This window comes from Phycodurus eques, chromosome 1 (assembly GCF_024500275.1).
Source record: "Phycodurus eques isolate BA_2022a chromosome 1, UOR_Pequ_1.1, whole genome shotgun sequence".
Taxonomy (NCBI): domain Eukaryota; kingdom Metazoa; phylum Chordata; class Actinopteri; order Syngnathiformes; family Syngnathidae; genus Phycodurus; species Phycodurus eques.
Window position 1 is genome coordinate 7,931,697 of NC_084525.1, and position 60,948 is coordinate 7,992,644.

The 60,948-nt window shown below is 40.5% G+C and overlaps 2 protein-coding genes across 4 annotated transcripts; one reads left to right on the top strand and one right to left on the bottom strand.

Moving 5' to 3' along the window:
* Nucleotides 1-16,160: 16,160 nt before the first annotated feature.
* LOC133401896 (putative helicase mov-10-B.1) lies at nt 16,161-39,985 on the top strand. 3 transcript variants are annotated; one of them, XM_061675418.1, is made up of 23 exons: nt 16,161-16,366; nt 16,471-16,567; nt 16,914-17,077; nt 18,375-18,468; nt 18,569-18,710; nt 19,060-19,309; nt 21,319-21,429; nt 22,828-23,005; nt 23,514-23,656; nt 23,738-23,914; nt 30,386-30,498; nt 30,573-30,772; nt 31,407-31,504; nt 32,723-32,820; nt 32,909-33,007; nt 33,968-34,070; nt 34,152-34,269; nt 36,851-37,042; nt 37,853-37,924; nt 38,080-38,205; nt 39,267-39,355; nt 39,458-39,570; nt 39,638-39,985. In XM_061675418.1, exons 1-23 carry the CDS (start codon nt 16,236-16,238, stop codon nt 39,676-39,678), a joined length of 2,949 nt encoding a protein of 982 aa, XP_061531402.1. In that variant the 5' UTR covers nt 16,161-16,235; the 3' UTR covers nt 39,679-39,985. The 3 variants fall into 3 exon arrangements, 2 of the variants coding, with proteins under 2 accessions (XP_061531402.1, XP_061531417.1); XR_009768485.1 differs by lacking the exon at nt 39,267-39,355; XM_061675433.1 differs by lacking the exon at nt 16,471-16,567 and having other exon boundaries at nt 16,277-16,366.
* A 703-nt stretch (nt 39,986-40,688) lies between these two features.
* Nucleotides 40,689-55,858, bottom strand: LOC133401908 (rho-related GTP-binding protein RhoA-D-like). Its single transcript, XM_061675443.1, has 5 exons — nt 55,742-55,858; nt 43,857-44,012; nt 42,121-42,241; nt 41,014-41,144; nt 40,689-40,945 (listed from the first exon to the last, which is right to left on the bottom strand). The coding sequence occupies exons 2-5, from the start codon at nt 44,010-44,012 to the stop codon at nt 40,772-40,774; spliced, it is 582 nt and encodes a 193-aa protein (XP_061531427.1). The 5' UTR covers nt 55,742-55,858; the 3' UTR covers nt 40,689-40,771.
* Between the last annotated feature and the right edge of the window lie 5,090 nt (nt 55,859-60,948).

Below are 60,948 nucleotides of genomic sequence, written 5' to 3' on the forward strand. Positions count from 1 at the left end.
TGGAAGGAGTTCGGTGAGGTCATGGAGAAAGACTTCCGGATGGGTTCGAGGAAATTCTCGTCCACCATCCGGCGTCTCAGGAGGGGGAAGCAGTGCACCATTAACACTGTGTATAGTGGGGATGGGGGCTGCTGACCTCGACTCAGGATGTTATGAGCCGGTGGGGAGAATACTTCGAAGACCTCCTCAATTGCCCCGACACGCCCTGCCACGAGGAAGCAGAGTCTGGGTTCTCTGAGGTGGGCTCTCCTATCTCTGGGGTTGAGGTCACTGAGGTGGGAGATCGACAAGCGGATCAGTGCAGCGTCTGCAGTGATGCGGACTTTGTATCAATCTGTTGTGGTAAAGAAGGAGCTAAGCCGAAAGGCGAAGCTCTCGATTTACCGGTCGATCTACGTTCCTACCCTCACCTATGGTCACGAGCTGTGGGTCGTGACCGAAAGAACAAGATCCCGGATACAAGCGGCCAAAATGAGTTTCCTACACAGGTTGTCTGGGCTCTCCCTTAAAGATAGGGTGAAAAGGTCGGTAATTCGGGAGGATCTCAGAGTCGAGCCGCTGCTCCTCCACATCGAGAGGAGCCAGATGAGGTGGCTGGGGCATCTGATTCGGATGCCTCCCGGGCACGTCCCACTGGGAGGAGACCCCGGGGACGACCCAGGACACGCTGGAGAGACTACGTCCTTCGGCTGGCCTGGGAACGCCTAGGTATCTCCCCAGAAGTGCTGGATGAAGTGACTGGGGAGAGGGAAGTCTGGGCATCCCTGCTAAAGCTACTGCCCCTGCGACCCGACCTCGGATAAGCGGTAGAAAATGGATGGATGGATGGATGGATGTTTGCACTGCTTTATTGGTGTTGTCTGGGTAGATGCATGGCTATCTATGTAATCAATCACACTATCTTGAGGATGTCAGGACCACATCGCTGGAGCTGATCTGTGCGTTCTACAGTGCATTCGCACAGGCAGATATTCTTATCAGATTTAACTACATTTGGAAGTGGCCTAATTTCAATCTGATTTCATGTGGTTTTGTCCATATTAGTCTCGTCTGTCAAATAATTGGAATGGTGTCACTTTAACCATGTAGTTTAAATCCAGCCTGACTGGGGAATCTCTGAGAACTTGCTCAACTAGGAGGGGGACAGAAGACAACAAGTCAAATTAATGGAACAGATATAAAGAGAAAAGTGTATAAGGTTCTCTAAAGACCCTGTGGGCATGTTTATCAGTAGATAGAGAACCTTGTTCCCAACAATTCATCATCATTAGCAGGCCCCATCTGCCAGGTCCCTCCCCAAACGCCTACCCACAGCTCCCGCCAGGTGCCTGCTTCGTATACCACACTGTCTTGGAGGGGATCCAGCCAGCAAGCCCATTAACAGTCCCACAATGACCTTCACCTTGGGGTGATCCTCAGACATGTGATATGCTTCATGCGCATATTCACACGCAGATAAATGCAGGGCCAGGAGCTCCGCCTATCACCTGTCTAGTACCAACTTATGTACGTTCAGAATCCTCTCTACACTGGCAGCAGATAGGAGTACAGTAGCTAATAATGAATGCCAAGAAAATACAGAAGGTCCTTGGTTCACGACTGTCCTGACATATCGAGGTTACAAAATGAAATACTTAACTTTTTCATTTGATTCTTTTATATAGTTTTTTGCAGCACTCACAGCAAATACTGTAGTCTGGATCTTCTCGACGAGAGCAATTTTCATCTGTGTTCTCAACTGGGTAGCCGAAATGCTCTCATTCTACTTACCTAAATGAGCTTGGAGAGTCCGCAATTTCAGTGTTATTAGTCGAATTAACCATGTTTCCCCTGCTACGTACGTAAACGTAGTCACATGACATGCGGTTGAATGAGGCTTGGTGCTTCAATCTAGGCTTAATATTTTTTTCAATTAACATCAAATAACTACGTTAATTATATTAAATGTGGTATAAACAAACTCTTGGAGTTAAAAGGGGCCTGCACTTGGTAAAACAACACATACCTTCAATTCATGTGGTACAACCCCCCCACCAACTTTGTATTGACTGCAACCTTTGCAGTGTTGTGACTGAGGGACACCGCCCCGTCCCGCACACAAGCGAAAGTGAAAGGTGCGAGACGCAAGTACGAAACTGAGCAAGGAGAGCCCCATGCTGCTAACTCAATAGTAATTAAATTTGTCTTCCTAAACCATATTGACGGTGTGGGGCATTATTATGAGACCCCACTATGCAAGTTTAGGTCACAAAATGCTACAAACATTTGTTTCTTAAATGGAATCAAGCACTTCTTTAAATCTTCATTTTTAAATAAATACTGTACAATGATTTATTTTTTGCAAGAATTTAGTTGGAAATAGTTAAGATTTATGATTTTTGCATGTTTTGCTTTGAAAGAGTTGCAGACGTGTTTTTGGGTGTCAACTGTATTTAAGAGGAAATTTTTTAAAAAAAAGAGAATGCTCTATAACTGTTCAACTTTGTCATGGTTTAAAAAAATCATGATCTTGCTATTGTCACAGTCTTGGCTTGTCTTGGTCTTGGTCTTGACTCGGTCTTGGCTCCCAAAAGTCTTGGTCTGGTCTTGGTCTGGCATAGTCTTGTTTTGAGCACAACACTAATTAAGGTATCACAAATTTGATAGCTTATCATTGCAAGCTTAACTTTAATATTGTCATCACGATAGATTACAAAAACGCTTTTTAGTGGCATTCATTCATTCATTCATCTTCCGTTACGCTTCTCCTCACTAGGGTCGCGGGCGTGCTGGAGCCAATCCCAGCTATCTTCGGGCGAGAGGCGGGGTACACCCGAAATGGACGCCAGCCAATCGCAGGGCACATATAAACAAACAACTATTCATACTCACTTTCACACCTAAGGGCAAATTAGAATCTTCAATCAACCTACAATGCATGTTTTTGGGACGTGGGAGGAAACCGGAGTACCCGGAGAAAACCCACACAGGCACGGGGACAATATGCAAACTCCACACAGGCGGGGCAGGGATTTGAACCCCGGTCCTCAGAACTGTGAGCTGGATGTGCTTACTATTCGCCCACCGTGCCGCCTCTTTTTAGAGGCATTTGTATTAATTAATTAATTAAAACATATGGTGTTCTCTGTGTGTGGGCAGATTGCAATATTGTCTACTCATATTTAGCAGTTGTTACTTTTGAAGCCAATATGCATCAGTTACAACCTCCAAACCTGTGGTCAATCAACAGTGGTGTTGTATATTAACATATTAGATGTAAGATATAAGATTCAACCTAAGATGATTGATTCAATATTATTCACTTATTATTCACTTTATGGTATGCTACAGGTGAGTTTTACTTGGAATGTTTTGCCCATCCCAACATAATACAATCGCCGTTTAAATTTTGCAAATACCTAGTAATGTTTTTATCAAACAATTGAAGGTTGAACAAAATGAAAAGTATATCAACTTCGCCACCTGGTAGCAACTTCACAACAATTCACTCAAAAATTTTACTTTCATCTACTTGCATGCTAAAATGCAAAAGATGTCTTGTGGAATACATCGTGGTTGTCCATTAATACTCTTTTTTTTCAGAATCAGAATCAGAATCAGAATCATCTTTATTTGCCAAGTATGTCCAAAAACACACAAGGATTTTTTCCTTGGTATGTACAAATTGGACAAAGATGCTGAGCCAGAGGGAGATTACTATTTGGTCTGAACCATGATGGGCTGTGATGCGATGAAGATTGTATACATACGTCACTGTGTGAGTGTGTTTATCTCTCTCCTTGTGTGGGAATTTACAGACACACCTCACAAGGTACAAACAACAGTGACCTGGAAAAATAGTCGAAATTCCACCAACATACCAAAGAATCAGGGTGTTTGAGCTGACAATACACACTAACACAAAAGGAGAGACAGAGGTGTGGGAAACAGGAGGTCAGGGTCAAATTGTGTAGGTCTTACAGATAGATACCACTGAGTGAAACCAGCTGACAAAGGCCGATGCTGACATGGACAATTGTACTATGGCTACCTGAGTGATGTGAATAGATTGATAGGCCAGTATGTATTGACCAAAACTTTAAACTGGTCTATAAAGGCCAAAATGGGTGTTCTTTTAGGCTTGTCCAATCTCTGTAAAACAAGGCTAAGAAGCTCATAATATAACAGATGCTCCCTGAGGCTGTAAATAAAGCCGAGCAGAGGTTTCATAAACCAAGACAGCAACAAGGGGCAAAAATGTAGAGCAAATTGGAGCTCCACACAAATAAACTACAGCCAAATGCCTTTCAGTTTGAGGTTAAATTAAAGATTTTGCCTCTAGGTTTCATGTTGTCAGCTCAGTTCACATCTAAAATTGTGACATCATCACAGAAGGACACCAAGCCAAGAGGAAAACTGTGTTGATGACCGTAGAACCAAAAATGAAACCTACCTAACCCTTGTCCTGGCTTCTCAGTGTTTTTCTGTATGGTTTAACAATAAGTCAAAAAATAAATAATGAGATTTAAAAAACATATATATAAACATATTAATGTCCAATATAAATATAGCTATTGTCACATCTGTAGCTATTGTAGTTCTTGAGATACAGCATGTAAATACCTATGAAGAGCTACGTTTGATGGCAAAAGTCAGTTATCATTTGGAAAATACAGATTTTCTGATTCACAAATATGTTTAAACTAGATAAAAACTTGGGTATTGTGAGCATTTTGGTCTGCATTGTTTACAGTTTTGGAGTAGCCAAAAGAGAGTTGTTGAGTCCCAGAATTTCACATACTCAGCGTAAATAGAGATCCTACGTATTGATGGCACATTTGAAACAGTTGCAATCCCTAATTCTACACTCTTGTGGTCTTCCTTTTGGAGGGACTGAACTGTTTCATACATAAAATATGAAATGTCCATAATAGCCATATTTATGATTTGATACATTTACATGTGAAGTTTATATCCGGTTTCAATGTCTTTGTAAAGCAGAAAATCAGTTTTCCAAATCATAACTGATAAACCCATTTTTTTGTCATCACACCTTCAGAGATATGTACGTGCTGTTTCACAAGAACTATAATAGCTACAGTATGTTTGTATTATACATGTATTTGGTATCAAAATATCCAACTTTTTATTCAACCTCAGTAGATTCAGAAAATCAAGATACATATTTTGGGATACAAAGAAAAAAAAAATTGGAGGGCGGAGCTTGGATTTTGGGGCCACCATCATGGGATTTTGCCTGGCCAGCTGTGTTTTAGAAATGTGTGGGATTTGAGGAGTTAATGTACCAAATTTCATGCTTATGTCACCTTTTGAACGATGTCCCTCTTTCACCAGCACCAAGGCAGCTGATCGCAAGCAAGGAGACAGTACAGTAGCCTCTGTCTCTCAGTAAACAGAGGTAAACAGAGCAAGTGCTCAGCATGAAATGGAGGAATACCGTGCACAAAACATTTACACAGAGCTGACATGGGAACAATATCATTTCACTTTTACAATAAAGTGCTGGTGGAACAAAAATAACAGACAGAAAGTAATCTGCCCCTTTGGCCACCGAGGGGGAACTTGTTTATGCTTCGGCTTCCTTCGCTCTGCGAGGCGATAATTCAATCAAGTGTTATGTAGCTCTTATGCCAGCTTTAACATTGCAATGCAATCCATCAAAATCTGAAACCTGAGTTCATATATCGCAAATATAATTTGATCCTCCACTACTGAGAGGCATATAACTTTAATGTGTCGTAAATCTTATTTAACAATGCCAGTCTAGTTTTGTTCTACATTTTATTGAATGGCACCTAATAAAATATTCAAAATAAAAGATTTATGCTTCCCATGAAACACCTTTGGTATAAACTTGAACAGAGACTAAGCCAGGCCCTCACTCAGGCCCAACAATAGCAACCTCTGACCTCACAAATGTTCTTCTGGATGAATAGACAAAAACCCACACACACTATAGCACTATAAAAACTTATGGGAGGAGTAGAAGCTTCAATCACTACAGAGGGGCATCAAAGGAGTTTTAACCTCCTATAGGACGAAATGTCCAATTAATTGTGATTAAAACAATGGTGCCTTGAGATACAAGTTGAGTTTGTTCCTTGACTATGCTCATAACTCAAAACAATCGTATCTCAATTCATCTTTTCCCATTGAAATGAATGAAAATGCCATTATTCCGTTCCAGCCTCCCCCTCAAAAAAAAAAAAATCTTTTTTTTAAAGAAAAGAAAAATAACACCACAGATTACAAGATGAAAAAGAATATAAAGAAATTAAGCAGAATTTCCCCCACAATTTTTGCTTCAATTCAACAGACATTGTGTGGATCCTTTTGCTGTGCGCTCCTTGGTCACCTGGGGGCATTATAATACAGAAATATGATTATTCTATACACAGAGACAGTCTCAGTGCCTCTATAAGGCAGTCATATTAGTTGTTCTTAGCAAATGATAAAACATATATACCTGTGATTATTGTTATATTACCCATCTACATGTGTTTCTCCACCCTTTGTGTTCAAAGAGCTGTTGCTAAAGGGGCTATAACACCATGACACTGATGCTATTTGTTACCCCATCTGAGGCATTTGCTATTGTGTGTTAGCATTATGTGTAATTTTCTTTGTTTGATGTTTAGTTTGACAGTAAACTTCAACTGAGAGTGTCAATAAACAGCTTGAAGCCTCGTTTTTTTTAAAAAGTTGCTTACAATCTGCCAAACCAATGTTTATTGTGAAAGGAGTTGAGTTCAACCCATCATACAGCGTTTGTATCTCGTTTTTGCTCACAAGTCAAAGCAAAAAAAAAATTGTCCAGATGACTTGCATCTCAGGGCACCACTGTATCTTTAATTACGTTTCTATATCCGCCTCCCTCCAGGAACCAGAAGAATCTCCGAACAGATTTTGATCCAGTTCAGACCACTCTCGTGAGAAGACTGTGTGGGCCGGAAGCAGCTTCCACTAAGTACTAAGTGTACATTAGACACACGTGGAGCAGAGATGCTCGCATGCGAAGTGTACATGTGTGCGAGAATCTTTTTCCACACATGAATGCTGTAAAACGATAAATCAGTCATGATATAAGAATGTTGCTTTTTTTATATGGAATGCATGGAGCAAAAGCAGGCGGACCCATGTTTCACACATGCTTCCCTCCACTTTAGATGAAACCTAAAACCTCAACAAATCCAATAACACTAGGATGCTTTAGTAAGACCTCAAAAATGTTTTGCAACATCTCTCTGTTATGATGCTCGCATTGGCATCATTGGCTCTCTCACCAAGTCCAGTATTTGACCTGTGATTATTTGTTGGAGTGTAAACAATCTCTCGTGTGTTTAGCAACAGTGAAAGTGCACACCAACAGCTGTTTACCGCTCAGCACTCGAGCAGTCACAGTTTTAAACCACTTGGACTTCTTGGGATTATTTAACTTGTTTAAAGTGAGAACACTATTGAATTCAAAACATGTTGATGTTTGTAATAGGTCAGGTCAGAGGTCAGATTAGACTGATGTGTTTCAAACACACACACGCACGTACGCACACACACTAACAGTTAACACGTCATAACAGTCACAAGTGAAATTTTACATTTCCTGTTTGATAATTAGCATAGCAAATCATCAGTCACTCTCTGATAAAAGCTGTGTAATTAATGTATCAATTACAATTATTAAACAGTTATAAAAATCGAATGTAACCATCCACATCCGATATATTTTTCCAACTTACAAATGGATGCAAACATCATGAGGTGACTGCAGCGATATGTGAGGTTCTCTGCCGAGGGACAAACAGACTAATAGATGTTTGAAATACTATGACTTGCACATTTGTCCTCACTCAGAAACAGCATAGAGCGTCACCAAATGTGGTCTGACGCTCTTGCATTGATCGTTTAGGTTTGCAACACTGTTTGTGTGCGTTGGCCAAATATAAATGCCTATCAATACCCCATTTGGATTGCATAACAAAGTATTTTAAACTACTGCAAAATGAACTCCTCCATGACCTGGTAAAAAGTGATACAGCCGCATCATATTCATCCATTTTCCACACTGCTTATCCTTATTAGGGTCAAGGTGAGCTTGAGCCTACCCCAGCTGACTGTGGGTTCAGTACGCCCTGGACTGGTCGTCAGCTAATTGCAGGGCACATCTCGACAACTATTCAAAATAAAGGACGGTTTAGATTCTTCAATCAACCTTACAGGCATGTTTTTGGAACATGGGAGGAAGTGTGTGTGTGTGTGTGTGTGTGTGTGTGCGTGTGTGTGTGTGTGTGTGTGCGTATGTATGTACAACCCCAATTCCAATGAAGTTGGGACGTTGTGTTAAACATAAATAAAAACAGAATAAAATGATTTGCAAATCATGATTAACCTGTATTTAATTGAATACACTACAAAGACAAGATATTTAATGTTCAAACTGATAAACTTCATTGTTTTTAGCAAATAATCATTAACTTAGAATTTTATGGCTGCAACACGTTCCAAAAAAGCTGGGACAGGTTCATGTTTATCACTGTGTTACATCACCTTTTCTTTTAACAACATTCAATAAACGTTTGGGAACTGAGGACACTAACTGTTTAAGCTTTGTAGGTGGAATTCTTTCCCATTCTTGCTTGATGTACCGCTTCAGCTGTTCAACAGTCCAGGGTCTCCGGTGTTGTATTTTACGCTTCATAATGCACCACACATTTTCAATGGGAGACAGGTCTGGACTGCAGGCAGGCCAGTCTAGTACCCGCACTCTTTTACGATGAAGCCACGCTGTTGTAACACGTGCAGAATGTGGTTTGGGTTAGTTTTGCTGAAATAAGCAGGGGCGTCCATGAAAAAGACGTTGCTTGGATGGCAGCATATGTTTCTCCAAAACCTGTATGTACCTTTCAGCATTAATGGTGCCTTCACAGATGTGTAAGTTACCCATGCAATTGGCCCTAACACAGACCCATACCATCATAGATGCTGGCTTTTGAACTTTGCGTACATAACAGTCCGGATGGTTCTTTTCCTCTTTGGCCCGGAGAACACGTTGTCCACAATTTCCAAAAACAATTTGAAATGTGGACTCGTCGGACCACAGAACACTTTTCCACTTTGCATCAGTCCATCTAAGATGAGCTCGGGCCCAGAGAAGCCGGCGGCGTTTCTGGGTGTTGTTGATAAATGGCTTTTGCTTTGTATAGTAGAGTTTCAATTTGTACTTACGGATGTAGCGCCGAACTGTACTTACTGACATTGGTTTTCTGAAGTGTTCCTGAGCCCATGTGGTGATGATGAGCCACATTGATGTCGGTTTTTGATGCAGTGCCGGATCGAAGGTCACGGGCATTCACCGCTTACATGCAGTGATTTCTCCAGATTCTCTGAACCTTTTGATGATACTAGGGACCGTAGATGATCCATCCATCCATTTTCTGAGCCGCTTCTCCTCACTAGGGTCGCGGGCGAGCTGGAGCCTATCCCAGCTATCATCGGGCAGGAGGCGGGGTACACCCTGAACTGGTTGCCTGCCAATTGCAGGACACATACAAACAAACAACCATTCACACACACATTCACACCTACGGGCAATTTAGAGTCTCCAATTCATGCATGTTTTTGGGAAGTGGGAGGAAACCGGAGTGCCCGGAGAAAACCCACGCAGGCACGGGGAGAACATCCAAACTCCACACAGGCGGGGCCGGGGATTGAACCCGGGTCCTCAGAACTGTGAGGCTGACGCTCTAACCAGTCGGCCACCGTGCCGCCCCGTAGATGATGAAATCCCTAAATTCCTTGCAATTGTACATTGAGGAACATTGTCCTTAAACTGTTCGACTATTTTCTCACGCACTTGCTCACAAAGAGGTGCAACTAGCCCCATCTTTGCTTGTGAATGACTGAGCAATATATATACCCAATACCCTTTTATACTCAATCGTGGCACCCATCTGTTCCCAATTAGCCTGTTCACCCGAGGGATGTTCCAAACAGGTGTTTGATAACCATTCCACAATTTTCTCAGTCTTTTTTGCCACCTGTCCCAGCTTTTTTGGAATGTGTTGCAGCCATAAAATTCCAAGTTAATGATTATTTGCTAAAAGCAATAAAGTTTGTCAGTTTGAACATTAAATATCTTGTCTTTGTAGCGTATTCAATTAAATATAGGTTGAACTTTAGTTAGGCAACAGTCCAACATTTTATGGCACAATGCATGCTGCGAGCCAACAGCTTCACAGTTCTGCTTCATGCAAAACACAGTAACTATCTGTGTGACGTCAACCAAAATTCCATGATGCAGCGGAAACTGTAGTTAATTACTGTAAAATCCCTCTAAAGTATTTTACTGTAAGGTATGTAGTAAATAACTGTAGAATTCAGAGGAATGTCTAACAGCGTATGTTGCATGAAAACTACTCTGTCAAGCAGTGTTTATCGCAGAATTTACTTGAGTCAATGTAACAGAGTAATTATACTGTAGTTTGTTACTACCCACCTCTGGTAATGACCAACACTATCTCCTAACTATATGTGAATGCTAATCAGAATAAAAGCAAGAAAGTGTCAAATTTTGAAACATAAATCATTACGTCCTTGCCATCATTCATGCTGTGAATGTTAAGTGGAGAAAGGGAGAATGTTTGTTTGTGTGTGCGTATGTGTGTGTTGTTCTTTATCTGACTCAATGAGTGAGTAGAGGTTGGTTGTAAGGCTATCTTTCCCTCTTAGACACCCAATCTGTCTCTGTCATTGTGCTGACACACACACATACACATACGGACTGCTCCACTGGCATCAAGCAATCATGTTGAGAAATAAGTCAAACCCTAACATGGACGTGTTGGACATGTTAGGGTTGGTCCTACGTAAGTATGGATAAGGACTAAGCATGAGTTTGTGGAAAACTGCTGATTCATCACAAATTTCAAACAAACAGAGCAGAAGATGAGTGCTGTTGTATTCAAATGGACTTATAGGATTTGTCTGTGTATACATGTGTGCATGAGATTGTACGTGAGGATGCCAAAACAGAGGCAGGCTGTTCCTGTGCAGATTCTTAAGTTTGCATCCCTCACATCCCTTCTCCTTCTCTTTACACTTGTTTACTTCAGTCCTTGAAGATCTTTTAATACGACAACATGCAGTAATTAATCGTAAAACTGTGAACTCGGTCACGGTAATAGGCTTGGACGAACGTGGATGTGTCTTTGCATGTGTCTGCATGCGAGCGGGGTGGTTTCCGGGTGACCTCGGTGGCCCAGGCTGCCTGTCTAGTAGAGCAGGGGCTATTAGACCATCAGAAAGTGGGAGCATCCCCTCTCACCATACTGATAAGATCAAGGCATTCCGCAGGCCAGAGCGGTCATTACCCTGCTCTCCAGCCCATAATGTCCCTCCATTAAAACACCAAGCTGCCATGGAAAAGCAGCTGTGGCCATTTAAGACTTTAAGCTCTGCATGCTGTCTTTTGGGCTCTGTGGTACACATCTACAGTGAATTGGTGTGGGGGGGTTTGGAGGAAGAAAAAAAACAGCATACACAGAAATATTCAAGTGAGTTCAACTGCTGGGGGTGTGACTGCTACTGATGTGAGGTTGTGAGCGTCAGGTCAGTGACACCATCACTGTCTCACTGACAAAACGACAGGACAGTAGGTTACAGTATGATGCTCTGCATGGTCGAGCCATTGACAAACAAGGTCAACCGGGCATTGCACAGACACAGAAACAGACACACGCAATTAACACAAAACAGGACAAACAAACACCACAAATTGTTTTGAGGCTGAGTCATCAGTTCACACGTCCTGTCCCTCGAGTCAAACTAAAAAAAAAAAAATCACAAATGACATACACAGAACACATTTTCTGCAATAGTTGAAGCCACACAAAAAAACGGATTGTGGCTACCTCTTGTGGTCAAACTTGGTACAGTATCAATCTATAATTCTTGACTTTTTTTTTATGAAACATTCACTTACCTGGTTTGTTATATGAAGCAATATTGTGTAAAATGTGCACATTCGTCTTTAAGTCAACATGGTATTGTTTTCCACATGCTGTTCAGATTTGTATATATACCGTATGTACATATAATGCAACAAACACATTTTTTATGAATTTACATTTCATCATTATTTTATTGTGAATTTATTATTTGTATAAATAACAAATATGTGGTTAATTAAAATAAATGATTTAGGGTCTTAATTCACTTTTCTTTCCAGTTGTACTTTGAGAAAGTAATTAAAATAGTTACACTCCTATTACATTTTCAGTGGGGTAACTTGTAATTGTAACCAAGTACATTTCCAAATTAATATTCCCAACACTGACTTTACTTTACATGCCACATTCATACATAATAACAATCGTCAGTTCATGATATTTGCCGATGGAATAAGACACCACAATTACAACCAACCCTGACCTACATTTAATGAGGATAATGTTACCTTATTTACACAAAGTGGTCAGCCACACCTGAATTTTTATTTTTATTGCATACACAATAACTTTATTTTAATTACTGAGCTGAATCATTTAATTATTCCCCCCTCCTTTTTTTAGGTGTTGTTCTTAGATACTGGCTCAATGTTATGACTGCGAATACAATAGAGTGAGCCTGAAAACAAACTTGACATTCGACAAAGTGCCCTGTTCTCATAACAGATGTGACTGTCTGTTTAGGGTGGATAAAAAAAAAACATTTGCCAACCTTCGCCAAAACAAGCATTTTTACATGGACACAAGGGGTGCTGACTGCAAAATATAATTCCAGACAATTTTATAAATGCCTAATTAGCAACTTTTCACGAATCAAATCTCATTACATGGCAACTGAATGTAAAATGTCTGCTATGTTTCCCCACTGAGTCCAACCCCATTCCATTTAAGTGCCTTGGTTTCATGGGAATGTGAAACTTATCTCAGACTCAAGGCCAATGCCTCTCATTGAGTGTGTTTCACTCCACTGCAGGAGACAGTCACCAATCTGCGGTGTGTCCATTATAAAGACCAACTCTTTGGCTAGTTTAGAATTTTATCAGCATGAGAAAGTATGTACTGCATAGGTTGCTCAGGTAATGCACCTGCTTAAAGGTACATCCATATGCATCTTGGCCACAAGGGTTCTCCCAGAACAGTGTCAAGAGCGTGCATGGAGGAAATACCAGGAGATAAGCCAGGACACCAGGAGACGTGACATAGCCGTGAAAAGGCAAAAACAGAAAAACAAAATTGGTAGCATGACAGGTATCACCTCCTTGGTGCAAGGAGGAATGTTAACATCCAGGAGGCTGTTTGTGTGCCGGCTCATGCCCAAACTTTTTAGAAAAGACTCCATGAACATGACTCCATTAGGGCCTGACATCCACAAAATGGGCCTGTGCTAAAGGCACATTTCCTAAATCTGCTCCAAAGAAGGTTCATCCATTTTCTACTGCTCATCCTGTTCAGGGTCACGTGTGAGGAGAAGTAGCCTTTCCATCCTGACTTTGGGCGAGAGGTGGTGAACACCCTCGAACTGATTATTAGTGTTTGGTAGGGGAGCAGTGGATCAAAGATTTGGGCTTCAATTGATTGTCATGTTCTCAAATATTTAACCAGTAATGATTTCCAGCTAAAGTCTTTCATGTATCGTGATCTGGGATATGTGATTTAATCAAGAGCGGGCGGTGAGTTTGGGACCTGGGACTTTAGTGGCCTAATCCACCTCTTAATAACACCACCACTTTGGAAAAATAATGTACAAAAATGCTACATGTGCATAACAATGTGTGGCATTAAAGAAGAGACAAAGGTATTCCCCATATTTGAGGATGAATGCATTATTACTAGAGCAAGAAACACAGTTACCTTTATCTTCCGATACATCACCTCCAAACAACTCCAAACCTCTATACTCATTGGAGTGTATACACTACAGTATTCAATAGAATTCTAGCGCGTGAAAAGATGTCTGAGAAATGGAGGAAAGGTGTGCTGGTGCCCATTTTTAAGAACAAGGGTGATGTGCAGAGCTGTGGGAACTATAGAGGAATAAAGTTGATGATCCACACAATGGGAAAGAGTAGTGGAGGCTAGACTCAGGACAGAAGTGAGTATTTGCGAGCAACAGTATGGTTTCTGTTTTATAAACTTTGCCCTAAAGGGATAAGCCCAAAGGAAAAGAAGAAGATATGTCTGTTTGACTTGGTTGAAGCCAGTACTTGGAATTTTGAAGGCCTTGGGCAGATTACATTTACATGGTAATACAAAGAAGCTGAAATCTTATTGGCCAAAAAAAAAAAGAAGAATTCGACATATACAGCACGGTACACGACTGGAAGCTGAGGAAAGCACATGCACGCATGCTATGAAATGAAGACAAAAGACTTTTGGAAATAAATTAATATATATTATTATACATAATATTATCTACATACACATTTAGTTTATTATATTGTATATAATATGCAGGGTAGGTTAATTGAAGACTCTAAATTGCCCGTAGGTATGAATGTGAGTGTGAATGGTTCTTTGTTTATATGCGCCCTGCAATTGGCGTATCCCACCTCTCGCCCGAAGATAGCTGGGATAGGCTCCAGCACACCCGCGACCCTCGTGAGGATAAGAGGAATGGAAGATGAATGAATGGATGAATATTGTAAATTATGAAAAATATAATTAAGTTGTAATTGTTGGTCAGTGCTTTTGATAGTGTTCAGGCCAGCAGAGAAGGCTCTGACGGCCCTCACGGTACAACACTGGATTGAATTGTTCCATTTATTTACTAATCTTGCATGATATATAATCTACAATCTATTTTAGATGATAAAGGTTGCCCCTATACCTTTGTTTTCTTTCACAGATCCATATATCCAATCCTGTCCTTTGTAACTCTTACAATCCCCCCATTGCATTTTAGGGGACTTAAAGCTTTATCTTAAGCGCTCCGTTTTTGTCTCTGCCCCAGTTTAACATATTTAGTTGAAGATAGTTTTAGATCTCACTGTTGATTTGATTAACCAGATGACTGTTCTTTCTGTCATTCTCTGAGCAACCCTGACCACTGCTAGGATACCATGTTATAACACATATAGTCATGTGACCTAGGTCATGCTGTGGTGTTATGTAAGTGCTGAGTAATGTAAGCCTCACCTGAAGCCAGCTGGGGTTGGCTCCAGCACACTTGCAATTTATAGTGAGGATCTGCACTATATTCATCCAACCAAACTTCATGGACCATATGGAGAAAGGTTGTGCTGGAAGGGAAACGAGCCCTCTGCAAACTGTTCCCACTCATCCCGCTCCATTTACTAATGCATTCATTGATTCATTATTATAGGGGCGTGTGCCGTGATCGTTCACTAGCATTTCATGGATGTAAACAAACAACAAAAACAAAACACTTGAGATCCTGTTTGGCCTTTGTGCTTTTAGTTGTATTTAATATCAGCACATTGCTAGCCATGACGTCTGCCAGCCAGAGGCTGAGCTGCACTGTCTTTGTTTACAGAGTAACCATTTCTTGTCGCTTTCCTACTGTTTTCCTCTGTACTGTACTGAGAAAAAAAACTGAATACGAATAGCCTACATGTAATTTACCCGTCCGCAACCCATTCAAAATGGGTCCGCGACCCACCAGTTGAGAATCCCTGATGTAGCCCATAGTTCAGTTTCAAACTCAAACAGTACTACGAAATGCTGTACGGTGAAATGATCAACTATCTGTTAGTTAATCTTTGTTCGAATTGTATACTCCGATAAAGTTGACAACAGCAGCAGTCACATGACCATCTCATCTTTCACTTTTATTTCCAGCGTTTCCTCCATTTTACTTTCACTTTGCAACTCGGGAACATTCATTGACGTCATAGCAGTTGATTAGTGGCATGCTTACCTCGGCAAATCGGTTAAATAATATCTTAAACGGGAGCTGGCAAGCGCCCCGATTTAGTTTTCTCGTTCTTTATTATTTTATTATTCTTTTGGATCCCGTGGTTTAAGTTTCGTTTCTTCTTAGCGGTAATGTCTGTGGATGCGCGTGATTTGGTAACCGTGACTGCGCTGCCAAGCACTGCGACTTGGTATCACAGTATAACAGGCGTAAGCACCGCCCTCACGGGCTGTACATAAATTGTTACCTGCGTGTCCAACTCTCTGCGAGTCGGCGAGTTGGGAGGAAGTCTTCATTGGTACTTCCGCATTTGAACGAGGGAGGAATTCAGTGGCCGTGGGAGAGGGTCGTCAGAAAGCATGCAAAATACCAAGAAGTCAGGGCTCAAAGCTGGGCTGCAATTCTTTGTGTTTCTGAGGGAAACCGACCGTGCAACCATTGTGGTTAGATCCGAACTGAAAGAAATTTACAACACCGAGTTCAAAGCAAGGTGAGGGCAACGATGTTGTGTCGATCACTCGTCACTACGCTAACGGGACCGTGATAATGTTCAACATTTATATTTTTATTTATTTAAAAAAAAATACTTTTCAGGAATCAAGACACCAAAGTGCCAAACTTTAGCACGGTCCTCTACGCCCTGAAACAGTCGAAGAAAATACACGTGGGCAGATACAAAATTCGCGTCATGGTATGGCTATGCACTCTTATTTTTCGCCTGAACTTCCATCGTTTTCGTGTCACGATTCAAATGATCCATAGTCCACACAATAGTTTGTATAAACGCATATCGTCACAATCTCGATTGTAAAATTTAGTTTATGGGAAAGGTCTCTGATGAGGTTGAGGTAAATGCATTAAGATCAGAAGGTTCCAATTTTTGTACACAAAGTTGGAAACAGCGTAGTTCACCATGTCTCGGTAATTCGGTGATTCACAGAGGAATTGAACAGGATAGGCAGATATAGAAAAATGCGTGATAGACGGCTTTGCAGTTTTTGCTCGTGATCCGAACCCAACAGTGATGCTGTGCACAGGTCAGAGAGATTTCAGTGGACCAGTGGCACGTGCCCAGGAGATCCCAGCCACAGGTGGTCTTAAATGTTGAGGAACATCCAGCTCCAGATCAGCCGCCACGTTCTGCAATGGAAGAAAATATGAAAGCGGCCAGAGACCTTACAAAATTGCTGAAGAATAAGAGGTAAAAGGAACCTTGTGTGTGCTCTAAAATATACATGGCACAAGATTGCTGTGTACACAGTTTGTCTGCTCTTCTATTTCCCCTTGCGCCAGTTTCATGTTCCATAAATCTCAGATCTGTGTGGTAAAGCGGGTCGAATTTAGCTGTAGGAATGTATAAACTGTGTCACCACAATATAACGAAGAAGGAGAAAAGCATGATTTTACCATATAAAGAAACCAGCGGTTAACCTGACTTTCTTGACTAATGCATTGCCATGGTATTTAAAGTCTAGATTTGTTGGCCAGCCAGATGTCGAGATATTTGTACGTTTCGACAAACTCAATGAGTACCATCAAGAGTGGAAATAAGGGTAAAGGGGCATCTAAACTCACAGGTGGTACCTCTATCTCCTCTAAGGATACTAATTGGGCCTGTCAATTTTTTGATAACCTGAAATCAACACTCAAATACCGGAAATCTAAGTTTACGTGTCCTGCTTGTCAAACAGTGATGCTTGGGTGCAGTTCTTTGTGTACAGCAGGGACACACCTGGTAATTGACAGATATAGCCATGAGTCACGACTATGACATCATTAAGGGAGTGGTGCTTAATTTTTTTTATTTCACACCCAAACTGTGAAATTCCTTTTTATTAAGCCCCAAAAATATAGTTTCATATGGGTAATGTGAGGACATTACCCTCATGAAACTGTATTTGTATTATTATTTTTTTTGTATATTTAATTTTTTTGTAGGAATGTTATGGAGATGATTTTGAATATTGAAGATTGCTTTTAAGAAATTAATCACTAGAGTTATTGCAAATGGTGACTTTTCAGTATTTCTGTGGAAACAGAATCAGAATCAGCTTTATTGGCCAAGTGTGTTACAAGACACACAAGGAATTTGTCTCGAGTAACTGAAGCCACTCCAGTACGACAACAAACCGCTACTATGACAAAATCTACATTTTGGACATAAAAAAAACAAGTCTATATTTTAAAGCAAATATTGTGTATATATAATTGTTTTATTCATATCTTCATCTCGATGAGTAACATATAAAACATGACCAAAAAGCAGCCTGTGGAAGTAGAGCAGGAAATGCCATCAGTACAGTGAGCTCCAGTGAGTGTCATTCTTCTTCTCTATCAATTTAAGAGCTCTATTTTTGGGAAGATATCTTGACTAAAAATGACAACTCAAGTTTTGAAAGAGGAAGTTTTACTTACTTCCACTCTGTGCCCAATGATTCTGTAAAGCATGACCAATACTTTGCTTTTTTTTTTTTTTTTTTTTTTATAAACACCCAAAGGTCTACCTTAATTTCCAATAAATATAAGATTGTCATCAGCTCAGACCCCGATTTCCAAAATGGATTACTTCTCTTTGATGTGGAAACGGAGCAGGTATTCATTTTGTTTTTCCTTCAATGAAATTGTATGCAGGTATGTGGCAAAAGAAAATAATATTTGAATGTGTTTTCATTCATTTCCCCTTTTTAAACAGCATGTTGTTAATGTAAATGTGGAAAACACTGGAACTGAAACTTTGCTTTTTACCTACTACACTGCACTGCACAAGCTTAGCTGCTTCACACTAAAGGATGAGCACAAGGTGACCCGAAAAAACCCACTGTCACTCAAACCAGGTAGTAAAGAGGGCTTTTAATGTTCAATATATTTACCAGACTTAACATAGGGACACCTGCTCAAGCTCATGAATTCCAAAAATCCACCTATGCGTTGCAACGTAATATTCAGTGGACAAGAAGTGTCTTTTAATATTATAGTATGTTCATTATAATAGTTTGTCATGATATGAAATTGCACTCCACTGCACCACACTGGCCCACGTTTCCATTTTTTTGGTTTGTTTAATATTTCTCTCATAGATCTTATTGGACAGTGCAGGTGTCCCTAATGTTATTGGCTGATGATTGCATTTCTCCACTTTGACAGTTATTTTCACCGTAACCAAGTATGTGTGTGATGTTTCAGGCGATCGCTATGTAATCCAGGTTCACTACCAGTTTGAGAGCGCTGGTTGGTATCCAGTGACGTTGACCTTTGAATTTCAGCAGAATTCCGCCCCTTCTCCATTCTATATCGTGCGCGATATTCGGGTTCATTATTTAAACACGCTGGGAATGGAGCTGAAACCTATTGCTCCATTCAAACGCTCCCGTCCTGCTCCTGTGCGTCAGTGTGCGTTGGACTTAAAAGTTGTGGAGGGAGTGCCACCTGATGCGTAAGTTCACACGCTACACTACAATTGCAAAGTTGGGGGGGGGACTTTATTGTGCATATTGCAATTTACAAAAGTTAACTGAAAATCGTCAAAATATAGCCACATAGCAGGGAACTTAAATTGTGGTTAAAAAGCACCGCTTTTAACATACATTTTGGCGCACTGAGCTCCGTTTGCGCACACTAAGGACTCAACATACAGGTATGTGACAGAAAATTTGAATATCGAGGGAAAGTCCATTTATTTCAATAGTTTCTTTCAAAAAGTGAAAGTTGCATGTTATATTAGTTCTCCACACACAATGAAATATTTCAAGCCTTTATTTGTTTCAATTTAGATGATTATGGTAGAAAGACAAAAAATAAACATCCAGTATTTTAGAAAATTTGAATATTTCATGTGACAAACAAAAAAGGATCATAAACACAGCAATATTGGCCTTCTGAAAAGTTTATTAAAGTAATATGCCCTCACTACTTTGTTGGGCTTCCTTTTCCATGAACTACAGCATTAAGGCGGCTTGGCATGGAGGTGATGAGCCTTTGGCGCAGTTCAGGTGTTATTGTAGCCCAAGTTGCTTTGTTGTTGGCCTTCAGATCGTCTGCATTTCGGGGTTTCTGTTCCCTCGTCTTCCTCTTGACTACCCCATAAATTTTCAACAGTGTTCAAGTCAGGCGAGTCTGCTGGAAAATCAAGTACTGTGATTCTATTAAACCAGTTATTGGTAATTTCGGCTTTGTGAGCAGGTGCCAAATCCTGCTGGAAAATAAATTATTGTCTCCAAAAAGCTCGTCGCCAGCAGGAAGCATGAAGTGCTCTTAAAATTTCCTGATGGACAGCTCCTTGACTGTGGACTTGATAAAAGACAATGGACCCAGACCAGCAAATGACATGGCTCCCCAAACCATTCGTGACTGTGGAAACATCACACTGGACTTGAAGCAGCTTGACTTTTGTGCTTCTCCAGTTTTCCTCCAGACTCTGGGGCCTTGAATTCCAAATAAAATGCAAAATTTCCTTTCATCTAAAAATAGGACTTGGGACCACTGGACAAGAGACCAGTACTTTTTCCTCCTCGGCCCAGCACAGACGCTTCTGACGATGTTTTTGGTTCAAGAGTGGCTTGACACATGGAATTCTATAGCTGTAGCCCATGTCATGCAGACATCTGTTTATGGTGGACACCAGTCTCCGTCCACTCCTTATGAAGCTCCCCCAGATTTCTAAATGGCCGTTGCTTGAAAATACACTCAAGGCTGTGGTCGTCACTTGTGCACCGTTTCCGGCCACCTTTGTACCTTTCTCTTAACACCCTGGTCATGTACTTTGATACAGCGCTCTGTGAGCATCCAGCTTCTTTTGCAATTTCTTTTTGAGACCTTTTCTCCTTACGGAGGGCGTCAATGATGTTGTTCTGCAGAACCGTCAAGTCAGTAGTTTTCCCCCATGATTCTGAAGCCTCCTAATCCAGACTGAGACCATTTAAAGGGTGAGGAAAACCTCTTGCAGGTCTTTTGTGTGAAATTAGCTGACAAGATTGGGACACATGGAGCCTACAATGTTGAACATTGTCATGATATTCTAATTTTGTGAAATACTGGATTTGTTTATTTTTTTTTGTCTTTCTGCCACAATCATCAAAATTGAAACAAATAAAGGCTTGAAATATTTCACTTTGTTTGTGGTGAACTCATATAACACACAAGTTTCACTTTTTGAAACAACTGATTGAAATACTGTAAATAGACTTTCCCTCGAAATTCACATTTTTTTTGCACATGTCCTGCAACGTGTCCACGGTCTCTGCATTTACTGTGCGCTCCTCCATCACATACAATGTTCATTTCCAAAATTTTAAATTTCTCCACATTGCACAGTGTAAAAACTATTTCAGTACTGTCCTTTTAAATTAATCCATCACAAATGTTTTGATTAATTGACATTGCCTTTAAGATAACTCCATGCACCCATGTGATATTGTCTCATTGTGTTCCCTTTCCTTTTCTCAGGCTGTCAATTATGGCGCTAAAAAGTGAAACCCCACTTTATTCTTATCGGACGCCAAAAGATATAACCAAGCGCGTTCTGTTACTCAACGAGGACCCTCCCAGAGATAAAAGGTTTTTTAAAAGCTTGATAATAACATACAGTGGATATAAAAAGTCTACACACTTCTGTCAAATGCCAGGTTATTTAAAAAAAAAAAGGAGACAAAGAAAAATAATTTATAAATTATTTGGAGGGGGGGTACACACGCTCCTAAACTGTAACTGGGGATGATGATCTGTTTAGAATTAACCAATCACATTCAAACTTAGGCTAAATGAGAGTCAGCACACACCTGCCACTGTTTAAGTCCCTACTATTGACACCAAATACAGTTAGTGTTTTGTAGTGTATTCTGTGAAAAATGGAGGTATTCATTTCTCCAATACCGACTGGCAGACAAGCATCCGTGTAGTCAAGCAATGACTCCGGCGCCATGTCAGATTTCGAATTCACCATCCTCAATGTATTAACTGTTACTGTTAAAGGTTCACGTGTCTCGAGCTTGGAATCTGCAGCTGTTTCGGGTCGTGTAGAAGACTACAGACCTTCTTATTATCCTCTTCTTTCTCTCCTTGTCTGCGTTTCCACCGGTGATGCCGTCAAATTCTGTGTGAGTGGGTCATGAATGGTTTGCCTTCCTTAACCTCTGGTCCTGCAAACAAACAAATCCTCTCCAAAAACAGATGCGCAGACCTCCTTTGCCTTTTACAACCTTAAACAGTCTTCCTCCTCACAATGGAATGTTCATTGATCAATAAAACCTGCGACTGTCCCTGACTTGCATCAATCAATAAATCAATCCTCTTAATGCATGAGTAACTGAATGCAGTTATATGGCTTCCATTTAACATTAGAAATATCAAACAGAAACAAACAACAACAACAAAAATCGCATCTAAAAGTCTACAATAGTACAAGTTGTTTTGCTTTCTAATAGAAGCCTGAAGGTTTTCTGGCTAACATTGACTGCTGTTTGGAACTGTTCATAATTCACTCCATGTTGACCACGGCCCCAGTTCCAACTGAAGAAAAACATTCACAAAACATGATGATGCCACCATCATGCTTTCCCAAATTCCCATATTACCCACATTCCACATTTTGCACCCACATTTCACGTTTTAACATGTTAAAATACCCACATTCTTCCTTGTTTCCTCCTGCTTCCACATATCTTGGTCCAGTCAAACAATTCCAACTACAGAAGGGTTTCCACATTCCTCACATTACCACATTATCCACATTCTACACTGTGCATCACTGAAATAACGTTTTTTCCAATTGTGCTGTACAGGTTATATGTCGCATTAATGGTGGAAAAAGTTTAGACATGATTTATCTTGGGCTTTATATTTTATTTTTAATATAACCAAAACCTGACATTTGAACAGGGGTGTGGAGACTTAACATGCATTATACAGCATCCAAGCTTAGGTTCCACACTAATGTTTTCCTTCAATTTTTTTAAGTCGGGTGCTGGCCAGTCCTTTAAGTTATAAGAACTACTCTCAGAAGTTCCATGAGTTGTTGTATTTGGAGGAACATCAGATGCAAGTGGACATCATGCAATACTTCATACCCAACAATGACAATGACTACACTTGCATGGAAAAAGATCCAAGCAACAAGACACTGCTCATTCTCCAGGTTGACTTATTTACTCGCCATGTTCTTTGAGCTACTTCCAAAGATTATTGAGGTTTCTGTTGTTGTGGGCAAAAAACAAACAAGCATGCTGTTGGACCTTTGAGTTGGTCTGATTTAAAGTTTAAATTAAAAACACTTTGTTTTACCATTATAGCCTCGTTACACAATTTCCCTCAGGCTTAGACTAAATGATACCAATGTTAAAATAATAGTAATAATAATTAAAACATTAAACAGGTGAGTAAGGAAGAAGTTCAGCTGAGTATGTATCATCTCATTGTCAATCAAGTTCTGGATTCTTATTCTACTTTTGAAATGGTTTTTCTTTCAATTTTCGCTCAGGTTCTGCGTCATTTGACCACATGCCGTTAAGAGTTTTCTGTTGCAATAGAAAACCATGAGGACCAGCTATACCCATCGTCATCCAAATACAATTTGTGAAATGGGATGCCAAATATGTTAACACCAGCTCGGTATAAGGATTATTGTTTGATATTTCACCTTCCAGGTACCTGGTCTGTCTGAAAACCGCCCATCTGTGCTACGTGGAGATAGGCTGCTGGTTTACCAGAAGGGAGAACAACAACAGAAGTACTCCGGTTATGTCCACAGAGTAGAACGGGACTCTGTCAAACTGGGCTTTAACTCAGAGTAAGAGGCTTCATTTAAGTCTGTGGCCGGCCCGGAAGGTCAGTGTCAGAGTTTCACATGTCTTTGTGAATGTGCCCGTAGATTCTTAAATAATTTTGTTGATGGCATGAAGTTCAACGTGGAATTCACCTTCAACCGCCTGGTTTTGCGTCTGCAGCACAGAGCAGTGGAATTTGCGACCAAGTTTAAACTGGAAAACGTGTTGTTCCCGCCAGACAGCCTCTCCTCAAAGCAAATATCTAACATTTGCAAACTCAGGTGAGGCACACAAAATTTTGGGTGATCACATAAAAATAAGGCACTCTTTGTGTTTATTGGTTGACAGAAACACAATGTATGGAGTTGCTGCCACACATATATGTACACATATACATATACTTGTCACTGTCTTTGCTGAGGCCTGTGACTGTGGTGTCGTTTGCAAACTTCAGGAGTTTGACAGCCGAGCGTGTTGAGGTGCAGTGGTTCGTGTAGAGAGAGAAGAGAAGCAGCGAGAGGATGCATCCTTGGTGGGGCCCGGTGCTGGTGGTGCGTGTAGATGGGGTGGCGTCCCCCAGCCTCACCTGTTGTGTTCTTCCCATCAGGAAGCTGCAGGTGTGGTGTTGAGCTGGAGAAGCTTGAGGGAGAGGAGTTTGAGGATGATGGTGTTGAACACAGCGCAGGCGACTTCATGACCACAGATGTCAGGGCAACGGGTCTCTGGTCAATCAGTCCTGAAATTGCAATTTTCTTGGAGACTGGGATGATGGTGGAGCGTTTGAGGCAGGATGGGAAATCAAGAGTTCCAAGATCTGCCCGAAAACCGTACCAAGCTTATCTGTGCAGACTTTCAAGGAGGGCCTGCCGCTTTATTGATCATTTGTTGTATAAAGAAACATTTCACGTCCTGTTCGTGAATGGTCAATGCAGAAGTGGGGGGGTCAGAGGTGTGATGGTGGTCGTCGGTGGTGTGGGGTGTGAAAGTGTCCTTTTCAAATCTGCAGTAGAAGGTGTTCAAGTCGTCAGCCAGTCCTTTGTTGTTGTTTTGCTTGTAGCTGGTTACCGATTGTCATCCTCGCTAAACTGACGCAGAGTCGTTCGCAGCAAGCTGGTTTCCTAGCTTTTCTGCATAATTTCTCTTTGCGATGTTGACTTCTTTTGTCAGCTGGTTTCTGACCTGATTGTAAAGGGCTCTGTCCACACTCCAATAGGTGGCCTCTTTAGCCTGTTGGAGTTGGCAAAGTGAACCACAGCTTGTTTTTATTGAAAATGGAAAATGCCTTTAGTGGTACACACATGTCCTCACAGAAGCTGATGTAGGATTTAATAGTAGGCTTCACACAATCAGGATTTTTGGGGCCGATCAACGAGTTGAAAAAAACGATAACCGATCACGAGCCGATCACAAGATGGAGGAATGTGTCTATTTAAATGACCTGTTCATTTACTGTATATACTTGTGTACTTAATTGCTCAAAAAAATAAATTTACAATTAATAATGTATCTTTGTTCATCTATTTATGCCAGTGAGGCAGAGTGACAGACAGAACAAATTATAAATGGTTTTCTATTAGATGGCAGGAAGTACATACAGTAATTAATGTATCCACTTTTTGTGACATTTTTGTTTGTTGGTGTACGGTGAGATTTTTCAATTGTAAAATATGTTCCTTGGCTCCATAAAGGTTGGAAATCACTGCTCTAGTCAGATCGTGTATTCTAATCAGTCAGGTCAAACCAACATTACATGACCGAAATAATGGCTGCTAACTTGCTGGAATTCAATTACTTTATTTTTAATTAAATTACTTCATCCAATCCAAAACTTTAGAGCATGATTCGACAGAACGGCAGCATGTTTACGTCCAAGCGTTCGTGGTACCACTAGCTTGCTAGGCTACAGAACGTTTTGTTGCCTGCTTGCGATTCGTATTCAGAGTACGGGAACATACCTCAAGCAAGCCTTAAACGAATGTTCTCTCCTGTCCTGAGCAACGGTGACCACTAACACACGTTTTCCCCCATTTTGTCCTTGTAATACAAAGTCTGCTCGCTCCACTCTTGTTGTCGCCACGGTAACGGGTCTATCCAGTCGCATTTGAGTTGACAAGATAAAGCCCAATGATCGTAAATAATGGGAGATTTTATTACAGTAGTCTGACATAGTGCCATCGTGAAAGAGCAAATTTGTTTTGTAGTCTGATCCGTGTATTACGTGTTGTCTGTTCCACACCGCCGACGTTTTTTTTTTAATAACTTTATTGGACGTCAGATATTTCCAATACTACGTCCAAAAGACGCACGACAAGGCTAAAAATAAACTCTCTTTTGGATTCAAATATACTCTGCATGATGGCGATGCGGAGTAAATGTCTTTTGTGGAGCTGATCAATGGCGTCATTGATCGGCTCGCCGTATTATGACATTAAAGCCGATCAGGATAAAATGCTAAATATCGACCGATACCGATCAGCCCGATAAAATCGGTGTAAAGTCTATTTAATAGTGTTCGTATATATTCATCCAGCTGCCAGTTAAAGTTTCAAAGACACTCCAATCCAGTCTAACCAGTCATGAAGTTCTGTCGTAGCTTCATTGGTCCACTTCTTCACTGTTTTCACAACAGGTTTCGCACATTTAAGTTTGTGCCTGTATCTTGATATTAAATGAATTTAGTAATCAGATGAGCCCCAAGCTGCACGGGGAATAGCACAGTACGAGTCCTTCAGCGTGTTAGAGCAGTGGTTTAGAATGTAAATGCAAAGTATTTACTGGTCTTTGTGAGATGAATCTCATCCATTTTGTTGGGTAGAGAGCGTATATTTGCAAGGAGGCGGCATTCGAAATCCTCACTGTCGAAGCTTAACTTTCACTCTGGCACCCTTTCCTCTACGGCACTGTCTTCGTCTTCTCCATGCACTATAGTGTGCAGTTGCACTGCAAGTAAATTTCTCAGAGAAAAAACTTTGTGGATTTGTGAACGTTGGCGAAACGTTTGAAGTAGACTCCCTAATGTTTAGCAATTCTTCCCTAGTGTAAGTCAGTCGCATAATGTCTCCAAAGACAAACGAAAAAGACAAAACACAAGGACAATACTAGAGAGCGCGTTACTGAGGCATCCACCCATGTAGACTCCGTCTTGGTTATCATTATTATATTGTCAGTTTGTGTTTAGCAAGCTTTCTGATTATAAAAATTTTTTGAAAGTAGGATGAAGATGAAGAAAGTTATTAAGTTTGGGGTCATCACTTGCAACTTTAAACCTCCTCGCATGTGCTTAGATGGCATCAAATGTATGCCCCTTTTGTATGGAAATTGGTGCACGGTTAATGCAGATTGCAGTTTGCAGGCTAAAGCTCGTCAGAAGAAAATTGGCCCGACTTATAATGAATCCAACAGTGATTTTGCATGTACGCTGAACTTGAGTGCAGAGTAAGAACATCTCTATGCTTTTATGAGTGAATCTTCTTCTTTTCCTTTCGGCTTGTCCCGTTAGGGGTCGCCACAGCGCTTCATCCTTTTCCATGTAAGCCTATCTCCTGCATCCTCCTCACCAACTGTCATCATGTCTTCCCTCACGACATCCATCAACCTTCTCTTTGCTCTTCATCTAGCTCTCTTGCCTGGCAGCTCCATCCTCATCATCCTTCTACCAATATACTCACTATTTCTCCTCTGGACGTGTCCAAACCATTGAAGTCTGCTCTCTCTAACTTTGTCTCCAGAACATCGAACCATGGCTGTCCCTCTGATGAGCTCATTTCTAATTTTATCCAACCTGGTCACTCCAAGAGCGAACCTCAACATCTTCATTTCCGCCACCTCCAGCTCTGCTTCCTGTTGTCTCTTCAGTGCCACTGTCTCTAATCCACACATCATGGCTGGCCTCACCACTGTTTTATAAACTTTGCCCTTCATCCGAGCAGAGACTCTTCTGTCACATAACACACCTGACACCTTCCTCCACCCGTTCCAACCTGCTTGGACCCGTTTCTTCACTTCCTGACCACACTCACCATTGCTCTGGACGGTTGACCCCAAGTATTTAAAGTTCTCCACCCTTGCTATCTCTTCTCCCTGTAGCCTCATTCTTCCCCCACCACCCCTCTCATTCATGCACATATATTCTGTTTTACTTCGGCTAATCTTCATTCCTCTTCTTTCCAGTGCATGCCTCCATCTTTCTAACTGTTCTTCCAACTGCTCCCTTCTTTCACTGCAGGTCACAATGTCATCTGCAAACATCATGGTCCACGGGGATTCCAGTCTAACCTCATCTGTCAGCCTATCCATCACCACTGCAATAAGGAAGGGGCTCAGGGCTGATCCCTGATACAGTCCCACGTCCACCTTAAATTCTTCTGTCACACCTACAGAACACCTCACAGCTGTTCTGCCGCCCTCGTACATGTCCTGTATTATTCTAACATACTTCTCTGCCACTCCAGACTTCCGCATCCAGTACCACAGTTCCTCTCTGGGTACTCTGTCATAGGCTTTCTCTAGATCTACAAAGACACAATGTAGCTCCTTCTGACCTCTGTACTTTTCCATCAACATCCTCAAGGCAAATAATGCATCTGTGGTACTCTTTCTAGGCATGAAACCATACTGTTGCTCGCAAATACTCACTTCTGTCCTGAGTCTAGCCTCCACTACTCTTTCCCATAACTTCATTGTGTGGCTCATCAACTTTATTCCTCAATAGTTGCCACAGCTCTGCACATCACCTTTGTTCTTAAAAATGGGCACCAGTACACTTTTCCTCCATTCCTCAGGCATCTTCTCAACCGCTAGAATTCTATTGAACAAGCTGGTCAAAAACTCCACAGCCACCTCTCCTAGATGCTTCCATACCTCCACAGGAATGTCATCAGGACCAACTGCCTTTCCATTTTTCATTCTCTTTAATGACTTTCTAACCCTCCCCCTTCCTAATCATTGCCACTTCCTGGTCCACCACAGTTGCCTCTTCTACTCTCCCTTCTCTATCATTTTCCTCATTCATCAACTCCTCGAAATATTCTTTCCATCTAACTAGCACACTGCTGGCACCAGTCAACATATTTCCATCTCTATCCTTATTCACCCTAACCTGCTGCACATCCTTCCCATCTCTATCCCTCTGTCTGGCCAGCCTGTATAGATCCTTTTCTCCTTCTTTAGTGTCAAACCTGCCATATATGTCATCATATGCCTCTTGTTTTGCCTTTGCCACCTCTACCTTTGCCCTGTGTCGCATCTCAATGTATTCCTTTCGCCTCTTCTCAGTCCTCTCAGTGTCCCACTTCTTCTTAGCTAACCTTTTTCCTTGTATGATTTCCCGTACTGTGAGGTTCCACCACCAAGTCTCCTTCTCGCCTTTCCTGCCAGAAGATACACCAAGTACTCTCCTGCCTGCTTCTCTGATCACCTTGGCTGCAGTGGTCCAGTCTTCTGGAAGCTCCTCCCGTCCACCAAGAGCCTGTATCACCTCTTCCCGAAAAGCTGCACAACACTCGTCCTGTCTCAGCTTCCACCACATGGTTCTCTTCTCTGCCTTTGTCTTCCTAATTTTCCTCCCCACCACCAGATTCATCTTACACACCACCATCCTATGCTGTCTAGCCACGCTCTCCCCTACCACTACCTTACAGTTGGTAACCTCCTTCAGATTACATCGTCTGCACAAGATGTAATCCACCTGTGTGCTTCTACCTCCGCTCTTGTAGGTCACCCTATGTTCGTGCCTCTTCTGGAAAAAAGTGTTCACTACAGCCATTTGCATCCTTGTTGCAAAGTCTACCACCATCTGTCCCTCCAAGTTCCTTTCCTGGATGCCGTACTTACCCATCACTTCTTCATCACCCCTATTACCTTCACCAACATGCCCATTACAATCTGCACCAACTACGGCTCTCTCTCTGTCTAGGATGCTCAGAACTACATCATCTAGCTCCTTCCAGAATTTCTCTTTCACCTCTAGGTCACATCCTACCTCTGGGGCATAGCCACTAATCACATTACACATAACACCCTCAATTTCAAATTTCAGCCTCATCACTCGATCTGATACTCTTTTCACCTCCAAGACATTCTTAGCCAACTCTTCTTTCAAAATAACCCCGACTCCATTTCTCTTCCCATCTACACCATGGTAAAATAATTTAAACCCTGCCCCTAAACTTCTAGCCTTACTGCCTTTCCACCTGGTCTCCTGGACACACAATATATCAACCTTTCTCCTAATCATCATGTAAACCAACTCCCGAGGTTTTCCTGTCATCGTCCCAACATTCAAAGTCCCCACATTCAGTTCTAGGCTCTGTATTTTCCTCTTCTCTTTCTGCCGGAGAACCCGCTTTCCACCTCTTCTTCTTCTTTGACTTCGACCAACAGTAGCTGAATTTCCAACGGCGCCGGTGGCGGACGTTGTTAACCCGGGCCACGACCGATCCGGTATGGAATTCTTTGGATGAACGCTCATATTTGTTTGGCAAGGTTTTAAGCCGGATGCCCTTCCTGACGCAACCCTCTGCATTTATCCGGGCTTGGGACCGGCCTACAGTTTGCACTGACTTGTGCCCCCCATAGGGCTGCATTTTGCTTTTATTAGTGAATGAAGTCCATTATTTCCATAGAGCAGAGAGAATATAGTTTGGTTGAACATTTTCACAAAGGGAAGTCTGTTTCCTGCCAAAATACTGCGCCTGCGTACCTAATGCTAACTTAACGCCGTGGATGTCTTCTCCTACATGTGTGTGAATTAGTTTCTATGACAGACAGCTGGAGAAAAACCCCGAGCAGAGCAAAGCTGTGCGTCATATTGTAGCTGGCACCTCCAAGCCTGCTCCGTACTTGGTTTTCGGTCCACCAGGCACAGGTAACTCAACATGGTGCTGTTCATGTGGTTGTACTAAGCAAGCCCTCACTCAAGATTGTTCTTTATCCTTTCAGGCAAAACGTTCACTTTGGTGGAGGCTATCAAACAGATCGACAAGACCCAGAAAGACTGCCACATTCTTGCCTGCGCTCCCTCCAACAGTGCTACGGATCTCCTGTGCACAAGGATTCTGAAGGGCCACGGGAATAAGGGCAAGGTGTACCGCATGTATGCCAGCAGCCAAGACACACAGTGTGTCCCTGAGGAGCTGAAGGTCAGTTGAAGGCACGGTGTGTTTCAAGTTCCTGACGTGAACTCAAAGTACAGTAGTACCTTTATTTACTTGTGCCCCAACTGAACAAGCCGTCACTTGGTGGATTATTTTACTGGCTTACGCCAAAACTCACACCTAGACGTTTGCTGTCAGACTAACCGGCCAAGTAGGGCTATTCTGCCCCTTGATATCACTCGCTAGGTCACACCCCTTAAATGTACATTACTACAGTTGTTGTGACTTTCGTCTTGTCCCAAAGTGGGATAGCTGCAGCGCACCCTTCCCGACGCAAGGTGGGTCGGCTGAAGCGCTTTCACTCGCCTGACAGACCAAGGCTAATGAATTTGATTAATACTTAAACTATTTACAAAAAAATAAAGTTTTTTTCTTCATTGGAGATTTCCATCTATTGCGGGTGGGTCTGGAATGTAACGTGGGACTGTAATGTCTTGACAAATGAGTGGCCTCTAGTGGACATCAGAATGAAGTGTCACATAAAGGAAGACAACGTACTGTACTCAGGATTGCTGTGCTGTGCTGAGCTTTTCTTTTTATGTTTGACCTTGGTGCGTTCTTACATTCCCGTCCAGTCTTAATGATGTTTGTGTTCACCTTCCTTTTGGTGACCTCACAGGCATGCTCTAACCTAGTTGGGGACGGTTATGCATTCCCTTCCAAAAAGGAACTGATGGGGTATCGAATCCTGGTCACCACTCTGTTCACTGCTGGAAGGTAGTGTCAAACACGTTTTTTTTTAGTGCATTACACTAATATGCCGTGTGTGCATTCAATTAAAAGTATGCCTGCACTGGACACTTCATTAGGTACACTAGTGGGGTCGTCATCATACTCAATGCAAAGATTGATAAGCTAATACTCTATATTACATTATACTCAGTATTATGTAAAAAAAAAAAAAAAAAAAAGTATGTAACATTAGTGCAGTGTGAGGAGATAGTTGTGCCTAATAAAGAACACATTTTTTTTTACAATTTAAAATAGTTCCCAGTTGTTTTAAATAAAAGGTTTCTGACATTCTTTGGGGGAAAATATGCAAAGAATAAAGAATCACAGCTATTTGTATGCAAAGCAATTGAAAAGTCAGTTTTCCATGTCTCATTTAAAGTTTCAAATAGTGGTTGACGGGGAGGACCTCCGGTACTACATTTTATTTATATTTGAAATACTATATTTGATCTGATTATTATTTTGTGTTAACATATAAAGAAACAAACATATTCTTAAATGAAAACCTCTCTGACAAAATTTATCAAAATTGACATGACTCGACTCTTTTGCTCTTTGTTTTTAAATGCTTTTAATCATGTAAAGCGCATTGGGCTACCTTGTGTATTAAATGTGCTTATAAATAAAGCTGCCTTGCCCTGCCTTCAGTGACCTTTTGTGGTACACAAAACCGTGCACCTTTCCTATGTTGTTATTTTTAGCTGGAAACATGTTTACAATATGTAGGAAGCTGTAAATCATATCAATTAAGGGGATAGCTTGATACGAGTATTACTGTGATTGTGACAACAGAAGTTGACTGATGTCCATCCATCCATCCATCCATTTTCTGAGCCGCTTCTCCTCACTAGGGTCGCGGGCGTGCTGGAGCCTATCCCAGCTGTCATCGGGCAGGAGGCGGGGTACACCCTGAACTGGTGGCCAGCCAATCGCAGGGCACATAGAAACAAACAACCATTCACACTCACAGTCATGCCTACGGGCAATTTAGAGTCTCCAATTAATGCATGTTTTTGGGATGTGGGAGGAAACCGGAGTGCCCGGAGAAAACCCACGCAGGCACGGGGAGAACATTGCAAACTCCACACACATTGAGGGAAAAAAGCCTGACTTATTGATACAGCTATTGTCTGGATCTCATTAGCTTAGATAAAGCCAGTGAGTCGTATTCTCCTGTCACTGTGTACGTTCTGGTCTCTGCAGGCTGGTCACAGGAAACCTCCCCAGAGGTCATTTCACTCACATTTTTGTGGATGAGGCTGGACATGCTACGGAGAGTGAATGTGTAATCCCACTGGCTGGTAAAAAAAAGAAAAAGGAAAAATAAGAAACATTGTCTAAAAGGACATTGAACTGAATGTGTTTGGTTGAGCTGTGCTTGCGTTAAAGGGCTGCTCGATCCCGAGGTTGGCCAGGTGGTTCTGGCTGGAGACCACAAGCAGCTGGGACCCATTGTCGCATCACCTCTTGCACTTAAATATGAATTGGGTAAGTAGAGTCCTCATACAAGCCTAGTTGTTTATACAATACACGCAAGTAGGGCTGAAACTAATGATTATTTAAATAATCAATTGTGTAGATTATGTTTTCGATGAATCAGATTGGGCGGCACGGTGGCCGACTGGTTAGAGCGTCAGCATCACAGTTCTGAGGACCCGGGTTCAATCCCCGGCCCCGCCTGTATGGAGTTTGCATGTTCTCCCCGTGCCTGCGTGGGTTTTCTCCGGGCACTCCGGTTTCCTCCCACATCCCAAAAACATGCATTAATTGGAGACTCTAAATTGCCCGTAGGCATGACTGTGAGTGCGAATGGTTGTTTGTTTCTATGTGCCCTGCGATTGGCTGGCAACCAGTTCAGGGTGTACCCCGCCTCCTGCCCGATGACAGCTGGGATAGGCTTCAGCACGCCCGCGACCCTAGTGAGGAGAAGCGGCTCAGAAAATGGATGGATGGATGAATCAGATTGCTTTTTGTTTTGTTTATTATTTTCATCCCGCTATTGAAAAACAGGACATTATTTCAAATTGACAGTGCAGAAAATGCACAAACATAAATGGATTATGATTCAGTTACTGGTTTGGTCGGTAACATGTCAGAAAATGGCAGAAATGTAGATAGTTTTCCAAAGTAAATTTTTTTTTGCAAATTTCTTATTTTGATGAAGCACAAAGATACTATAGATAGATATTTTACTATTCTAATAAACATAATTAAAATGCAATGTTTTAATATTGTAGTAGATATAATCATAAATATAATGATTAAAATTTACAGTTGAGGCTGAAATTCTGAAGATTTGGAGTGGACAATTTTAAGTTAAACAAGGTCTCTAAATGACTAATCGACTATTCATTTGATAATTGATCCGTTTTCTATTCATTTGATAATTGATCCGTTGTCGAATATTCGTTGCACCTCGACATGCAAGCTTACAGTATTTTTTTGCAGGCTTTTCCCTCTTGGAGCGACTGATGAACATTTCCTCCTCAGTGTACCAGAAGGACGGTGTGCTCAACGACCTCTTTGTCACCAAACTGCTACGCAATTACAGGTGTTGTTCAAATAGATATCACGTGTATTTGTTTTTCCTCAACACATCCACCAGGCTATACACTTTTGTCCTCCTTGTAAGGTCCCATCCTGCCATTCTGAAGGTTCCCAATGAGCTGTTCTATGGCGGAGAGCTCCAGGTGTGTGCTGATGAAATGAAACGCAACTCCTTCTGCAAATGGGAACACCTTGAACGACCGGTAACGTTTCCCTTTCGATTGCTCACTTCATTTCTCTCATTATACTTAGTATGCCGGTAAAAATTTATGTATAACACGTCCCAGATCTGGATCAATTAAATAGGCCAATTGAAAATCTTAAAATTTCACTTTACAAAGTGTAATTTGTTGAACGAAAAGAATAACCAATAGAAACCCAAATCAGTAATCCATTATTATGAGAACGTTTCAGTTTTCCAAATTTTGCATTTTCTTATCCGCCAATTTTCATAAAAGTCAGGTCAACAAATGTTAACCGGTTTTTAAAAATCTAAATACAGTGGAGTGGCCCATACTCATGGTTCAGCACCTAGCGGAATCACCTATTTGTGGATTTTTTTCTTCTTCTCTTTCAAAAGGTTTCAGATTTTTTGTTTAAAAAATTGTCTCTCTTCTTTTTGGGGGGAACCAACCCAGAAATGCTTATTGATAGTTCATCCCCACTTATTCAAGAATTTTTGGGGGGGGGGGGGGGGGGGGGGGGGGTTTAAAAATAAAAATGTAATTATAATAACTGTCAATTTTTTGCCGATTTTCATTTTTCGTGGTCCAGCCTGGTCCCTATCACCTGGAAATAGCGGGGGTCTGCTCTATTGGTTATATAACTCATTACACATTCACATTCGGGACACTACCACAACTTAATGAGATTCGGTACAAGAACTGAGCTAAATGTTCTTCCTTTGCGAAGATAATTTGATGACGAACCTGTTTAAAGTAGTACCATGTGCCCCAGCTCATGCGTTTTCAAGCCAAAATTTTAGTAAAACAAGCGAGCTGCACTTTCAGCCATTTACTGAACGGGACAAACCATCAAACACACAAATATAAGATGATAAGACACTCGAGGAGCTGCTGTTAGCCACAACTAAGACTCGCACGAAGACTAACCGGCAAACCAGACTTCAGCTTCTGACGTCCCTCATGTAACATGCAACTACTACAGTACACACCGTAATTTCTCATGTAAAATGCAAATTTTTCCCCCCAAAAAACTGTCAAGAGTCAATAGTACGCATTATACAAGCCCAATTCCAATGAAGTTGGGATGTTGTGTTAAACATAAATTAAAACAGAATACAATGATTTGCAAATCATGTTCGACCTATATTTAAATGAATACACTACAAAGACAAGATATTAAATGTTCAAACTAATAAACTTTATTCGTCTTAGTAAATAATCATTAACTTAGAATTGTATGGCTGCAACGTGTTCCAAAAAAGCTGGGACAGGGTCACGTTTACCACTGTGTTACATCACCTTTTCTTTTAACAACATTCAATAAACGTTTGGGAACTGAGGACACTAATTGTTGAAGCTTTGTAGGTGGAATTATTTCCCATTCTTGCTTGATGTACAGCTTCTCCTGTTCAATGGTCCGGGGTCTCCGTTGTCGTATTTTACGCTTCATAATGTGCCGCACATTTTCAATGGGAGACAGTTCTGGACTGCAGGCAGGCCAGTCTAGAACCCGCACTCTTTTACTACGAAGCCACGCTGTTGTAACACGTGCAGAATGTGGTTTGGCATTGTCTTGCTGAAATAAGCAGGGGCGTCACCTGTGGGATGTTCCAAACAGCTGTTTGATGAGCATTCCTCAACATTCTCAGTCTTTTTTGCCACCTGTCCCAGGTTTTTTGGAACGTGTTGCAGCCATAAAATTCTAAGTGAATGATTATTTGCTAAAAACAATAAGGTTTATCAGTTTGAACATTAAATATCGTCTTTGTAGTGTATTTAATTAAATGTACGTTGAACGTGATTTGCTAATCATTGTATTCTGTTTTTATTTGTTTAACACAACGTCACAACTTCATTGGAATTGGTGTTGTACATAGGTATAGGGGAAAATGAAAAATCCATCTCGAGGTTATGAAAAAGCTGTACACTTTCATTCTAGTATGCCACTGCCACCTAGAGGTTATGAAAAAGGTGAAGCCTACACTTTCACTCCAATATGACAGACAGGGTACATATGACTCCTTATATGTTCAGTTGTGGTCATAAGGTTACATACCCTGGCAGAATTTGTGAATTCTTTTTTTTTTTTTAAATATGACTGATGACTGAACAACAACCATCATTCATTTCTTTATGGTTATGTTTTTTTTTTAATGATAATGCTTTTCTGAATTGCTTAACAGTTTAATTTGAATCCCATTAAAATGCAATAAAATATGTTTCGCCTGGCCCTTCATGTTTTCTTTAAAAAAATTTACACATCTTACAAATTCTGCCTGGGTAATCAAACATATGAGCGCAACTGTGTGTTTTCTTATTTACTAAATAAAAGTAGGGCTGTGAATTTCAAAATAAGAGCAAGTAAATAAAAAGTATTACATGTTCAAATAAAGTGCTTAATTTCAGAATAATTATATGGGGAAAAAAATAACAAAATACAGATAATACTGGACTCAAAATACAGATAATACTGGACTCAAAATCATGCATTGTAAAAATGCATTATACATAGGTTAAAGGGTTTTCCAGAATTTTGAGGTCATCTTTGGGGCTGCGTATTATACACGTGAAATTACGGTACATGTGTAATTTGTCGTAGGACTTCCCAGTGGTTTTCCACGGGGTGACGGGTATGGACGAGCGCGAGGCCAACAGCCCGTCCTTCTTCAACAGAGCAGAGGTGCAGGTCCTGATGGACTATGTCAAGAAACTGCTGCAGACAGGTCGCAAAAAGGGCCTGAGCACCATCTCTCCCAAAGACATCGGCATCATCACCCCCTACAAGAAACAAGTAAGAATTGTCGTTGCCTTCTGTACTGTGAACCCAATATATCATCATTATTAATTTTTTTCCACCCCAATCTGTAAGTGAGATGTCCTGTTTCGTTGGCGGTGGTAGAATCTACCCCTTCAACCTCCAAAGCAAAACTGAAAGAATGCGGTTACAATTTTTCTGTCATCGTTCTCATTTATTACTGTGTGTAAATGCCAAAGATGAGACTTAATAGCGTTTGTGTGACGTGCAAATGTGCATACCGGTATTTGTTTGCCTGTGTGTTTTTTGCCAGTGTGTTGATTAGGCTATTATGCTAGCTAATACCATTGATGAGTCTCATCTGACGGTGGTCTGTTTATGTTGAACAATTAACTACTGAATACAGTCGTTTATGTAATATGGGACTGAAAAACTTAAGGGGGTCTGAAAACTTTCCGTACCCACTCTGTTTAATTGGTGTTATGGTTCTAAGGCAGTACTTGGGGGAGAGAAAATCTTCCCCTGTAACAGGCCCCAGGACCAATTAAGTTTTCAAACAAAACCCTATACTACATTTATGAAGAGGTTGCATACAAATGATTTTTCCAAAAATGACTTGACCTATTGTGTGTACAGTATTACAATGTTACATCGCCAGGTCAAATATTATGCAAAGCATTAGACAGAAGGCGGTATTCTGTATCTGATATCGCTTAATTGACTTGAAACTACTGACTTTACATACTAAACTACCAAAAAAAACAGCAAAACAATAATTCAGACTTAGGCTACTTAAACATTGAGAAGTGGGTTTTAATGTTTAAATTTGGGTATTTTCTTTAACAGGGACAGAAAATCCGTCAGGCCCTCAATAGGATTGGGAAAGAGTTACCATTTATGGAAATGAATGCCTTGAAGGTAATTAAGCAGCAAAGGTAACTTTCTTTTTGTAGCCTTCTATAAGAGAGGTTACATCTGCCCATGTTCGTAAAATGCAGCCGATTTTTCAATTGATGCTTCCTATTTGCGGTACACTGGGAACATGCACGTTACTTAGGAATTGTTTGTGTCAGGTTGGTTCGGTGGAGGAGTTCCAAGGTCAGGAGCGGAGAGTGATCTTGCTGTCGACAGTCCGCAGCAACCTCAATTACACAGACTTTGACAAACAGTTCAACCTCGGCTTTGTTGCCAATAAGAAGGTACGCCATACACTTTCTTGGGACGCATCTCTTAAGCAAGACATTTTGGACAAATTTCTGATTGCTGTGTGGGAAGTTTGGTGAAAGTCTAACAACTATTTTGTGTCGCAACAACGCCATATAAAGGTTATTTATTAGCATTTTTTTTACAAAAAAACATTATCAAGGTTTATGCTTACACATTGGTTCTGAAAGTTAAATGTGGGATGTCTCGCCAAATACAGTGGTGCCTTGAGATACGAGTGACCCGACTTAACAATTTTTCAAGATATGAGCCATCGTTCAGACTGTTTTTGCTTTGACTTGCGAGCAGAAATTTGAGATGCATGGTGGCAGTGAACTTAACTCACGTCACAGCCAGCAGCAGCTTGGCAGATAATGGACGATTCTTAAAAAAAGAGTCTTCAAGCTGTTTAGTGCAGCTCCCAGTTTTGGAGTTTACTGTCAAACTAAACATAACACAAAAAGAATTACACAGAGTATGAAAAACAACATCATTTTAATTTAGTAAACCCAGTTTAGTTTAATGCCAACAAACAACACAAAATGCCATAGAAGGGCTAATGAATAGCATGCATTGCGGTGTTCTAACCTTTAAAGAAATGAGCAACACCTGTAGACGGACAATGTAATGCTCATAGGCAAATGTTCTTTATTCTCTGTGAAGAACGACTAATATTACTGCAGATTACCAAAGGGCTGTGACCTTCTCCATGTATATCCGCATGTTTATTATACTGCCCGGCATGCAACCCAGAAGCAAAGCATTGTCTATTGAATTCAAGCAAAAAATGTAAAAGTGATTTTAACTTATAATGTAATTACTTTTTATGAAGCACAATACTATAGAGTGGTATTATTAAAAAATGCATTACACATTTTGTTTTTGGGACAGTGGAATGGATATTGGGGAAAGATGATTTAAGGTACTAATGTTTTCCGTTACGAGCATGGTTCCAGAATGAATTAAAAGATATTTTAAGGCACCACTGTAGTCTTGACCATATAATGTTGGTCCAGTGAGTGCACAAAATCTGTTTAACACAAATTATCTTGATCAGAGGTTCAATGTGGCAATGACTCGAGCTCAAGCTCTGTTGATCGTGGTGGGAAACCCAGTGGTGCTTTGCACTGACAACGTATGGAACCAGTACGTTCCCCATTACTTTTTTTTTGTCACTTTCTATGCATGGTCTATTAAAGAATAAAGCTAGTCTCATTTTATCATCTCCTTTCCCTGCTGACACGTCAGCTTCATCAAGTACTGTCAAGATTCAGAAGCCGACCGTGGGTACAAGCCTGTGGAGGAAGCTGAAGCCGTAGCCGAAAGACTTTCGTCTCTTTACCACAAGATCCACGCTCAAGGTGACTCACAACTCCTCACTTTGTAAACATTTTAAAACCGACATTAAACCAATTTTCCTCTTTTCAGTGAATGGGCAGGACGAAGGGTACTATCGAACAGAAGAGTGACCTGTGAGATTTTTAAAAAAGTGCCAAGAATGTTTCAGCACCTGGGACCAAACAAATCACATTTAAGAAATGAAAATGCAACATGACAAATCATAACCCAAATGAGTTCAGACGACCACACATGCTACTTTAAAAAGAATCTTTATTACTAATGAAATGAGCCATGTGAAGTGTTTATGAAAAATCAATCTGTTGTTTGAGGGCTTTTTTATACAGGCACATTTTATACTATTCAATATTGTGGTATAAGATGTTATTGGAATGTTTCTGTGTCAAATAAAGGTATTACTTAGCGCTGCTAAATTTATGACAAGCCTCAGCATGTCAATTGAGTGAGGAATTACTACAAAACCATACTCATGAGTGGACGGTTAACGGTGTTATTTTGAGTCTTGGTGGTGCATTAAGTAAATGGTACACAGTGATGATTATGTACCACTCCATGCCACAGTTCGGGATGCTGAACATAGGCTAAACAAATGCAGAAGGACTTTGTGGTAAACATTACAGTAATCACTTGCTCTATTGCAGGTTTTTATCCCTTGCTCTCAATATTGTGTTGTGTATAAAACCCTTAAAAATCAAGTGCCATAAATGCTAAAAAAAAAAAAAAAAAATGCCTAGGTGTATTCCAATAGGGCATTTGTATATCACGGATTTCACTTATTACAGGGGTGGTCTGAAATTTAACGATGGAGGGGGGGATTGCTGTAGTTGCATGTGAATTGTGAAACAAGAGATAGTGAAAGGAGGAGTTTAACACTAATTCGAAACAAAGCAAAGTATCAGCACTCATTGCAGAGGCAACTGTAATATATTTTTAAAGCAAATGCACAAATACAAACAGGAGGAGATGTAGGTCCTTGGCATGAACAGAAGTGGGACAAAACAAAGTGTGAGACGCAGAGGAAAAGTCCTACAAAGGCTGATCTGTTTTGCTGTTACAGACGAGTCAGTCTCATTTCACCAGTGGCATAACTGCGTGGTCCACGGAAACCACTGATGTAAGGTTTCTCCAGGTTTTTTTTTTTTTTTCGCCATCTCCGGGAGCCCATCCTCAGGTGTTGGCCCATTTGGCATGCGAGCTGTCCCTTCACAGGAGCTGGCAGCCGCTCCTCTTTTTACGCTTGCGGACCTGCAGAGCGGCACGGGTGGCCATCTCGAACACCTCCCGGACGCCGTCCTTGGTCTTGGCCGAGCACTCCAGGTAACCGAAGGCACTGATGCGGTTGGCCATGTCCCTGCCTTCGTCAGACTTGACCGGCTCCTGCGCGGTTAAACGTGACGAATGTTAGAATTTAATGGTGACGGCGGTTTGCGTATATGGGGCCGCACCTGTTTCATCTTAGCCAGCTCTCTGCGCGTGTTCTCGTCATTCCTGAGGTCCTTCTTATTGCCCACCAGGATGATGGGGACATTGGGACAAAAGTGCTTCACTTCAGGTGTCCATTTCTCCGGAATGTTCTCTATGAAATGGAAAAGTAAAATACATGCCTTAAGAGTTTTGTGACCACATTCATAACTCAAAACATCTTTCCATATTGAAATGAATGAAACTATTAATCTGTTCAAGTCCAACATTGTGCTGGTGTGTGAGCCTCGGCCACTAGTGGGCAGTATAATACAGACACGGAGAGTACCAACTGAATGACTCGGTAAGCTTCAGTAATAGTTTTCTGCAGAGAAAGAATATACGACTACTATTGCTATGTTGTCTGTCTGTGTTGCTTCATGTTCAATTGTCCGTTACATGAAGGGTTAGAACACCATGTCTATTGAGTTTTGCATTGTTAGCATTTAGATAGACGTTCCTAAGGCAAAGCTGTGTGGTGGGTTTAAAAATAAAATGTGTAATTTGTTTTGTGTTAGTTTGAAAGGAAATTGGAGTGGCAATAAATAACTTGAATCCTGCTTTTTTTTTGGGGGGGGGGGATTGTTCATTCCTGCTTGTTTTAAAGTTGTTTGCTACCAAGAACTCACGCTCGTATAAAGAGCTTAAACCAGTCCATCCAACTACTGCTTTATGTGAAACAGGTTGGTGGTGCAAAAAAAAAGTTGAAGACTGCTGGGCTAAGGTACAGGACAGTATTGCAGCTTTTTTTTTTTTCCCTTAAAAGGAAAAACGTTGGCGTTTACTCAGTCTGCGCAGATATAAACGGAGAGGTCACTGGCCCTCTGCTAATGTGTGGAGAGAAGGAATACCACCACGGCGTGGGAAACTTACACGCCCGATATGCTTCTCACTCAACATTCTACAAAAAAAAGTGTTTTTATAAGATTCAAGGGGTGAAATGCATTTACTGTTAAACAAGAAGGGAACCTGGGATGAGTAAAGTATCACAACCACAAACAACAAATATTGCCGAATCTCATCATGCAGACAGAGCAACCCCTTTCAGCTTAACATTCTCTCGGAGATTTGGCAAGTGCAGTTTGACTTACCAAGACTGTCGGGGCTGTCTATAGAGAAACACATGAGGATTACATCGGTGTCGGGGTAGGAGAGGGGTCTCAATCTGTCGTAGTCCTCCTGACCTGCCGTGTCCCACAGTGCGAGTTCCACCTGCCAGGTCGATGACAAAAAGGAGGTCAGTCTGCGTCAAACAAGGAGGCGCTTGGCCGACTGCCTGCCACTTATTTTTAGCAGTACTAATAATGATAAACGTCATTCGGTACAACATTTTGTGTTGTCTACATTAAATTCTACTAAGGCAGGGGTGTCCAAAGTCAGGCCTGGGGGCTTTTTTTTCTGTTGTACAAACATTGCATTTTCTAGTACAAATTAATAATTTTTTTTAATTCAAAAGTAAAATAAACGAAAGTTTGTTATAATACTTTTTGAAATGTATGAAAAAAATTGTAGATACCTTTTTTTTTTTTTAAATCCAAAAATGAAAATCTAACAAAAGTTGGATGTTATATTATTATTATTATATATATATATATATATATATATATATATAAAACAAACAAAAATTGTAAACAAAGGTTTAAAAGAAAATTGTCATCATCCATCCATTTTCCACACCGCTTATCCTCACTAGGGTCACGGGGGTGCTGGAGGCTATCCCAGGTTACTTCGGGCAAGAGGTGGGGTACACCCCTGAACCAGCCAATCGCAAGGCAAATCATTCACACTCACACTTACGGGCAATTTAGAGTCGTCAATGAACCTACCATGCATGCTTTTGAGATGTGTGAGGAAACCGGAGTACCCGGAGAAAACCCACGTAGGTACAGGGAGAACATGCAAACTCCACACAGACGAGGCTGGATTTGAACCCGGGTCCTCAGAACAGTGAGGCAGATGTGCTAAGCAATCATTACTGTCCTGCCCCATAAAATTGTCACAATTTTTAAAATGGTAAATTAATGTTTTTCCCATGCATTTTAATTGCAAATCCATTTCCATGGATACACGTCGCTTTTTGCTTTCTCACCATGCTGAGAATGTACTATTCTTTTTTTATTCAACATGTAGTAAATGCTTGTGATCCATAGAGCATTTTAAATTGGTTTTAGCATGTTTCATAAATGCAAGGTGAATTGGTTCCCATCCTCCATTTTTCTGTATAGGGGCCTCATTGGAAAAGGTTTGGACATCCCTACAGTAAGGACCATTTTGACCATGAAATTGGTCTTGCTGCACATTTGTCTCATTTGTTGTTAAAGGCGGATTCCAATTTAAGTTTAATTTAACAAACAAGGCTTTTTGTGAGGGAAATTTCTAAATATGGTTCCTCAAGTGCCTTGTGCTTTTCAATACTTCGCCCACTAGATGTCTCTCCTATGTGGTTCACCACAGTGCAGGATAAAACCAAAATTTTAGTAATGACATCACAGTGGAGTCAGCTGTCGTGTAAACAGTGACACAGTACTTTCAATGTGAGTACTTTCAAACTTAATTTACATCCAACTCCCAATGGACTGATGCCTGATTTTGAGGAGCAGGAAGCAGGAACAGGAAATAGGACATTAGTCATTTGGTACAAAGGGTGGGGGATGGGGATTTCCATCCCTGGACAGGAAGGTGGTACTGATCCATTTCCTGTTATTGACTGGAGTTCAGCAGCAGAATTGCAAAGAAAAGTCCCAAGCTCTTGCTTATATGAGGCATTTATTCCCATCTGCATAGAGTGCACGTAGTTCAAGCATTATTGCCATTGAGGGACATGTACCTGTTTGCCATCCACTTCAATGTCAGCGATGTAGTTCTCAAACACAGTGGGGACGTAGACCTCTGGGAACTGGTCCTTACTGAAGACGATGAGCAGACAGGTCTTCCCACATGCGCCATCTCCAACGATGACCAACTTCTTCCTGATGGCTGCCATCTGAAAATGCAACAAACTTTGGCTTAGTGGAGCTACAACACACGGACAGACACCAAAGTAGAGTCCTGAAAATAGTCAGTGGGAGAGGCACACCCTCCTCCCTTTTCCCGGGTTGTGTCCCATGCGGGGTTGCCTCTGTGGAAAAGTCGTGGGTGGGAAAGGAACAGGAGGATGTTAGGCACTGTCAATATCCCACAAGTGCCTTTACTCGGTGTCGCTCAGTCTTAGGTGTGCATAACGACAATTCTCTGTTAAAAATGTTTTGTTCAGTTTTATTTATTTTTCAATCAAGTCAAGCAGATTTGTTGCCCAGAATGTGACTGAAACGTGGTCTCCATCTTGCAGATGGTCATTCTGCATCAACTACTTTTTGCCCACAAAAAAATCAGTTCCATGTGGCTGAGAAGCAGTTTCCTGTTTGGAAAGCATTTATGACAGGGACTGATTAATTTTGTAGTGCTCATTAGCCGCTGAGCAATGTTTCAATTATTATTTCACATTACAGTGGTGCCTTGAGACATGAGTGACCCAACTTATGAGTAAGATACAAGCTGTCATCTGGATCCAGATGTTTTTTTGCTTTGACTTGCGAGCAGAAATTGGCGGTAAGAGCACTGTATGTGGTGCCTTGAGATATGAGTGACCCAATTTATGAGTTTAAGATAGAAGCTGTCATCTGGATCTGGATGTTTTTTTTGCTTTGACTTGCGAGCAGAAATTGGAGATAAGAGCGCTGTATGGTGCCAGTAAACCCAACTCACTTCGCAATAAGCACCAGTTTGGCAGATGGTGAACAATAATTCAAAAAGAGCCATCAAGCTGTTTAACACACACAGCTAAAGTTTTCTCTCAAACTAAACATAAAAGAATTACACTGTGTTTTGAAAACAGCCAAAACACTGCCTAAAGAAAGGCACCGCTAGCTTAATGCTAATTAGCATTTCTGTTGTGGTGCTTATACCCTTCAACCAACTGATTGAAAACAAATAGTTCAGCAACAACATGTAGGCAGATATAACAGTACTCAGTCATATACTCTTCATCCTCTGCATCGAATGAGTAATATTAGTGCCATACTGATGAGCTCAGAGAAGAGTTGAGACATTACTATGAATCTCAGTTCTTGCCAGGACATGCACTGCTGCAATATGAGTGGCTGCTGCAAAGAGGTCGGAAATGCCTAGAATCACTAGTGGGTGGCCAAGGCAGACACACCCGAAGCAACAGCATGACAAAAACTGCTTAATTCTTGATATTCTATTTATACTATTACAATGTTTTTATAAAGTTCAGTATTATAGAGTGCTATTTTCCTTATTAAAAAAATTTTGGATTTTTGTTTTGGGGGGGGGGGGGAACAGCACTCTCATTTATTTCAATGGGGAAAGATTTGAGATACGAATATTGAGTTATGAAAATACTGTACTACTGTTACGCCAGCTTCCACGACTCCTTTAATTACTTCCCGTCTAAATCATGTTTAATTTTTGTGCTTTTAAATGGACTGTGTTTTTGTTACATTGAATAGCAATGCCAAATGACCTGAAAACTGTTTACATAAATATGAGAATCAAGTCATTGGTGCGACCACAGAATGCAATAAACAACATCTGATATAACAAACCTGTTTGAGGTCATGTCCATAAAAGCAAAGGGACTTTTTAAAAAAGTGCTTTCGGGACTTTCCAATTTTGACGCAATCTAATACCTGGAGCACTGTTAGTAGTACTGTAGTGTGTCTAACATCTGTCAGCATACTTTATCTGCAAAGTCTGACAATCTCCATTCTCTTCTGTTTGTCAACTATTTAAAAGGTGTCTAGTCTAGAAATTATTTTCTGTCTTTATTTGGGGGGTTACTAGGAATTCAAGTTCTTGGAACTGGAATTCCAAGAACTGGAAGCTTTAGAATATATTTTCTTGTGCAAAGAAATATGGGTTATTTTTCATTTTTAATTAATATACTTACATAGGCAAAGCAGTGGAAAAGCCTTCAAGAACGCTCATCGCTTGAAAACAACATCGTAAATAGTGGCGCTTAAAACCTCAGTGAGATATTCAGCCATTGCAAGTACAGTGGTGGCTTGAATTACAATTTATTCCAACCACACTCATAACTCAAAATAATCCTAAACCATCTTCCCCCACAATCAGTGGAAATGCCATTACTTGCGTTCCTGCGCCCCAAAAAAAGAAAAAAAAAATGTTTTTTTTTTAAATAAGAAAAATTTCACTTGGCAGTATTGTATTTTATAAAAACATATTGCAATAACAGAATGTAAAGAATTAAAGGTTTGTGCATTCTTATTTCCTGCATTACTTCAATGGGCATTGTTTGTCTAGTATGTGTAACCTTGATAAAATACATCCAGACATACATTTAGACTTGATGAAACAGATGACTGTTCGATGTCAGCAAAAAAAAAACCAAAAAAAAAAAAAACACTCTTATACAAGCAGTATATTCCATGATCTGCTCGAGCACTTCTATCCCAGCAGTGCCCAGACGGCATGCAGAGCCCACGCGATCACAACAACAGGTTGCTCAGGTGCTAAAATAGTAGCAAGGAGTAAGAGTGAATGTTGCTTGCTTAAAACCTTTTATTGAAACTTCAGTTTAAGTTCACTGTAAAACTAAACGCGTAAAAGAATTACACCTACTGAATGTTCAAATACATCACAGCCTTAGTTTATTTGTTTTTGTTCACAAAAATCGCTAGCTCAAAGCTAACATACAATGAATTAAAATTTGACCATTGACCAGCTAACAGAAATTAGCATTGAACTTGCGGCACTTATATCTCTCAAAATAATGAATACTGGTACACAAACATTGCATAAACACATACAAACAGCCAATATAACAATACCCATTGGCATATATTCTTCAAATTTGAACGAGTTATAATAATATTGGATCGTGATTTCTACTTTCTTTGCTACTGCAAGTGTGCATCTCATTGCGTGCCCTTCAAAGGCAAAGATGTGCACGGCACGAACAGAGATTGTCAATAAAACTAAACCCCAGTTGCATCAATCATTTCAAAAGTGTATTGCTGCACATGTGGAGAAAAATCTTCCCACCATATACTTTATTTTGCCCTTTAAAAGTATAATTTGCATTTACTTAAGACTATTTTTCATGGTTTTAAAATGTATTTTTTATTCAATCTATTCAAATGTATAATATGCTTATGTTTACGTTCAGCAGTGGTTATGTTGCAATTTAAATATATATTTTTGTTATTGGTTTTATTGAAGTTATTCAGGATTTCGTAATATAATTTTTATTTTATTGAATTGCTCTACATTATTTTTAAAGTAATCAATAGGTCAGTTTTTCCTCATACCCCTGTTGCTGATTATTGATCTCCGTTTGAGTAATATCAGTTCAAACCTTTTCTAACATTCCATACTACAAAATATGTATGTATGATTATTGCTGCTATCGGATCGGACCGATATTTATATCGGCCAAAATTCAAAGCTGCAATATCGGTATCAGATCGGAAGTGAAAAGTTGGATTGAGATGTCCCTATGTTCTGTTAAAATAGCTAAACACACAGTGCTGACCCACAAGAGACGGTCACGGGACACGTTTCAAGATAAATCACATCTTGCATAATGTGCCTCTGACGACATGTTAAAGTGCAAAGTTCCTGTAATGATCACATGCAGCGCGCGCACACTCACACACACACACGTCTTTATTTTCACTCCCTCCCTGATAATACCATTCTTGTACAGTACACCAAGTTATAGGTAGCATGGAACAATTGTTTATATCACACAAAGTCCTTGCAAAGCATTGCTGCTGATGATTGTTGAAATGACAACTCGTTCACCCGCTAGTCAACTGGAATCCGACCGTTTACCGCCACCGACAAATATGTTCCTCAAGTAATTTTTTTCCCCCAATGGGTAAAAAGTGGGAAAAGGGTCTCGCCCAGCTTGTCTGTGAAATTTAAGATAAAACATAACTGGAATAACGAACAGTTGTCAGTAAATGGCAGCGTTGGATCAATTTGGATTTGAGATCAGCATTAGAGGGTGAATCTCAGTTTGTCACGCAGGAAGTCGGACAGGTTTAGGTAACTGACACTTGTATGGTATAAACAGTATGTGTCACAGTAGGTAGTAGAAAATGTGTGTTACGATCGTGAGGAAAGATGACACAGTCCATGGACTGAATGGCCAACATCAAGTTAAAAAGCCACACGCAAGCCAGCTTTGCTCACCACGCGTTTCTGTAAATAAATAATTTTGCCAAGTTCATTGTCTTGTTTTTGTTGTTTTACAGTTTGGTGCCACAAAAGCAAAAAATATTACCGTCACTGTCCTGCTTGACTGTCTTTTTCAGTCTTTTTTTGGGGTGAAACCAGCCCATGCTCTACTGCTGAATATTAAGGAACGGAAAAAGCTGGAAACAAACTTTTGGTGGTGAAAGAAGAGTCTACTCTTTCTTTTGGTAGGTTCAGTGCCTGTATATGTCACAGAACACAATATTCTGTGAGTCTTAAAAGTTACTGAACGAGAATGAGAGAGGATACATAATGCTATTCTGCATCTGACCAAAACACTTTATGTCCTCACAACTTGCAGAGCGAAAAAAATGAATAAGAAGCGTTAACAGCGGAGTGGTGAAAGCAAAAAAACTGCGTTCCTCTAGGATTAATAATGGGTCACTGACTGCTCACGCGTCCCTGTTTGACTGTGTTCAAATGTGAGATGTCAAACTATGAGGAATGGCGAACCCATTTTAACACACACCCGTCACTTGTAAACAACGCCAAATGACTGTGTTCAAATGTGAGATGTCAAACTATGAGGAATGGCGAACCCATTTTAACACACACCCGTCACTTGTAAACAACGCCAAAACATCCCCTCTATTTCTCCTGGTTCACAAGGTGACAAGTAATTGTGACGTAACTTCATGGCTGATAACATACTGTGCTTTACACGAACATCAGCACTCAGCAGGAATATTCCTCCATGACCAGAAGTGAGGAATTATAGTTCATGGCCACACTAAGGATTGCAATGATTACTAAATCTGTTCAATTTGCAAAATGCAACAATAAAGTTGTAATACTTTAGCTTTTTTTGGTCAGTCCGAATTCATGTCAGCTAAATGGTAAATTGAACAGTTATCAAAAAGTGACTATGATAATCACATCAAATTAGAGAACCTTGCTCTGGTGTTTCGAGGAATCAACTAAATGTAAAACTGAAAATGATTCAAAAAGAAAATCTAATTAGAACAGTTATGCCACAACTCACAAGCATACCACACCCCATGGTGATTCTTAAATTACACCTGAAATTGAAGTCAGACAAACATTTAGGCATCAATTCAAACAAACAAGAGCAGCACTAGATGTTCAGGATCTGGGGCAGACCAGAATCTAAAGTCAGAGAACTTGGCTGGAGCCCAAATGGAACAGAGCCTCTGAGACTACTCGGCCCAATTCATCACAGGTAAACCAAAACTCAGAACCACTGAGGGGTCAAACAAATGCGATGAAAAAGCCTAGGTTTGTCTTTGATTTCTATTACGTGTTAAAAATATTAACACAGTACATTCAATGTGATGGCGTGGTTCTGGGAGGAAGCTAATTGGCATCTGTTAGAAATAATGTACTGCTGCAATAACATTCAAATGTAAGCTGGCATTTTTCTGGAGTTCATTCCCATCCATACAGTGGGACAGGGAAACAGCAGAGACAGAAATAGGTCGTGCTATGCACTAATTAGTGGCGACTCGAATTGTGATTCGAGTGGGCGTGGAAAACTGATCAACGAATCAGAACTTTTGGACTCTAATCAGAACAAATCTTAGAATATCATACAATATTCTGAAAAGAGCTGCTAGTGCTGCCACAGCACATTTAAAAAAATAAAATAATTTTTTAGCCTGTGTTTATGGCTGAACCATTTTGAATTACTGCGCATGGTTTCTATGCAGGCGGCACGGTGGACGACTGGTTAGAGCGTCAGCCTCACAGTTCTGAGGACCCGGGTTCAATCCCCTGTGTGGAGTTTGCATGTTCTCCCCGTTCCTGCGTGGGTTTTCTCCGGGCACTCCGGTTTCCTCCCACATCCCAAAAACATGCATTAATTGGAGACTCTAAATTGCCCATAGGTGTGACTGTGAGTGCGAATGGTTGTTTGTTTCTATGTGCCCTGCGATTGGCTGGCAACCAGTTCAGGGTGTACCCTGCCTCCTGCCCGATGACAGCTCGGATTGGCTCCAGCACGCCCGCGACCCCCAGTGAGGAGAAGCGGCTCAGAAAATGGATGGATGGTTTCTATGCATGTGTGCAGTTGGCCTTGGTGGCCACAGTGGGGATGACAAAAACAGACGACGATACCAGCGGAATCGCTTCCATCGCTGGAAGGAAAGGCGATCGCAGCAGGATGACGGTTGATCCAATAGAAGGTAGCATATGACGAGAGCTTGGCAGCTAGCCAGACAGCTAGCTAGAAAGGAGGCAGCCATTTCAAACGAGAAAGAAAAACTTTTCTGGAGTGAGAAAAGACTATTTTATTTTGGAATCGTACAAGGAGTAATGATTCCATTCTGACTGGAAGTCATTCGTTACTGTCAACACGAATAAGGAATTGGGATTTAGAGAGAGAGTTCTACCGTGTTGCACATACCGTACAGTGATTTATGCAGGTGTATAGCAACTAAGAAATTGATTACTGAATTAATCAACAACTATGTTGATAATCGATTAATCGCTTAAAGCTATTGTTCAACTTCAAAATGTCCAAATCCTAATTTCAGCCTCTGAACAGTAAATATTGCCTGATTTTTATAGTTATTCATGAAACCAGACTGATTATCTTTTGTGCTTAATCAAAATAAGACATTTGCAAAATCTGCTTTTACTTTAGAAAATGATCAACATTTTTACTTTTTTTCTGACATTACGGAGTAAACCAGTCACTGGATCACAATTCATAGAAAAATAATCTACGACAAAAATAAACGTTATTTGCAGCTGTAGTATGAATAACCTGTAAGTGACGTACTTGTACCTGACGCAGCAGAAGTGTATATGAAACTAATAGCCCTTCGCATTAATCAGTACCGAAGTTTCAAAAAAGGTTGAGTATTTCGTCACTCCCTTGTGTGATTTTATCTAATCGTTGTTCATTTGGTTTAATGTTTAATCAATAAACAATACCAGATCAACAATAATAGGTTATATACTGTAAATGCCGGTAATCAGGAAAGTGGATTTTGCAATTAAATTGAATGAAAAATAGTTTTACCAGATTATTCGACTAATTCATGGGATAATCGATAGAATAATAGATCTAAATATATTTGATAGTAACCCCCCTAGATTTATGTGAAGCCCGTCTGGTAGAGTGTTGGTGTTTGATAGGGGGTCAAATCAATTCCTGTGTTGCACTGCTGAGCATGGACACGACTGGCTAAGATGTGTAATGAATATTTGTGAGACTGTTACGAAGGATGTACTCATACCGATAACACTATCGGTATCTATACTGTCAGTCTATACTCTTATGCTTGATACTATGCACCGCTATTTTAAGGACACATAACACATTAGCCCAACTGCAAATTATGCCCTGCAAAATAGATAAACTCTGCTTTGGTGGCAATGGTGGTAACCGCCACCCGGCAAGCCGCAGGTTTTGCTGAATTGAGCGCCTGTCATGAAGTCATGGCTGGGAGGGAGACGTTAGTGTGATAAAGTATCAAGTTATCCTGTCTTTGCTTTATTCTATTACTTGAGGTACTCTCAGGAAGCAGTCATTTCTTTTTAATCACTTCATTTTGAAGTAAAATACAAAAAAATACAAAATATTCGTTTATATCCACCGAACTTTGTTCTTTTTACGTCAGTTATTTCTTCATCTATTATCCACTATATGCACTCCATATACATTGTGCCCACTAGTGGTCATACTGAGACACCACCAGCCTACATTTTAAGTTAAATGTGGCAGTACTGCTAAAAAAAAAACGTAGTTTGAGGTAAAAATATCAGTAATGACGAATTATTACTCTAAAAAGTGTTATATTTATATTCTACTTGCATGTGAAGCACAAAAAACAAGCACCGCATAAGCATGAACCCTGAATGGTGTAACCACCATCTGTATCGACTGCTTTCCTCTCAAACTTGCCAAGTAAACTTGTTGCTTGCAAATGTAAATCAACGGAAATTACTTTATTACGCAAATTTGTTTTTTAGTACAGACATTCAAACAGGAAACACTGGATTTTACTCATCCAGATGACTGACATTTTTCTAAACACATCACACTAATAGAAGCAGTGAGTGAATACAGCGCTTCAAAGCCATGTCAAGTTTTCAGTAGGACAGTAGAGCTCGGAGAATGCAGTAGTGTTGTGCTCATGACCACACTATTCCAGACCAAGACTTCCCCAAGACTAAGACAAATCAATTTTAAAAACCATGACAAGGGTGAACAGTTGAAGAGCATTTTCTCTATAATTTAAAGGTCCAATATTTTGGGAATTGAGACCTCCACAGAGTGACTCTCTACCATGGACTCAGTATAAAAGTGGCAATTTCATTTAAGAAAAATACCTTTTTTTTTTTTGTCACACGGGTGTCCACAAAAGGCCGCTCTGACATCTAGTTCGGTTTGACCCAGTTTTGTATCCATTTTGACCATATTTGGCTAAGACTGGCCCCTTTCCTCTGATTGGTCACCTCCGTGTAGAAGACCCACATATGAGAGCACGTGTTATGTTGAAAGTGCTGGCTCGGGAGCGGAGAGGTAGGCAGAGATCTCTAGTGACGTAGATAAGATGGAGAAATTCGAATGACCTGATTTCAGGCCTCTCGGAAGATAAACGTCTGGAACTCAGGAATGCGTGGACTATTTAAATTAATATTTCACGTTTATTGAAGAAGCCAATAAAATAGAGCCACTATTACATCCCAAATACTAGAAAAACATGTTTAGTAAAATATGGCACCTTTAAATTTCCTTTTGAATATATTTGACAACCAAAAACACTGTCTGCAACTCTTTTAATGCCAGCAACATGGGGGGTGGGTGGTCCCTCGGTCACAACATCACAAAGGTTGCAGTTATTACCAGGGATGTGGAGGGTTCATCACATGAATCAATGGTATTTGTTGTTCTACCAAGTGCTTCTCATTATCACACAATTGAAGTTCAAGAACAGAGCTGAGTGCTGGTCTTGATGGAAAATCCCGAGTCCAGCCAGTCGGAGACCGAGATAAGACAAAGACTTTTGGGAGTAAAGTCCGAGACAAGACGAAAACCTTCAAAATGTGGCCTCGAGTGTTACAACACTAGAATGCAGTGAATGGAAATTTCTTGAGACTAGTAAGACATCAGCTCCTAGGGCACTATGCGAGGAAACCTCCTCTGATAAGCACCAAACACAACCCCAAGAAGCCCGTACTGGACTTCCTGAAGTTTTGTTTTGGTGATTCAGATTATACGGGCGCATAATATTCCCTCATTAACATGAGAAGACCTCACATCATACTGCCAGAATAACATTGTCAATAGCTGGGTATCCAGCAGGCAGTGAGCCAGGACCCGACATGTTGCTCAGTGAATGGCTGCCTTAACAAAGAGCCACATTTTTGCTTGAAGACTTCTGTTTGTTGTAAGCAACATATTTACAGTATGTGTTATATTGTCTTTGGTGTTACAACTCTTATTCACTCAAAATGGGATCTTACTGTAGTTAATCAGCTGTTCCATGCAGCTCAGGGATTACAAACCCCAATTCGTAAATAAAAACAGAACACAATGGAAATCCTACATTCAATTGAATACACTACAAAGAAAGACAATATATTTAATGTTCAAAATGATAAACTGTTGTTTTTTGGTGTGTGCAAATACTCGTTATGAATTTGATGCCTGCAACATGTTCCCAAAAATCTGGGACACAGGCAACAAAGGACTGGGAAAGTTGAGGAATGTTCGGAAAACAATCTGGAACATTCCACAGGTGAACAGGTTAACTGGAAACAAGCGAGTGTCATGTTTGGGTAAAAAGGAACATCCATGAAAGTTTATCAGTTTGAACATGAATTATCTTTTCTTTGCTCTGTATTCAATTGAATATAGGTTGAAAGTTATTTTAAAATCATTGTATTCTGTTTTTATTTACCTTTTATACAAGGTCCCAACTTCGTTGGAATTGGGGTTTGTAAATTTGCATTCTCTTGAATTATATGATCCTATCACAATACATTCATCATTTTACTTTGTAACTTTCGCATTGGAACCTTTCACACACACACACACACACACACACACACCTTTGAAACTGCAACTGAAATGACAAGTGATATTTACGTACGTAGGGTCAGTCGCTCTTTCTGTCGACTTCAATGACTCCAAAACTGTCTTAACTGTGTTAGAGTTCCGGGACGGCTACTTCTGGCGCGTTGTTGTGTTGGAATTGCGTATTGTGGTTGGAGTGTCTTTTGTCCAGTTCTGTGTTCCGGATTTACAGGGGAATCCAAAATTAACCCATACGTCAGATTTAAAAGTAAAAGTCGCTCGCTTCAAGCTGCTGCTTCAGCCGCTGTTTGCTTGAGTAGCCATAATGTTTGGTTCCCAGTCGCAGAAGTTGCTACTACATCTTGTGAGCTTCTGTGTACAACTATTTGGGGGTCAGGGTTATCCATACCTCACCCACAGGTTCCGTGCAACCCCTAACACAGTTTCTCAGTTCAAGTCAGCAGTAGTCAATCACTTTCTAGCACCACTAAGTACCCTGGCACCTATTCTTCACAAACATCGTCCAAATGTTTATTGGAAGATCTCAATGGAGTGTGCAGCTAGATTAGATTCACCTGGCATATGGATGTGCGTGTCTTGCCATTTTCACCATTTCAACCCACCGGTCACAATAGTGATTGTAAACAGTACTTGATTACTTGAAAGGGCTACCAATGACATCTAATTTGGATGTTTAACTGAGAAAATGCTGGGATTAAACGGGTTAGAGGCTTGTCTTGTAGCAGGTTCAAATAGCAGTACATAGTGTGGTGCCTTTCCCCCCCCCTCCCCTCCATTGAAAAACATGCCGAGGCACGGATACAAGCCGCTGGGAAACACGAGGGTCTGCTCAACTGGAGGCGAACAGCACAACAAGGGTGTGGTGGCTCAGATTCCTCCGGAGAAACATTTCAGCAACATTTTAAACTCAGTGGTCCAGACACAACCACTCGCCTTAATTTTATCTGTTGGCATTCAGAGAAATCGTCACAGGACAAAATTAACACACTCCTGAGGAATTTATTGGCAATACTAGAGGAACCAAACAGACGCATTTTTTAAAAATGCAAACTTGAACTTCACAATCAGATGACGTCATCAAATGAGACGCACCGTGCTAGTTTTAGGGCTGGGTTCCTCCGTTCAAAGGTTCTGCTAAAGAATTCCGTTTCAACGTCGAAGGTTAGTTTGAGAAAATAATACCTTTATTTTATGGAAGGTATCCCAGTTTAGCATTACCATCGAGTAACCTCGAAGTCCATTTGGAATGCACAAGGGGTAAACTTCGGGGAAAGTAACAGGTTTCAACAAGTCAGTGAGCTGTTGGTAGCTAGCTAAGAGAGCAGTGGTGGTTTAAACTTTCATGGCAAACTCGCTGTCTTGCTCAGGCCTCACAGTTTGATTGTAACAAGTGAGAACATTTATGGGGGTCGTTCGCCTACCTCGGCCGAAGAGGACTTTCAAATACTGAGGAGTCAGGACCTCCGTGTTTCCTTCCCACACGTAGCAACAGCAGCAGCAGTGAGTGGATGAAGTGAACCAGCTGAGAAGGAATCAGACGCATACCCAGTGCCACCCTCCCTCACTGCTGCGTTCAACGATCCCTCGTAAAACCTAAAGAACAACCTTCAATTCTCGTAACACTTTGGTAATTAACATCCAAGTTCTTTTCCTGTAGATTTTATTTCACGCCTTTAATTACAGTGCAATTGAAAAAAATGCGACCCAAATAGAGGACACGTGTTCAGGTGCCGTTATAGGTAATCAAAATTCGGATTATTTCGAATGCAACCTGGTTACGATTCACAACGCTTGCAAGCTATTGGCCAAAACGATTTAACTGTTCCAAGTTCCCTGCCCCTTTACGGTTAGAGGATAACGTCACTTGTTTAGCTTGGTAACACTTTTCAGCCGTTTTAACACAGTTGCTATCAGTATTTTTAACTAAGAAAGTCAGACTGCCGTGACGTCAACTGTACATGTACCCTTTGGAATATTTCACATAACTTATTTTATTATACTACTTTTTCATTTTAAAATGTTTGTTGTGGCCACGGTAGAAAAACAGACATCTGGAGCCTAATCACTTAGCCTGGAAGCAAATATCTAGATGAATTATTTGGAATTTTATGACAAAGGCAAGTTGAAATGTTATTCCCATCAAAGGGAATTTATCCATCCATCCATACTCTGAGCCTCTTATCCTCACTCGGGTCGCGGGAGTGCCGGAGCCTATCCCAGTTATCAACGGGCAGGAGGCGGGGTACACCCTGAACTGGTCACCAGCCAATCGCAGCAAAGAGAATTTACTCTATGATTTAAAAAAAATAAAAACATAAATGTGTCCAGTGTAAAATGCTATGATGCTATTTTTATGAGCCGCCTGAGTGGGAATGTTTACTGGAATGTTTGAAGAGGAACCACGTTTCGAAAATCACAGCACTGCCTAATGATGTGTTGTCAAAGCAGCATATCTACAGCTATTCGAGACTAACACATTGTACTGTGCATTATTTTGATTTTGTTTTTGTTTGTACTGAATGAAGAATCAAGGTAATTGGATCATTTTAAGACACCAAGAACTGGCGACTTTACATATGTTGATTGAAATCATTCAATAATAGACTATGATATTGGGAAATTCTGGTTTTACAACAACAAAGTCAACAGCAGCACAAAGAATACAAATTCTAAAATATCTACATACATATTTACAACACCTGGCAAATGAGAATGAGCAATGGCAGTGTGTGACCCCACATTGACTTCTGTTCTCTACTGTACATACAGAAGTGAATGTGATCAGCAACATATATAGCAAATTAAAAAAACCTATACAGGGATCTAAGTGTGAATATTTTATGAATAAATTATTATATAAACAGTATACAAGCAACTGAGAGCAGTATTTGTTGTCAAATAAGTATGTACTTTTACTATTTCATAGGACTTACCAACAATAGGGCGAAGACTTCAACGCGATGTCAATGTTTGAGCTCTGATGGAATTGGTAGTGCTGCAAATTGGCTGTGTCGAGGGTGTTTTCATGCCTGAGGCACACACACCAAATAATAATAATAATAATAATAGTATGAAGTCCTCCATGTCAATTTTGTAGGATGACTTGTTGTGAGACACTATATGGTATATACAGTAGATGTAATGGTCATATATGCATCTGCTTCCTGATGTGACATCTCAATCAATCTACAATCGATCGACGTGGGTGCCTGATAATCTACACAAGCATATAATTAGCTCTTCCGTAGGTATTTAAGTCTGTATTCTTTTTGTGTCATTTTGATTAACCATTTTTGGAATGTGTGGTGTGTTTGGATGCTGTTGGGTTTGACAGTAGCAACCCTGTTTTTTGAATAACAAATTTAGATGGATGTATTTTTATTTTTATTTTTTATTTTAAACAAGACACAATTGCAAGCCACTCAAGAAAGTTGCACAAGAACCACCCAGTAATCCTGTCCAGAACTATTAAATGTATTTTAATTATTATTGTTATTGGTTTGGTAAATGACTTGAATGATTGATTTAAAAAAAAAAGTATTTAAATGTTCTTCTATTTGGCAGATGGTACAACCTGTTTCCATTCATACAACAGAATATGTCAAGGCTTCCTGCGAGTACATCAGCTTCGTGTTCAATTAGATATGCCCACATTTCACACTATAGTCAATTGGTGATCGTCATTATTTTACTAATAATAATTTTGGGACATTTTTGTTTGATGATGTACCGTGAGATTTTTCCAATGTAAAATGGGTGCCTTGGTTTAATAACGGCTGGGAAACACTGGACTCGTCTGCCATTATATCCCAGAGAAGCGACATGCGTGACCCTAGGTCACCTTTGGGCTCAACACAATTGAAAGTGTGAGTACACAGCGGCACCTACGGGCCAAAGTTTATGTGTACAACTTGCTCAAGGAGCACGCAGACAATACCCGCTCCTGATTTAGTTAGTGTTCCACTATTCTCATCGTGGCATGAAACACTTCATGTACTTTAATTAGTTCTATAATGTATTGTGATCAAAAGACAAACGTCCGTACATAATCATAATAATTAGACTAGATAATCACTTGTCACATACGGGAAAAATATTAAACAAAGGCAATAAAATCCACTCGACACAGCATCCACTAATACCGTTATTATGGTCGTTGCACATCTCACCAGAAGAGGGCTCTCACATACAGTAGAAGATGACATTTCATCCCACCATGAAATTTATGATTGCAACCGTGATTCATTTCAGTTTAGAATGAGGTTTTATGAGGGCTCAATTAAAAGTAGTTGACACCCTATGAACTACTGCAAAGTATTGTTCATGCTCCTTTGCTTTTCCTGAGGATACTTTGGAGCTGTTTAAACTCCATCCATCCATTTTCAACACCGCTTATCCTGCCTGGTTAGGGTCCCAGTGTGCTGGAGCCTATCCCAGCTGACTTCGGGCAGAAGGTGGACTACACCCTGAACTGGTTGCCAGTCAGTCGCAGGGCACATATGGACACATACAACTATTCGCACTCACATTCACATTCACACCGTCACTGAGTGGGAACTGATCCCACGCTGCCTGCACCAAAGTCAGGCGAGTGCACCACTACACCATCAGTGACTCATGTTTAAACTCGACCTAAACCAAATAAACAGCCTCATATTTCTTCATACATTTCCATGGCCACCATCATTTCCTTCCTCCTACTTGTGCTCAGAGCTGATTTTTCTCTAAAATAATGCAATCAGTAGGACAAAACGTAGGCCTGTGGATTTCTTCTCTCCAAAGTGCCTTTCATCTTGACTCCCTCTGGTGTCTTTTCACTCAGTAAGTCAGTTGAGAAAAAGACACTTCTGGGAACTAAGAAAGATCGGTGAAAATTCCCCCTGCTGCCTCCCATAAAAATACCTCTAAACTGCTGCTGATGGCCTGCATCGATGATCATTATTCATTTGTGGGTGTCGTCATTGGGGAAATTGAGGGGAGTGGAGAAAAACAAGAGGGAAAAGACAGAATCAGGTGGAGAAGGAGGGATAAGAAGGAAGAATGAATGCAGTGTGGCTCCACTGATAGACTGAATTTGCGTTCAGTGGCCTCCCTTTGAACACTGATATGGATTATGGATTATTGACACACATCTGTACGGGCAGAGTGCCGTGGAACTGTCTGGCAATTTACCGTAATTTCTCGTGTATAATGCGCACCCAGTTATAGTGCGCACCCCAAAGTTGACCTCAAAATTCTGGAAAACCCTTCTACCTATGTATAATGCATTTTTAAAATGCATGATTTTGCTTCTACGCATATGGTCAAAACATTTTCAAATAAATATTCTGAAGTTAAGCACTTTATTTGAACATGCAATACTTTTTTTATTTACTTGCTCTTATTTTGAAATTCACAGCCTTACTTTTATTTAGTAAATGAGAAAACACATATTTACACTCATATGTTTGATTACCCAGGCAGAATTTGTAAGATGGGTACAATTCTTTAAAGAAAACATGAAGGGCTAGACAAAACACATTTAATTTTATTTTAATGGGATTCAAATTAAACTGGCAAGCAATTCAGAAAAGTTTTATCATTAAACAAAACATAACCATAAAGAAATTAATGATGGTTGTTGTTCAGTCATATTAAAAACAAATCATAATTTCAAAGATTCTGCCAGCATACGTAAATGTATGAGCACAACTGTACATACAGTATATGCAGTCATATGTACCCCTGTTATATTGGAATGAAAGTGTAGGCTACACCTTTTTCATAACCTCTAGGTGGCGTAATATTAGAATTAAAGTGCACACCTTTCTCATAACCTCTAGATGGCGGCATATATTTATAAGTGTGAAAGCTTTTTCATTTTCCCCTATACCTATTTATAATGCGCACTATTGACCTTTGACAATTGTTTGGGCAAAAAAATGTGCATTATACATGAGAAATTACGGTAACCCTTTGTAATGCCAGTTGGCATTTGTCAGGCTTCCCCTGTGTCAGGCTTCAAAGGCATGACCCAATCCTGCGAGAATAAAAAGATAGTGAAGGTAAAATATTTTACTGCCTTAATCTTCAGGCCACCGAGCCACTATGACACATGAATCAAAGTGGCAAGTGCATCCATGATTACGTTCCCGTCCATTCTCTAATTCAGTTTTATGTACACTACACTGAGCCGAAGTGACACATGATATTAGGCAGGGATGGGTTGGGAGCACACACTCTTTTTAAAACTGCTGGGTTAAAATTAACCTAAATTGTCTGAAATGTTTAATCCAGTGCTGGGTCCAAAAGGGACTGGGGCAATGCTGGGTTACTTATATCCAGTGCATTGGGTTGAGGATTTGACCCAGCACGTTAGGTCAAGATTCTGACCCAGTAAGGGGTGAAAACTACCCATAATAATGAGTTAAAGCTACCAAGAAATGGGTTACCAGGTTATCAGTATAACTGTGGTCAAAAAATACTAATTACCAACATTTTCTAAGAAGGTTACATCCAATTTATTTCAACTTCAGCAAATTGTAATTTGATATAAATTACTATTAAATGATGAAACAACAAAATTCTTCCAGACATTCTTTTATTGGTTATTAAATACAGTTTAACTGTCACAACACAAAACAGTGTA

Excerpts from the sequence above, each read along its gene's own strand:
- LOC133401908 (XM_061675443.1), bottom strand. The coding sequence starts at position 44,012 with ATGGCAGCCATCAGGAAGAAGTTGGTCATCGTTGGAGATGGCGCATGT. Across the intron at positions 41,145-42,120 it reads AGACAGCCCCGACAGTCTTG|AGAACATTCCGGAGAAATGG; the intron begins GTAAGTCAAACT and ends TCCATTTCATAG. Across the intron at positions 40,946-41,013 it reads AGCTGGCTAAGATGAAACAG|GAGCCGGTCAAGTCTGACGA; the intron begins GTGCGGCCCCAT and ends TTAACCGCGCAG.
- LOC133401896 (XM_061675418.1), top strand. The coding sequence starts at position 16,236 with ATGCAAAATACCAAGAAGTCAGGGCTCAAAGCTGGGCTGCAATTCTTT. Across the intron at positions 23,915-30,385 it reads TCTAACATTTGCAAACTCAG|TTTCTATGACAGACAGCTGG; the intron begins GTGAGGCACACA and ends TGTGTGAATTAG. Across the intron at positions 39,571-39,637 it reads CCACAAGATCCACGCTCAAG|TGAATGGGCAGGACGAAGGG; the intron begins GTGACTCACAAC and ends TCCTCTTTTCAG.